Source organism: Camellia sinensis, chromosome 8 (assembly GCF_055761805.1).
Source record: "Camellia sinensis isolate YWXY chromosome 8, ASM5576180v1, whole genome shotgun sequence".
Lineage (NCBI taxonomy): Eukaryota > Viridiplantae > Streptophyta > Magnoliopsida > Ericales > Theaceae > Camellia > Camellia sinensis.
Genome location: NC_138968.1, coordinates 137,319,331 through 137,381,865, shown reverse-complemented (window position 1 = coordinate 137,381,865; position 62,535 = coordinate 137,319,331). Strand labels below are relative to the sequence as shown.

Genomic DNA, 62,535 nt, shown 5'->3' with positions numbered 1-62,535 from the left:
AATACTTGGGTACAACAAAAGAAGAGTTCCAACTCTATATACAAAATAAGCTCTTGGCTTGATTTACATGTAATACGAAAAAAGATAATAACACAAAAAGGTCTTCCGCCTCTAAGCTTTCCAAGCTACGTCCTTGGAGGTGGCATATCACCTGAACCTGAAAATGATGTCCCATATAGGGTGAGCCAAAGCCCAGTAGAGATATACTAAGCCAGAAATGAGCAATAACTAAAACATTAGCATTTGATAAATGGCTAACACTTGTAAACCAACTCACAATACAATCCAGTTTCATGACAAATATGTCTATGTTTCATTCCACTTTCCTTTACTTAACCAATTCAATTCATAAGCATGGCACAGAACCTGGCCAAACAATTAAATGAGACTACATCTCATATTAAAACACTTCCATTATTCACAATTCAATGAGACTACAACCCATGTTAAAACACTTCCAATACTTCAATTATCTACGTTATGCAAACGTAATTAGAATTTCGAGACTTTCACCCTGGACACTCCGGCCAACTTAGTTATCAATGGAGTCCATCCCCTATCTCCTCCCAAACAGGTTTAAGAGTCCATCCCCTATCTCCTCTCAAACCATGGAGTACATTCCCTATCTCCTCCCAAACAATATACATATACAATGTATTTAAACACTTATCATATACAATAATCAATCAATACACATATTCGATGTATTATTTCAACCGTCATATTCAATGACATATTCAATGTGATTAGTTTCAGTTTTCCCTAATCAACATACAGTGTCTACAACAATTAAAACTATCCTCCACCGATAGCCCAAAGCAGTTATCTCTAAACAGATAATAAATTTATCAAACAGAAAAAATATCAACATTTCCATGAGTGAGTGATTAATTAATCCAACTACACCATTCCATCCCATAATTTCTCAATTTCATTATTTCCGATCCAATTTCACATTTCCATCATTTATTTCATTAATTATACCAAAGACCTAATTTAACCCAACTTAGGCATTTTCCTCCATTTTCTCAATCTTGACTCAAAGATCCAAATATCATCAATAACCAACAATAATTCCATTTTTCATAATTTCACCTACACATGGACTTTAACATTTGAAAACCCCCTTTTTATAACTTTAAATTAAACCCTAACTTTCCCAAAATTACCATAATCTACCATTTATACAAAATACATAATATCTATGTCAAAACCCATAGAAAGGAGTAGGTTATCCTTACCTCAAGAGAAGAGACCAAATGGAGGAGATGATGAAAACTCGAGATGCTCCAAATCCAAAGATTTTCGGATCAAAGGGAAGCTCACACCGAGCTCTAACTTTTATATAAAGGAATTAGGGTAGAAACACACTAGAGCTAGATGAAATCTTAGAGAGAGAGAGTGTGTGTAGAGAGAGAGGCAGCCGGGGCTAGGGTTTGAATAAAGAAGAAGATGAAAAAGTGTGTAAAAACTCGCAACTGTAAACTGATATAATCGAGGCTCGCTTGAGCGAAGGAGGGGTCGCTCGAGCGACCAGACACAAAGAAATCTCGCTCGAGCGCACAAAGTCTCGCTCGAGCCAACAATATGAAGCTTCAGGTCTGCAACCCAAAAGCACGCTCGAGCAAAAGAATGCTCGCTCAAGTGAAGAAACCCAAAACATACAGCTCGCTTGCTCGAGCGAAGGAAAGCTTGCTCGAGCCAAGAATCACAACCTTCAGGTCCAAAACTAGACGCAGACGTAAGCTCGAGCGCAAGACTTCTTGCTCGAGCCACCAGACACACCACTCAACTCTCCCTCGAGCGAAGGAACCCTGGCTCAAGCGAAGGAGCTCCCTCGAGCGAAGACACCAAAATCTGGGCAGCAACCATTTGTTTCAAAACACACCCAACCTGTTACAAACCTGCCCAACACATCCTAAAACTCATATTCAAAGAATTGAATGACAGAAATGAAACATTTACAACAACAGACATCCACGGAACTGAGTCCGGAGTACAACAACCAATGGAGGGAAAACCGGGATCGCTATAGTGATAGTGTTAACGGGTGGGTTAGTGTCAACTATTAACAAAAATAGAAGATAAAGGCTTTTTGTTGTTGCGATAGACATGTTTGTGTTTGAGTTGATTGACAAATTCAATGTTAGATGCTAATTCAATCTCTAAAGATAGAGACTGAGCTAATAGGGTGATTATTCAGTACTCCCGAAGTATGGACATGTGATGTTCCATAATGTTTTGATTGGTGGAGAGATGCAATGGTCCACGATTTATGTTAGGGATGGGAAAACAACGTGTGGTTAAATAATTAGTGATTGACTTGGAGTATGGATACGTGATGATTCGGGAGTATTGAATAATTTCCCAAGCTAATGAGCATGAGAAGAAGAGAGAGACATAAGAGGAAGGAGAAAAGGAAGGGGTCAATCTGCTTCTTTGACACATTATGCAAAGTGTTTAATAGAAGAGGAGAGTGAGAAAGTATTGATTGGTGGTGGACGAACATCTTTTCATTTATTTTTTATTTTTTATTTTTTATTCTTAGCACATACTCTATCTCACATCCTAACATATCCATTGTTATACTTCACACATTAATAAATCTTAACACAAAATTGAATATCACTTTTATTACATTTTTTTACTTTTTATCATATGCCACGCTAACCTACACAATTTTAACTTCTTCATTAGAGATGCTCTCAACTAAGGCTGCAAATGAATAGAATCGTTCGTGAACAAGTTCAAACTCGGCTCGATAAAAACTCATTAGAACTTGGTTCGTTAATTTTTTTTTTTAATTTTTTAATTTTTTGCATTTGAGCTTGTTAAATTTTTAATAAACAAACCTAAACATACTAAAACTCAGCTCGTAAGGTCGGCTCGTTAGCTGGCTCGGTCAACATTTATTATTTGTATATTAAATAATATAAAAATAAAAAAATGTTTGGGACCCCCACAAAGGAGGACCCCACAACCTCCATTGATGTATTGAACATTGATGTGTTTGATTTTTTTTTTTTTCTATCTTTGACAGTGACATAAATGATCTAGATCATTTTGGGAGATATGCGAGTTATATTTTGTGGGGGTCTCTATCATTACTGATAAAAATATGTATAAAAAATAAGATAAATGAGTTATTTATATATTTAAAATATATAAATGTAAGTAATAGTTAACTATAAATAGTACATTTATATAATAGTGGTGGTAAATATTATTATTTTAGTATATTTATATATATTGTATATATAATTGTATAATCAAAGTTTTAATTGTAACTTTAATCTCATATTTAAGTATGAATTTATAAATTTTTTGACTCGTTAAGATTCGTGAACATACTCGAGTTCGAGTCAAGCCTAAGTGAACTCGGCTCGAGCTCGAGTTCGGTTCGTTAAATTTTTATTAAGTACGAGCTCGAGTTCGAACTCGAACTCGTTAAAATATTAATAAATAAGTCCAAACATACTAAAACTCAATTTGACTCGTCTTGATTCTTTTGCAGTCTTACTCTCAACCAAACACCTCTTCTACCACTATCCCTTCCACCTTTACTTCTACCCATCCTTAGCCGACACACCCCCTACTCCCTTGCCACTACCTACCCTTCCATGGCCACCACCTCTAGCTGAAATTCCCATACAGATGTGACGAACCGACCACAGCCATCACCTTATTCTTTGGCCACAACCATTTTCGATTGGTTTCATAACACTGGGGAACCGGCGAGGCGGCGTTTGCCATGGGAAGCACGTTTCAAGTTTTATTTTATTTTATTTTTTATTGGTTATTAAAAGGTTTCAAGCTTTGAGTTGAGCACATGGGATGATATGGGTGCAAAATAGCAGCACCACATTTACTTTATCATGCTAGGCTGTCATGTAGCTTTCTTAGAGAATTCACGCCAGTTTCTTCAAAATTTTAGTCAAATTATAACTTAAAAAGTTATTTTTGTATTTTAGCTAGTCATTTCATTGCACCAAACTCTCTATTTTAACTCAATCATATTAAAATATTTATTTATTTATTTTTAATTAAATTGATGAGCTATCAACCAAACAATTCATATGTTTTTACAAAAGATAAAACTGGAGGAAATGTAAAAAAATAAAAATAAAAATAAAAAAATTTGTCGTTGACCGGTTGACCGGCCAGACGGCTAGGCGGACGTCCGGTAACACACAACTCCACCTATTGTAGTGATAAACAGTACCTCGTTTATTGTAACGAGATACCATAGCATTAACAAAATAACTGAACCTATATAGAGTCTGATGGAGCCCATATTGTTGATGTTTGCTCTCTACAATAGCTTTGAAGCTATTGTAGAGAGCTTGATACTGATTAGTGGATGTTTGAGAAGTTGCTATTTTAGTAGACTAAATTTTTTGTATTTGGGAAGTTGATTGGATTTTTTTGTAGTTGGGTGTGATGTTTGTGAGAGAAAAAGTGAAATGATTATGAATTTGATGTGACATTTTATCTTATTGATTATTTTAATTTATTTTGTATTTTAGTGCTATTTTAGCTAAAAAAACTAAAAAATCTTCTTCCCAAAACACTCTTATATGATTTTTACTGTTTATGATGTTAAGAGACATCAACCTGTTGTAATTTCTTTTTTGATTTATCAAAAAATTGTTGATCTAATTTTCTTTGGGCATATTTTATTGTTACATGTTAATTTAATTATTGATTATATTGATAAATACCAATGTTCATGTAAGTATATAGACCTCTTTTGACAATTTCAGTAAAAGTCAATTTTTTGGTATTTAAAATTTTCTGGATCATATTTTTTTTTTTACACCTTTTTTAAAAGAAGTAAAAAAAAATTAAAAATCATTTTTTACGAAATTGGTCATACTATTTTGATTTTAAAAAATGATAATAACAATATTACAGTCTTTTTTAAAAATTTAGCTTTGTTTGACAGTTTTTTAAGTATTAAAAATAAAATCAACTTAAAAAAAGGTTGTGTTTAGGCTTGTTTCAGCTAAAAGATATTTTTTGACTTTTTAATTTTTTTAGATTGTATCATCTTTTTTTTTTTTTTATATGTTTTTTTAAAGAAAGTCAAAAAATTAGTTGTAATTTAGTTTCCAAAAGTTGTCCAATGCTGTCCTCACTTTGATTATCATCTACCAAAATAATTTCAATTGCACACATCAGTAAGTTTTGGTCTTTTGGTAGGTTTTTTTTTTTTTAATTTTTAATTTTTAAATTTTAATTTTTTTTTATTACTATTTTTATAATTGTGTACTATAATTTTGCAAGGCAATTCAAAAAAAGCCTTAACTTAAAATTAAAACAAACAAAAAATAGATATTCCATTACAATTAATAAAAGAGTAGTGCTATATTTCCTAATTTTATCCTGTCAATTTCACTTCTAATCATGTAGGTTCATTTTCAATATCTTATTATGGATAGACATATTATAGTTTTTATTGCATTAAAAACTATTTGCTATGGGATTTTCACAAGCATGAAAGGGAATTTAGGATTTGAGTAATACAAGTTTTAATCAGTGTGTTTGGTTTGAGTTTTTTGAATTAAATTTTTTGAAAATTGAGTTTTTTAGTTTTCGTATTTTTTTGTTTTTAGTGAATATTTTTAAAATTTTAAACATTTTTTTACTTTTTTAAATGCAACTTACTTAGATGTATCTAAAAAGTAAACAATTTGTGAAAAAATATTTTTAAAAATTAATAAATACATAAAGATACAAAAAATGTACTGAATTCTTGTATTTTTTCTGTATTTTTGGTATTTAGTGAATTTTTAAAAGGTTTTTTTAATTCTTTTTTACTTTTTAGGTATATTTATGTTAGGTATGTCTAAAAATTAAAAAAATTGCTCAAAATATTAAAAAAAATTCAGTAAAAACAAAAAAATACAAAAAATAAGAAAGTAGAATTTTCTGAAAAGTGTTTTTGAAAAATGATAACCAAGGCATTTTTTTGGTTATTTTGGTAAATTTATGGGATATTTATTAATAAATCACATCTCACAAATAAGTATTCCAATTAGTTTCAAGTTTTTTCTATTGATCCGTTAAGTCTTATTAGTGGAGAGTTTCTTTTCGTATGGTCCTATTTTTTATTTTGGTGGTATTTTAGTGGACAACTATATTCTTTTATTAATGTGACAGATATGATATGATATTCTAATGTGGTATGTATTAATGTGACATTTCAACGATGTGACATTTCAAAAAAATAAAAACTGCTTAGTTCACTTGTCCTGTGACAACGTGATGGGTATGATACGATACTTTAAAACTTTTACACAAAAAATAAAAAATAAAAACTTCTTATTGTATTTTTTTCAAATATGACAACGTGGCGGGTAGATGTGACGCTTCAAAAAAAAAATTCTTAGTGCACTTTTCTCAAACATGACAATGTGACAGGTATGATGTGACACTCTAAAAAAAATTAAAACTCTTTAGTGTACTTTTCTCAAACGTGACAACGTGGCAAGTATAATGTGACAATCTAAAAAAAATAAAAACTCCTTAGTGTACTTTTTTCAAATGTGACAACGTGACGAGTATGATGTGACACTTAAAAAAAACATAAAAACTCCTTAGTAACATTTTCTCAAACGTGACAACGTGGCGGGTATGATATGACACTCTAAAAAAAATAAAAAAAAAATTCTTAGTATATTTTTCTCAAATGTGACAACGTGACGAGTATGATGTGACATTCTAAAAAAAATTAAAAACTCCTCAATGTACTTTTTCCAAATGTGATATGTGACACTCCAACGTAGCAGGTAAGATATGACATTTTAAAAAAATTAAAAATTGTTTAGTATACTTTTTCCAGATGTGATACTCTAACGTGATACTCTAACGTGGCGGGTATAATGTGACACTAAAAAACTCTTTAGTGTACTTTTTTCAAATATAGCACTCCAATGTGGCGGACAAATGAGTCATTATACATCCAGAAGGACTAAATGGATTACATGAAAAAATATAAGACTACATGGATTACAAGTCCAAAATATAGGACTTATTGGTCAATCTCTCTATATTCATAGGTAGTTTATTAATGAAATTTGATCATAATAATACATGTGTTAATATTAATCGAATAATAAAAAATGAGGTGTGACATATCATTAGATGTGAAATTGGAGAAGCAAAATTAGAGGATGAAACACACACCATTTAATTTCATTTTTTAAATTTATTAATTTTTAAATAATAAGAATTAATTTGACAAAAATAAAGCTCAAACAAATATTTTATAATTTTAAAAAAAATTATTTATGACTCCAAAAATAGAAAATCTTATGATAATTTAGGAAGTTTTTTAAAAAAAAAAATTAAAATTAAACAAAGTGATGATTATGTGAACTAATTAAAAAATAATAACTTTCTAATTTACTCAATGATTTAAAACAAATCAAACTCTCATCTAATTAGCATAGAAAATAGAATCTAAAGTAGAACATTACTCATAATATAATATTTTGTACAACAAACCAAATATTTTTACCCAAAAAAAAGGTGAACTATAAATTGAAACATAAATACATGAAAAAAAAAAAACAGCCCTTGAGTTTTCCAATCTGATTGTTGAGTACAAACAAAACAAAACAAATCCATGAAATCATAAATATGGCTGACACTCTGTTTTTGGTCGAGCGGAGCAATCCTTCGAAATGACTCTTTTTGGTCAAACAAACACTCTTTGAACCTTCGCTTGTAGAGTTACCAGACCTCTGGATCTTTGCTGAATACCGGTGCTAAATCAAATTGAGGATCTTGGGGTTCTGTTATGGTGGTGGGTGTGATACAGAGTTTGAATTGAGAGAGAGGGAGGGAGAGGTAAATTAAAGATAATGTTAACAGACAAATACACACACACACATATATATATATACTGATATGATACAGCAAAAGAAAGAAGAAAAAAAAAGGGAAAAAAAAAGAGAAATAGAGCAAAGGGGACAGATAGTCTTGAACTGGATATAGTTACCTGTTTGCATATAGTTTTGAACTAGATATATATGTAGTGAAGTCTTCTTTCAAGAAATATGTGTTAATTCAACTCTGATATTTTTATTCTTTTGGTACATTTGTCATCCTGTAGATTCTATGTCTAAAGTATTACTTTACCATTTATATCTGTGATGATGTTATTGTCACTGCAATCTATTTCTTGGGTGGCTGAATTTATATTTACTAGATCAGCCCTGTTTGGTGGGGGTGGTAGTTTTCATAATAAGCATTGAGAATTAGATAATTGTGATCCGCAGTTAATTAACCTGTGGCTAGTTTTATGAAGATGCATACGGGGCTTTGGTTACTCAAAATTGTTGTGTTCTCAGTGTGGAGATTTTTTGGAGGGAGCCCATATACATCCTTGCGCCGTTTGTTTGCTAATGAAATTGAAAAACATTAATGTAATTTAGTTCTTGTATTCTACATCCTAAGATCATGAAACGATTATGAACCAAAACACCTTGTCATTGTAATCACACCTGTTTTTGTAAAACTATCCTTTCTATCGAAGGTAACTTTCTCCCAACTGGAGAGATTGGTTTATAGCTGAGATTCGATGCTGACTTGCTCACTATTTAATGGAAAGAACTTCTAACATCTTGAAATGGTAATTTTTAGATTGGTCCTTAGAAATTTTTGTTTGTAATAATTTGGGTTGGATAGTCGCGAAATGTTTCTCAACCCAGTTCTTGCAATTTAATTTATGGGATTCCCTGTGGAAAGTTATAATTTTTAAAGGAAACTATCAGGTGTCTCAAATTATGTTTATTTACTGAATCTCTAGCTTGGAACTTGAGCAGCAATAGTCCTACTGAAACTCATGGAGAGCTTTTAAACCTTAATGCTGTGTTTGGTTGGGGGATTTGGGGAGAGATTTGGAAAGAGAAATGGAAAAGGTAGGTGAAATGTGAATAAAATATGCCTATATTTCACCTAGTTTCACACACCTATTCCCTTTCCCTTTCCATTTCTAAATCTCTTTCCAAATCTTCCAACCAAACACAGCATAAAAGAATTCGCTTTCAAATCATTCATTTTATAGGAACTTCCTTTTGTATTCCTTGTAGAACAAAGACTAGTCTTAAATTTTAGAGAGGTTTCATTTTGTTTATGAAACCTCTTAAATTTTCATTAATCTATGCATTATCGTTTGAGTAGTGATCGGGATTTCTCAATAATTGTGATGGAGTCGTAATTAATAGTATGACTGAATCATCCCCTATCCCCCGAGGATCCTCATTGCTTGATTTATATTCTGTTGGGAGTAGTCAACTTGATTTCAGTGATAAAACAGAACATTTAACAAGAAGGATGAAAGATTAGTTTGAGAGAGTGAGAGAAGCTATAGAGTGAGAGAGAGACTCTGAAATGTTTTTATTATATTGTGTGATTTACAAAGAGATGAAGGCTCTCTTTATAGAGAGAGAAAGGGGCATTGGATACCACCATTATCACCGAAAGCAAACACTACTCAATTAACAATATAATGAAGACAATATAATGAAGTCTGCTAAAGCTATGCTAAAGCTATTCTAACACCGAAAGTAAACACTATACAATATTCTAACAGCCCCCCGCAAACTCAAGGAGGGAAAGCATCAACCAAGTTGAGTTTGGAAACAAGATCATTGAAGCGGCCAGGAGGATGAGCCTTAGTGAAGATATCAGCGGGTTGATCGACTGAAGCAATAGGAAGAAGATGAACAGTTCCACAGGTGACATGCTGGCGAATAAAATGACAATCAATCTCAATATGTTTGGTGCGATCATGAAAAACATCATTGTGAGCAATCTGAATGGCACTCTGATTGTCACAGTAGAGAGGCGTAGGAGCAGATGAAGAAACACCCAGAGAAGTTCTTGAGTAGTAGCCGCAAGAGCTCGATGTAGGAGCAGCAATCTGAGGAGAGGCAGGAACATGAAGGTGAATGAGTTCATAGAGACGTCCACGCTTACGGCCGATCCCAATAGTCTGCCCTGTCTGAGGGTCCTGTACCAAACAATCAGTAGCAGAAAAGGTGACAGTTAGACCAAGTTCACATAATTGACCAATGGAAATAAGGTTTAAGGTAAGAGCAGGGATATGATAAACGTGAGGTAGAGATAAAGAAGAGGTGGAAACAGTACCAACATGACGAACAGACATGAGGGAACCATCAGCAGTATGTATTGAGGGAATATGAGGAGATGAAGATAAGGAAGAAAAGATAGTAGAACTGGAGGTCATATGATTACAACAGGCAGAGTCAAAATACCAAGAAGAGTTACCTGGGATGACAGACAAAGCAGTAGGAGGAGGTGTACCAGATGAGGAGAGAAGTTGTTTGAGCATGGCCTCTACATCCGTTGGAGAAAAGTGAGGGGTAGATGGAGCAGGTGACTCAGAGAACCCTACAGAGGGGGCAGTGTCAGGGTGATGAGACTGATTCCCGGAAGCAGCAGCAGCAGTGTGATAAGACTGATTCCCGGAAGCAGAAGTAGCAGTGTGATGAGACTGGTTGCCGGAACGATGAAAACTTCCCCGGGAAGAGCCACCGCGAGAGGAGTGGCTATTGGAGGATGAGCGAGATGGATTGCGAAAACAATCCTGTTGCAGATGTCCAGGACCAAGTTTGTTGCAGTAGCGGCAGGATCTGACGGGGCAATTGACCAGGAGATGGGTTGAAGGAAGGCCCCGATTCTGACAATAGAGGCAAGCAGTTGTCCGCTGGGTAAATGATGGCCGGGACGGAGGAGTGGCAAGAACAGAGTCCACATGATGAGTTTGAAGAGTACCTAGACGAGTCTCCTCTGATAGCAACTCAGAAATGGCTTGTTCAAGAGTGGGCAAGGGATGGCGATGAAGCAGAGAGGCACGTACGGGCTCAAAAGAGGGGGTAAGAGCCATGAGAAATTGCACCAACCTCTGCTGGTTGCGATGGTTAGTAAATAAAACTGCATCTTCGGGGTCATGCCAGGTTGGTTCTGAAAGAGCAAGCTGATCCCAAACAGAGTATATTTGAGAAAGGAAGTCATTAATGGACTGAGTGGATTCTTGACGCATGCGGTGAAGTTGGTTCTGAAGTTGATATTGATGGGCAAGACCAGTAGTCTGGTATCGTTCTTTCAAAAAATCCCAGATGTCTTTCGCAGGAGTAGTTACAGAGTCAAGCTGAAACCGGCCAAATTGAAGACTGATAGAGGTAACAGAGGTATTACGAAACCAGGTAATGATTTGGTAATTCTTACTGTCCCATTCCTCAAGTCGGTCTTCATATGTAGCAGTAAGAACAGGAGTTTCAGTAGTGGCACTGTCTTTGACTGGTTTAGTCACATCCCCGGTGACAATTCGCCAGAGCTTCTTGCCTTTAAGAAAGGAAGACATGGCTTGGGCCCACAGAACATAGTTTGAACCATTCAGAATAACGGAAATGGGATGGGAGGTGTCAAGACGATCCATAATACTAGTTAAGTAGGATTAAAGCAACAGGAAGAGACCTGTAGGAGCAAAATTTGGTAAAACAGAGTGTACCAGTGAGTCCGGAAGGTCGAAAATAGCCAGAAAAGGCTGCTGGACAGAGATGATGTCAGCGATGATGTCAGCGGCGCACGTTAGCAGAGTGCAGGGAGGAGCACATTAGCAGAAAGGCGGCGGCGCACGGTAGCGAAACAGGCGCAGGCGCGGCGCACAATAGCCGTTTTGGCGCACGCGGGTGCAATGTAGTGAAGCGGCGCACGAAAGGCGCACGATAGCAGGCGCGGCGTACGGGAGTGGCAGGGCTGACGTCAGCCGCGGTTGTGTGGGCGCGTGGAGGCGCGTGGCGGAGGTGAGTGGCAACAGATGGCGCGTGCGAGCGCGTGTGAGAGTGGTGGCGGAGCTGGTGACGCGCAGAAGGTAAAGGCGGCGCGTGTGGGCGCGTGGAGGGTGTTCTGAGAACGGGCTAGGTGCCGTTGGAATCGTGAGAAAATTCCGAGCGTTTTGATGTATGCCACTGTGTACGGGACTAAACACAAAAATTGAAAATTGCCAGAAATGTAACACTGGGCTCTGATACCATGAAAGATTAGTTTGAGAGAGTGAGAGAAGCTATAGAGTGAGAGAGAGACTCTGAAATGTTTTTATTATATTGTGTGATTTACAAAGAGATGAAGGCTCTCTTTATAGAGAGAGAAAGGGGCATTGGATACCACCATTATCACCGAAAGCAAACACTACTCAATTAACAATATAATGAAGACAATATAATGAAGTCTGCTAAAGCTATGCTAAAGCTATTCTAACACCGAAAGTAAACACTATACAATATTCTAACAAAGGAAATGTATTACAGGTTAATCTCCAAATTCGAAAAAGAGTGTGGCAAAGCTTGTAAGTTGATGGGGCAAATAGTTGGTTCTATATTTTACCTGTTTGATTGGTGGGTTAGGTTAGGTGAGATATAAGTATAGTCAGTTTGAGTATGATATTATTAGAATGGAGGCTTACATTTGTTTGTGCACTAATATAAAGATATTAGTTTATTAAGATTGTATCTATGAAATTATGTAAAAAAAAAATTATTATATATAATTTTGTTATTTTTATAAAATAAGAGCATAAGATTAATCTGTGAATGATAATTGTCATGAGAATACTAATCCCACAAAGATGGGACCATGAGATTGCTAATTCAATCCTACTCCTTGAGAAGCTTCGCAAACATGGCCTAATGACATTGGAACATGGTAAAAGATTTGTAATTTTACCATGGTGTGCACTCCTTTAGGTGAATATCTTTGCACGTTACATAAAAGTATGTAACTTTATCATAAATTTTTATAACATCAATTATAGAATATATAATTTCGTCTCAAATTGAAATAATAAAATATTCATAATTTTGTGATTGATGTTGAAAAAATTTATGACTTGATTACGATATTTTTTATTATATCAGTTTGTAATGAGATACGTATTTTATAATTAATGTTACGAAATTTTATAATAAAATTACGCATTTCATAATAAGGTGCAAATTGTAGGTAGGGGAGTGCACCCATAACATTTCTCATATTATACGAGACTTCCTCTCAACCCGCATCATTGGTCTCGTTTTGGAACTTCCTCTCGACCCATATCATTGGTCTCCTTTATGAAGTTAGTTATTTTAGTAAATTATTTTAATTTTTAGTTATTTTAGTAGGATAAAATTGTTGTGTCTCTAAAGAGAATTGAATTTTTTTATAATTAGATGTGATTTTTGTAAGAGAAAAATAAAATGATTATGAATTTAATATGATATTTTATCTTATTAACTATTTTAGTCTATTTTATTTTTTTTATGAATTTTAAACAAAAAAAAGTCCAAACCCAACTTTGCAAGTCAATTTTTTTTGTCTCCCCCTGAAAGATTTAAAAAGTAACTATTTTGAAAAATTATTTGTTTTATTAAAGATAAATTCTTTAAAAATTTTCGAAATTAAAAAATTCCTAATAGATAAAATCAGAAAAAAAAAAGATATAAAATTAAATAAAATATAAATATATTTTATTCAAATTTTATCAGCCGAACCAAACACTCTCTAACAAAAACATTATGCCGCCAAACGAGCCCTAATGAACCAAAATCGAAGAGGTTTCCTCTCATCATCTGTGTGTGCAAACAAAAAGGGAAGAAGAAGAAGAAGTAATGTCGGACTATCTACCCGAAGAAGTGTGGATTGATAACATCCTCTCAGCACTCCCCATCAAGACCCTCCTTCGATGCACAAGTGTCTGCAAATCATGGTACTCTCTCATCACTAGGCCTAGTTTCATTTCCACACACCTCAATCGAAACAAACAACAAGACCCACCATTATTACTGCTTAGACATTGCTCTGAGCGTCCTAGGAAAGAGCATTTCTCAATACACCATGACAATCCCACACTCGATGACTATGCTAAGCTTGATTTTCCATTTCATAGCGTAAATTCGTATTTCAGGATTGTGGGTAGTTGCAATGGTGTGGTTTGCTTGTCTGATGATCACATGTGCTATGTACACACCATCATTTTATGGAACCCATCAATTAGAAAATCTTTTAACCTCCCAAGACCCAGTGTTGTTTTTCAAACCCATGGCCCTTTTATGCATTCAATTGGGTTTGGGTTTGATTCAATCAATCATGAATGTAAAGTGGCTAGGGTTACCTATGTCGAAGATGGTGATGGTTTTGACATTGTTCCACCCGAGGTTGAGCTTTACTCGGTCAGCAGGGGATGTTGGCAAAGCATTAGTTATTGTGGTCTTCAAAGCATTATTCCCGAGCGATCACCACAGGTTTATATCAATGGGGCTGTACATTGGATTGCATATGATCGGAAAACAAATGGAAGTTTTCACTGCAGTTTGATTGTGACTTTCAATATGTGTGATGAGCTGTTCCGGCAGGTTTTTCTACCAGATAGCTTGGCTGCCCAGCGCTGGACAAACCTGAAGATCAACGTATTTGGGGAATCACTTTGTGTGATGCATCATGTTTGCTCTAGTGCTAACAAAGGATATGACATGTGGGTGATGGAAAAGTATGGTGTAGTTGAGTCGTGGACTAAACTATTTGCTATCATCGATTATCAGGAAAGTTTGGGGCCGGTTCTTGGGTTTAGGAAGAACAGTGAAGTCTTTTTGGTAAGTAGTGGAAATTTGGTGTCTTATGACCCTGAAACAAAAGAAAAGAAGAATCATGGGATCCATGGTATTGGCTACTTGTTTTATGTGGATACTTATGTTGAGAGCCTGGTCTTAGTCAGGGGGTCGAACGGACTCTCAGGGAGGCATGAATTTGTTAAGGAAACCGAACAAAAAAGAATAGCAACAAAGAACAGGAAGAACAGGCAACGTACATTTTTAATGGGAACAAAAGGCGAGATATGATTCTTACTCGTTCTTGATTAATTTATAGCTTACATTTGCTGTTGCTATTTGTTCATGTTATGGATGTGGAATAGACATACGTATACTTTTGAACACCAAAACATTATGTTGAATCAAGGCAACATCTTTTAAATGCTGCTAACCCATTGCAATGACTGAGTATGCATGAATTATGTTTTAGGAGAAAAAGATCAGTTTGTGGAAATTGACATCAGTAGCTCCGTTGTGAGTAATAGTTTCTTTTAACTTCAGTATTATTTCGTTTCTTATGTGTATTCTCTTGTGTCTTAGGGTTGTGGCTACAACGGAAGCTCAAGCTCAAGACTAGGAAGCCGGGAAAGGCGGGAATGGGAAAATGTTAGAAGTGGAGGCATTGAGGTAAGCCATTCCTTTATTAGTTGCCTGTTTGCATATAGTCTTTAACTAGATATAAATGTAGTGAAGTCTTCTTTCAAGAAATATGCGTTCAACTCTGATATTTTTATACTTTTGGAACATTTGTCTTCCTATAGATTCTATGTTTGAAGTATTACTTTACCATTTATATCTATGATGATGTTATTGTCACTGCAATCTGTTTCTTGGGTGGTTGAATTTATATTGACTAGATTAGCCCTGTTTGGTGGGGGTGGTGGTTTTCATGATAAGCATTGAGAATTAGACAATTATGATCCGCGGTTAAAAAAACCTGTGGCTTGCTTCATGAAGACGCATACGGGCTTTGGTTACTCAAAATTGTCGTGTTCTCCACAGTGGAATTTTTTGGAGGGAACCCAAATACACCTTTGCTCCGTTTGTTTTCTAATGAAAATAGCAAAACATGAATGTAATTTTAATGCTCATATTCTACATTCTAGGATTATGAAACGATTTTGAACCAATTCTTATCTGCTACTTAATTTTTAAAAGTTATTTCAAACACCTTTTCAGTGCAATCAGTGCTTTTTTTTTTTTTTTTTTTTTTTAAAGAAAAATAATCCCTTCTTTCCAACGAAACTTTTTTCCAACTGGAGAGCTGGAGAGATTGGCGTATAACTGAGATGCAATGCCGACATTTATCTCCCCCCCACCCACAAAAAAAAAAAAAGAGATATAATGCTGACTTGCTCACTATTTAATGGAAAAAACCTCTAACATCTTGAGAGATAATTTTTAGATTGGACCTTAGAAGTTTTTATTTGTGATAATTTGGATTGGATAGTCGTGAAATGTTTCTCAACCCAGTTCTTGCAATTTAATTTATGGGATTCCTGTGGAAAGATTTAATTTTTAAAGGAATTAGATAAAGGAAAGTTTCTAGTTTGCCAAATTATATTTATTTGCTGAAGCCCTAGCTTGGAACTTGAACATCAAAAGCCCTGCCGCAACTCACGTAGCTTTTAAACATTAAAATGAATCTTTTCATTTGATGATTGTAGATGACAGCATCATATTTGCCAAAATATTGGAATCTGTGTGCGGGATAATTAAATCCATTATTATTACTATTGCAATTTTGTGGTCACTTAGAAAGTTACGATGAAAATGATAGGAACTTCCGAAAGGGAAGTCAGGGTGAATCTTTCGAAACTTTTGATAGTTCTCATTGTTAAAAATGATAGGAATTATAGGTAAAGAGAAGTTCAATATATTCTACAAAATTTAATTAAACCGGAACGAAAATTTTAATTTGGAAAATAAATAGACTTTGTAGACAATGTACAATTACTCAAAATCATATTGAATTTGGTAATTATGGTTTCTTTGCGTGACAATTTTCGTGTATTTTATTGTTGAATATACATGATCTTTGCAGGAAATAGGACCATGAAACGGGGTGAAGAAAGCTTTGTTGTGGGACTGTCAGTAGCTCCTGCATCACCTCCACAGAGTTAGTTTTTGTTTTTTGATGCCTCACCTTTTTTTCTATTCTCTGTAGAACAGAGACTTATTCCGCCTTTTACATCATTTTGTGTGTAAAGCCTCTTAAAACTTTCATTAATTTATGTATTATCGTTGGAGTAGTGATTGGGTTTTCTAAGGACTTGTGATGGAGTCACAATAGTATAACTGAAGCATCCGTTATCCTTTGCGGATCCCCTTCCTTGAGTTATATTCTGCTGGTGAGTAGTCATGGTTTCAGTGGTAAAGCAAAACAATTAACAAGACGGAAATGCATAAAAGTTTAATCTCCTAGATTGAAAGAGTGATGAGATTATTAGAATAGTGGTTAGATATATAAGATAAATTGCGTTTATTTATGTAACTAGTATATGGTCATATTAATTGGTTAGGATTAAGTTTATGACATTATGTAAAAGATCTCATTATATAAGAAAGTGATTTTGTTATTTTTATAAAATGAGGGCAAAATAATGTTTAATCATTCAATTCTATAAGATTGGATTGTGAATCCCAACTGTCCTAGAAATACTAATCTTGCAAAGGTGGGATTAGCAATTCGATAGGGCCCTTAGTACCACACCCCTTTTTCAATCCCACCATTTAAGAGGCTCAACAAACATGGCCTAAAAGAATCCGGTGCCAATTTCTCATTCTTTCCCTTTATTTTTATTTTTTCCTTTTCAGGTTACACTCCCAAATTATAAATTCTAGTACGATTTAAGTTTGGACATCTAACTTGCACAAATGCATATAGATAATTCAAGTCATGATATGTTCTTGTTTAATACAGAACCAGAAAAATTTACACAACCCAAAAGAAAATATCTTGAAGAAATTTACAAATCTGAAACTCATTGAGGGAAAGAAAAAGAAAAAGAATGAAGGAAGACCTAGAAACATGCCACAACTTTGGGTGGAGACAATGACATCGAAGAACTTGAAAAGTAGCACGAAACTGCCATCTTAATTCTTACAAATATGAAATATTTAGAACTAGACAACCGCATTACTAATGATTTGAGCATGACCAAGAAAAAAGTTCTTGATAATTTTGGAGCTGACCGGACGGCAAAAACACAATACAAAATTAAAAAAGTAGTGACAATGGAGATGTGATAATGAATCATGAGCACGGTTGGCAATAGATGAATTTACCCTTCCAAAATTGCCACTGGTGAAAGAGTTGGAAAGACATGGTATAAGAAAACTCTATTATACACATCTCATATTATATACACTCTTAGTTATATTATTTTCTTCTTTAGTTATGATCAATTTTTTTTTTAATTAAGATATTATTTTGAAATTTTGATTATGATTTTTTGTGTGTTTGATTATGACTTTTTTTTTTTAATTTTATATTATAACTCAAAATTATAAAATTATACTATTTTCTTCTGTAATTATAAGTGCATGTGGTATACACCCGGGTGTGTAATAGTCTTTCCCCTTGGTATAATGTAATTATGTTAATATGCAAATCTTATTTATTTATTTCAGTGTATGTCAAATATCTACATTAAATATATATATTTTTGCTTTAGTCTTATTTTAAAAAAGTTAATGTAATCATATCAAAATTATAAGACTATTGTTTTTTTTTTTTAAACTTTAGAAGGGGTAAGAATAATTTAGGAAATGTTTAGGAATAGATTTTTTTAATTAAAATATGAGATGAAAAAAAGATGTTTGTAGTGATTTTTTTTAAATTTTTTAACTAAAAAGTATAAAAAAAAAATATTAAAATGAGTGAGTGAGTGAAATGAAACCTTTTAACTTAACATTCACCAAAGAAAAAAAAAAAATCTTTAACTTATGACTAATAAATATCAAAAGGGTTACTAAAATCTCAACTCCCAAACAATCCCTACCCATTAACCAAAAAAAAAACACTAAAAAAAACGACCGCTACCCAGAAACAAAAGTCAATGCAATTGCAGAGATACAAAAATATAGGGTGTCTCTATTTACACACCACCTTTCATCTCAAGGCACAACATTAATTAGTTTATTTTTTATTACAATATTAACCTAATGTAAAATGACAATATTAACCACAAAGGATAAAGGGCTATAATATGCACCTTATGTAAAATTACCATAAAGGACAATAATAAATACAATACACACCTCTCTTTTGAAATGTTCTTTACGTATCTTCTCTCTGAAGAACTCAAGAACCCAAAAACCCAAAAACAAAAATCAAAAACCCTTAAAGAAACAATAAAAAAATGTACGTATTATTGAAGATTTTGATTGGACTGAATGATGGATGCATTTGGCAATATTGGTTTGGAACAATGGAGCAAGAAAAAGGTTAGTTTTTCATATTTATTTATTTATTTATTTATTTTTTCGTTTTCATGTATTTGCTGAGTGGTAAACCGTTTGTATTCGTTTGGATACCCAAATTTGAACAATGTACTCATGTTCGACTATCTACAACCGAACAAGTTCTAATTATTCGATTTTCTAGTGTCGAACATAGTCCACATGTTCGGTTAATAAGTTTCGAACTTATAGCATTTGTTCAGTTTTCAACAGTCGAACTTTTGAACTTAGCTCGACTCTATATTTTTGAACACTTATAACACTTTTTTATTTTTTTATTTTTCCAGAACTGTGCATCCATGGAGGGGATCGTGAACCAGAGGAGAATGGAGTGAAGTCGTCTTCAGCATGAATGGAGATCGGTTTAGACTGGTTCCTAAACCTCTGGGATGACAATGAAACAAAGAATGGAGGGGGACATTGTGTGTGTTTTTGAAGTGGATGTGTAGAATATGGATGAGTAAAGATTGTGGATGGGGTGTGTGAGTGAGTAAGGGTAAAGATGGAAGATTGTGGATAGAGTGTGTGAATAAGGGTAAAGATGGAAGATTGCAGTGTGTATTGGACAAATTTCTTATTTATCAAATTACTAAAGGTGTGCATTGAGTAGTAGTATGCCTTGAGATGAAAGGTGGTGTGTAAATAGAGGCACCCAAAAATACATTTCCCACTCTACTCATATCTATGTTCTCTCTCTCTCTCCCATTCAAGAAACTTTCTCTCTCCTCTCTCTCTCTCTCTCTCTCAAGAAGCTCCAAGAAATCTCAATCCCTAACTTGAACCATGCTGGACAAACTACCAAAGGAACTGTTGACTAAAATACTCATAAGACTACCAATCAACACTGTCGTTCAATTCATGTGCGTTTCCAAAGCATGGTGTTCTCTAATCACTAGCCCTCATTTCAGTAACAGATACCTCAATCGAACCCTTATTGTTTCCAAATCCAACAACAGTCATCCTCTACTCATCAGACACTTAGACGACATCGAAATTCATCAGGAGCACTATACCATACATTGGAGTAACAATGATGATCCAGTCGATTCGCATCATTTTGAGCTTCAATTCCCTTTTCGGGGTTTCAATAAAGCTTTTCAAATTGTTAGTTCTTGTAAGGGTCTGGTATGTCTCTCAGATGATTTCTATTGTATTATGAACAATGTGATTTTGTGGAACCCAATCATCAAGAAGTCATTGACTCTTCCATTGCCAAGAGCTTCAACTAATTGGCTTCAACTAGTCAAGTTATTGGATTTGGGTTTGATCCCAAAACTATAGATTATAAGGTGTTGAAATTGACCTATTTTGAAGAGGGCCTTGATCATTTTCTCTTGAAAAAACCCCTTTTCATTGAGCTTTACTCACTTCGTTTGGGTTCTTGGACAGACATTGGTGTTGTTGTGCCTATGTGCCTCGTACATTATAATTCATCTCAAGCTTTCGTTGATGGAACCATCAATTGGGTCCCGGTTGATAAGAATAGGTCTAATGCTTTGATTTTGTTATTTGATTTGAGGGATGAGGTATTTGGAGAGTTGAATTTGCCGGAAAGTCTTGTTAAAGTGAATCCTTTGACATTGTCTATTGCAGAATTTAGGAAGTCAATTGTTGTGTGCCATGAGCCTTACATTTCTTCTAGTAAATGTTTTGTATGGGTGAAGGAGTATGGTAAGGTAGAGTCTTGGACCAAACTATACACCATTGATACGGTGGAAATGGGAGAGGTACTTTTCTTGAGGGCAAATGGTGAACTTGTTTTGTCTTCAAGGAATGGATTGATTGCATATAATCCCAAGAATCAATGACGTAGGGATCTTGGGCTTCATGCTGTTCATTTCTTACTTTGTGTGCATGCCTACATTCCTAGCTTGGTTTTACTTGGGGAATGAAATGATACACAAAAACTTCTGACTGAAGAGGCTAATGTTGAGGAGGAAAAACAGTAACTTTGAATGAAATAGGGAAGATTAAGAAGAGCAGACAAGATTCAAGTGTACATTTAATAAAGTTTTAAGTTCTTGTTTCTAATATATTGCTGGAAATTTTGGTTTTTTTGAGAACTACCAAATACACTGATCAAAGCTAGATATCAATAACAATGTAAATACTAGTTTTTTTTTATTTAAAAAAACAGTAAATGCTAGGTTGTTCAAACTTCTGATTTGTTAGCTCCATTTTTTATTTTTATTTTTTATTTTTTTGATTCAGTTGTACATGTAGTTATCAACAAAGGTGGGGTTTTTAGTCCTTCATATGCAGCTAAACTTGGATTCCTTTGACCTTTGTAGAAGTTTGCCTTTTGATTTGATTTGATTTGAAGATAAAGCTTGCAGTATACTTGTCAAGTCAATGAAATGTAAACGAAACCATTCTTAATTTCGCCACCATTTAACTTCTTAATTATTTTAGAAAATTTAAAATAATTAAAATATATAAAGATTTGCATCCCAAACATACTTTTGCATCCCCGTAGTGATAATCTTGAATCCGTCATTGGTTTGAAGAAGCCTTGTTATCTGGCAAAGTCCTCAATAAAACTAGAAATAAAGTATATTGTGGCCAAGATAGCATAGCTTTTTTTTTCAAAAAAACAGTTTTATTATTATTCTTTGGGTTTCCTACTAATTATTTGCTTGTTTCTGCTTTGAAAACAGAGTTCTTTTCACATGTTACATGTTATTGATGAATATTTATAGTTAGGTCTGAGGTAACAGAAAACAGTATAACATCTCGCCAAAAGAGGACGATGCAAGAATGAGATTACATTAGAGGATGCATTTTGATCCTTAAAATATAGAGTGATAACTGATGAGGATAAGAATTGTGATAGCTTGGTTTGTCATTTCATGATTTTTCTATTTTTATCTTGTAGGAATGGACGATGAATTGGTAGCCCCTTTTGTTTATAAAAAAAATGGGGCAAATTTCATGAACACACAAGACTTTCATTTATCTTACTCTTTATTTTTCTCTTCTTAACCCTTGGAAATGCTATGCTAAAGACTATTCAAGAGGTCAAACGGCGTAATACAAACGAAATGTAAAGAAGAAAAACAAGTCCCGTTTAATTTTGAGACCTATGGGCTTAGGAAGAAGATGAAATGCTTTTTTGTTTTTGTTTTTGTTTTTGATGTTGTGAAATGCCTTTTTTTGTTGAAGAGATGGTTTTATGGCTCTAAAATTGAAATTTTTGTGCCATCACCTTATATGTCAATGGAAATATATGGGTTCATTTAGGAAGTGGATTGGCTTTTAGACTTTTGGGCTTTTTAGCTATTTTAGCCTGGGGCTAAAAAATCTCGTTTGAGAAGGGCTTTTTGACTTTTTTGACTTTTTGTGAGAGAAAGAATGTAATGATTATGGGTTGGATATGATGTTTTGTCTTATTGAGCTAAAAAGCCTATTTTGTCTTTTTGTAGCTAAAATAGCCCCTAACCCAACCCAACCCAACCCTTCTTCCCAAACGACGCCAGAGTGGTTAGGAATTTTTTTTTTTTTTTATTCATAGCTACATAGTCGTTTGGATTGATTTAATAATTTTCTAGGTCATGTACATATGCAAATAAAAATGAGATCAAGAAACATTATTACATTTTCAATTTCCTTGATTAGGAGTAATAATCATTTGGCTTAACCATTATACCCAATATCTAATGTATATAGGTTGTGTTTTAAGTTTAGATTTGTGGAGTGATTTGCGAAGAAAAAAAGAAAATAAAAGATTTTTAAATTTAAAAAACATGCATATAGTTTCTACTTATTTTTCTTTATCTATCTTTGTTTCTTTCCTTCCTTTTTTTCTCTTCATAAATACAAAAGTCAAACACAATATAAAATTTCACTAATAAGAAGAAGAAGCAAGTGGTTTCAAAAAGAAAATTCGTTCCAACATTTTCTTCATCTATTCATCATAAAATAGTTGATCCATAGCATATGAGTGATTTTGTTGTATTGTACTAAAATTTTGATCCAAGTGACAAAAATATGTATTCACACTGAAAGAAGAAATAAGATAGAAATATGGAAAGAGAAGGGTGGAATCTGGTTCTGAGAAGAAGAAAGATGAGTAATCAAGCTGGTCGATTAAGGGAGAATGAGTTGGTCACTCTATTCGTGGATGAAGTCCCGGAGTCCATGACCCCCAGGGATCTGTTTAAGCTTTTCAGCAAATTTGGTGTTGTTAAAGATGTCTTCATACCAATGAAAATGAGGAAAACAACAAGAACAAGATTTGGGTTTGTGAGGTATGATTGCAAGGTTGCTGTAGAGGTGGCAAGGCAAAAAACTAATGGATTATGGTGTGATAATAGGGCCTTGAAAGTGAAAATGGCGGTGTACAGTAAATCTGATCAACATAGACAGATTCTAACTAATAAAAGGGAGGTAGGTATGGAGCAGAAGAAGCAGTGGAATCCAATACAACCTCTGATGGGAAATAAAGGTAAGACATATGCAGATGTGGTTCAAATAGGAGGTCAAAATGGCGGAAAACAAGAAAAACAAAAAGTCTCTATCAGAGCTATTGAGGCTGGTAACGGGTGGCTGTATGACAGCTTGCTGGTGAAGCTCAAAGAATTTTTCTCTTTTCATGATTTTAAAAAGGAGATGCAAAAAAGAAATGTAAAGGGTGTTGATGTTCAACAAGGAGGAGAAAAGTTAGTAATTTTATCATTTAGCTCTCATCAACAGATGAAGGAAAAAAGAGCTTGGATGCGGGAGTGGATATATGAGTGGAGTGATCAAGTATCTGAGTGGGATGAAAGGATTTGTATGGATCAAGAGAGATGTGTCTGGATTACTTGTGTGGGTGTTCCCCTCAATCTTTGGAATCTAAAAACCTTCAGAGATATTGGTACTGTATGGGGAGAAGTAATTCAATACCATGAAGATACACTTGGGGGTAAGCACTTTCTGTTTGGCAAAGTTAGGATAATCAGAAACATTATGGAGCCTATCAATATGGTGATCAATCTAGTAGGAAATGTGAGGACCTATCAAGTGCAAGTGTATGAAGAGCCATTAGTCAGTATCTGTCAGTGCAATAATGATTATAGCTGCCACAAAAATGAAGTATTGGAATCCAATATGCAAGCTGAACTCTATTAAATATCCAAAAACAGAGGACAAGTTGATGCTGCATATCCGAAAGTCGTTGATAATGGAAAAGAAGGTGGAGATGAAGATGAAGGTGGTTCATCTGCAAAGAACGACGATGATGAGAATGTGGAAAAAAGTATTGAGGTGTCAAGTAATGGCAATCACACAATGGAGAGGGTGGCAGATAGCCTGCTCGAAGGTAATAATTATGTGTCTGGTTCAGTTGTCAAAGAAACTGACAGTGCTCCAGGGAAAACAAACGATGGGGGCTGCTGTATTGAAGAAGGAGTGGAGCAGGTAGCTGGCTCAAGAAAAGAGGTGCATGGGCCTGCTCAAGGGGCTGATGACCATGTGTGCACTAGTGGGTTTATGCATAGTCTGAATGGGACGGAGGGTGGTAGGCCCAATATCAATTTAGAAGTTGTGATAAATGGAGCTAAAGATCAGCCTATGAATATTGGGCCAAGATGGCAAGTCAGTTCGACTTTGAGTAATTGTATAGCCCAATCCCAGCCTATATATGTAAAAGGAACTCAGCCCAAAAAGACAAACATGAGAGGGGTGGCCCATCGCAGAGGGTCACTGAAAGAACAAGAAAGAGGATTGATTTAAAGATGAAAAGAGTTGACCAAATGAAAGGAAGAAGAATGAAAGGTGCCCAGACAAATCAGAAGGGGATTTTATTCAGTAACTGCTTAAAAAATGGGGTGATCCTTAGAGCGGCAGCAATTGTTACTTCCTTATCCGTGTCTCAAAGTGGTAATTCCAGAAGAAGAGGACAGCTGCTTACTAAAGCTCAAGCTACGGTTGCACTCTAAATTGTGAAGGGAAGGAAGATAAAGTGGTGGAAAGACTAATTGAGCTAGAGGAAAAAGATTTGGGACGAGTTGTAGGGGAGGGTGTGACGGCTTAAGGTGTCGGAACAAGAGGGGTTGAGGCTGTTGTTAGCTCTTATGAAGATCATGTCATGGAATGTTAGGGGTCTTAAAAGACCTGAAAAACAGAGTAAAATTAAAGTCTTGGTGAGGGAAAGGAAAATCGATGTTTTGCTGCTTCAGGAGACAAAACGAGCCAGTGTTGATGTTAATTTTATAAAATCTTTATGGCCAATGGAGGATATGGGTTTTGTGGAGGTTGATGCTGAAGGAAGTGCTGGTGGCCTTCTTTGCATTTGGAATACCAACGTTTTTCAGCTGATTGATTGCTGTAGTTCAAGGAATTTTATTCTCCTTTCAGGTATATCTTCTCAATCTTTCCCTTGGGTAATATGTAATATATATGCTCCGAATGGTGTTTTGAAGAGGAGGAAGTTATGGGAGTGTTTTATTAATTTGAAACCTTTTTACCCCAATGCTTGGTGCTTAGGAGGTGATTTTAATGAGATTCGATTTATGAGTGAAATGAAGGGGTGTTTAAGAAGAGAGAGGGGTATGAAAGATTTTAATAAGTTCATAGAAATCTTAGAGATGACTGATTTACCTATGCAAGGAAGATTATTCACATGGTGTAATACAATGGCGGGGGATAGGTGGAGCAAGATTGATAGGTTTTTGCTCGACCCTGCGTGGTTGGAGAGGTGTAAATTTAAACAATGGGGATTAGCCAGAGACATTTTTGATCATTGCCTAATTCTGCTGATGGAGGATGAGCGGGATTGGGGGCCAAAACCTTTTAGGTTTGTCAATGCATGGACATCTCACCCTCAATTCAAGAATGAAGTAAAAAAGGTCTAGGAGGGGGCTTAGCTTTTGGGTAATCCTAGTTATAAACTCATGCATAAATTGAGAATTTTGAGAGCACATCTGAGAATGTGGAACAAGGAGGTATTTGGTAATATTGATGATCAACTGAAAAAGGCTGCTGAGGAACTTCATGAATGGGACTTGAAAGCTGAATCAAGATCCTTGGTGGAAACTGAAGTGCAAAGAAGAAGAGAGGTTAGAACTCAAGTGTGGCATCTCAGAAGAACCAAGGAGAGGATATGGTTATAGAAGTCTAGAATGTCATGGGCCCAAAGTGGTGATAAGAATACTAGACTATTCCACTTGATGGCAAGCAGCAGACAGAGGAAAAATTTCTTGGATTTAGTGAAAGTAAATGGTGTTGTAGTGCAAGATCCAAGTATGATGAGACATGAAGTGGAGAATCACTTCATTGCAGTGTTTGCTGAAAGTTGGAAGTGTAGGCCTAAGTTGGAAGGCCTTTTCTTATCTATAAGTCCTACAGATTCTGCGGGGCTTCTAGAAGCACAGTTTAGTGAAACAGAAATTTGGGCAGCTATTCAAAATTGTGATGGAAATAAGGCGCCTGGTCCAGATGGCTTCAATTTGTATTGCATTCAAAAATGTTGGTCCATAATGAAAGGAGAGTTTATCAAGTTGTTTCAAGAGTTCTACAGTATTGGGAAGATGGCTCGGGGTGTAAATAGCTCTTTTATTTCCTTGATTCCTAAAAAGAAGATCCCCATAGCCTTGTCCGAGTATAGACCTATTAGTTTGGTTAGTTCTATTTATAAAGTGGTGGCTAAAGTGCTATGTAGAAGACTCAGTCAAGTGCTGCCTAAACTCATAGGGGAAGTTCAAACTGCCTTTCTTGGTGGTAAAGGCATTCTTGATGGAGTTTTAATTGCTAATGAAATGGTGGATTGGTAGAAAAAGCCAAAGCAAAAAGGTCTCATTTTTAAATTGGATTTTGAGAAAGCCTATGACTCAGTTAATTGGGAGTTTCTGCTAGCAATGATGCAAAATTTTGGATTTGGTCAAAAATGGGTGGGGTGGATTAAGGAGTATATCTCTACGCCAAGGATTTCAATGTTTGTAAATGTATCACCCACAACAGAATTTTCTCCTCAAAAGGGGTTGAGGCAAGGTGATCCACTATCACCTTTCCTATTTAATACAGTGGCTGAAGGCTTGACAATCCTATTGGAGAGAGTAAACACAAAAGGGGCTGATTAAAGGTGCTTTAGTGGGTTATCAAGGGTTAAAAATCTCTCATTTACAATTTGCAGATGACACCATTATCTTTTGTGAAGCATCATGGAATGAACTCATTATGATCAAAAGAATTCTAAGGTGTTTTGAAGTGGTGTCAGGCCTTAAGATTAATTTCCATAAGAGTATGGTTTGTGGCATTGGTGTGGAAGAGGGGTTAACTAAGGAGTTTGCTAAAAAACTTAATTGCCTTAGTCAGAAATTACCTCTTACATATCTAGGTTTACCTTTAGGGGCAAATCCAAGGAGAAGCAATACTTGGAAACCAGTGGTGGAAAAGTATAAGAAGAAATTAGCATATTGGAAGAGGAGATACTTGTCTTTTGCAGGTAGATTGACCTTAATTAAGTCTGCATTGTCAAGTTTACCAGTGTATTTCCTATCCATCTTTAAAATGCTTGTTGGTGTTTCCAAAACAATTGATAGGATTTAATCTAATTTTTTGTGGGGAGGTTCTGACATTAAAAAGAAAATTCATTTAGTTAAGTAGCAGGAGGTGTGTCAAAGTACAGCTCAAGGGGGGTTAGGTGTGAGAAGGATGAGTGAGGTTAATGTGTGTTTAATGCTAAAATGGTGGTGGAGGTATGGTAAAGAGCATAAATCATTGTGGAAACAGGTGGTCTGTTGCAGATTTGGTGGTTTTGGGGGTAGGTGGACTCCAGAACCAGTGACTGATGCCATGAGTGCTAAGGTATGGAAGGATATTGCATCATTAGGCTCATCACTTATTGTAGTGGATAAGTTTTTGGCACAAAATTTTAAAATTGTCTTGGGGAATGGGGAAAGGATTCATTTTTGGTCGGATAGGTGGTTTAACAACACAAGTCTCAGGAGTGAATTTCCTAGGTTGTTTAGTCTATCAATTGAAAAGGAAGGCTCCTTGTAGTTTTTTTTATCAACGAAAAGGGCAGGACAGTGATTGGAAGTTAGCATTTAGAAGACCACTTTTAGCTTGGGAGGTGGAGGAAGTTCAAAGTCTTCATGTATTTTTGTCAGAGGCACCAAATCTAAATCAGTTATCTGAGGATTCATGCTTGTGGATGGCTAATCCTTCAGGTGTTTTTTCTGTGGCTTAAGTTGGGAAAAAGCTGCAGTCTCTTGGTGAGCCCATGGTTAGCATTTCAAAGTTCATGTGGAGAAATTTAGCACCTCCAAAGGCTCAGTTTTTCAGTTGGTTAGCTCTGGAAAGGGAGATTGAAGACTAAAGACTTCATGCATAGGATTGGAGTTCTGTCTGCCAATGATAGCTTGCTCTGTGTGTTTTGCAAGGCAGAGGTGGAATCTATTAACCATGTGATGTTGTTATGCCCACTAATGTGGAGAATATGGTCTGACTTGGTAAATTTGCGGGAGGTAAAGTGGGCAACTCCAGGTTCTGTGAAAGTTTTGCTGCAATGGTGGTCTGGCATGAAATTTGGAAAGAAGAAGTTAGAAATTTGGAAGGTTGTCCATTTGGCCATGTTCTGGTCTTTGTGGAAACTAAGGAATGATTGTTTATTTAACAATGGCAAGGCTGATTTTGCAGAGATGGTGGAGCTTTTAAAAGTCAGAATTGCCTTATGGGTCAAGTCAAATGTAAGGGTATCAATTATTCAGTGCATGATATTGTGGCAAACTTGAAGCAGGTAAGAGGTTGTCTGGTATAGGAGGCATGCTGTTGTATGTCATATTGCTATATGTTGCTGCTTTGAGGTTTGCTCAATGGTGCTGTGTGGTGCAGAGGAAGGGGTGCAGCTCATATGAGTGCAGGTCTGATGTTGTATGATACTAATGTATTTTGGGCTGCAGGGGAACTGTATGGATTGTGGTTTGTTGTATGCTGTTTGTAGTATGCTGTGTGGAAGTTGTTTGTAGTATGCTGTTTTGTTGTATGTTGTTGCTTTGAGGTCTGCTGAATGGTGATGATGTTGGTCTGCTGGTTGCCTTGCTATTTGGTAGGTTTGGGATGCAAGGGTGCTGCTGTCAATTGGTTGTGTGGTTGCTGGCTGCCTTTGAGGTCTACTGAATGTGTGGCTGTTGGCTGTCTTTGAGGTCTGCTGCCTGTCTTTGGCTGTCATTCTGCTGCTATCAATTCTGCTTGTGGGTGATTTAGGTCTGCTTGTGGGTTGTGCTGCTATCAGTTCTGTTATCAGGGGTGCTGCTCTCAGTTTTGTTATCAGGGGTGTTGCTATCAGTTCTACTGTTGTTAGATGTTGTTGCTGGTGTTTTTTTTTTTTTTTTTTTTTGAGTTGTATGGTGTTGATTTTTCAAGTTGTCTGTCTTTAATTAGACTGCTAGTTTGGGTTGTCTGTTATGTTTAGGCTTGGTTAGTCTTTACTTGGTGTGGTTGTTCTAGGTGGTTGTGGTTGGTTCCTCACCAACTCTTGATGGTGTGCTGCATATGATTGGGCGGTCTTATTAGTGCCAACCTAGTTGGGATTGATTTGACCCGCTATGATGCTTTTGCACTCATCCTTTTTTTCCTTTATTGATGTATTAGCTTTCTTCTTCATCAATAAAGTTCTTTTTCTTTGCTGATCAAAAAAATAAAAATAAATATAGACAAAATATGTCCTCTTTACATTTTTAAAAAAAATTATTGAGTCCTATTGTCATTATATTCATTTATATTGACCTATCTAAATAAAAATTTTATGAAAAAAGTAACACTTATTAATTGAGAATTTTACAGTTAGGCCTATTAAAGCAGCCTAAAAGTTAAAAAATCACTACAAAAAATTAATTATTCTCTTTATTTTTTTTATAAAATTTTTTTGAAAAACAAACACTAAAAAAATCATCTTCCCAAAGCAATCCTTATTGCTAGGGATGTAATCGGTTCGGTATGGTCGGTATTTAGGTAAAACATTTCACTAAACTGATAATGTTTGTTTTATTATTTTGAACATTGATATAAACCACTTTTTCCATCAAACTGCACCAAACCGAACCGATTGAAACGGTACGGTTCGGTTCAGTGTAGTTTAATTGGTCTAGGACCTTTTAAACTTGAGTCACTTTTAAATATAATCATTAATCTATATAAAAATATTAAATTACTTATTTGTCTACCATTTCAAATATATCCAATCCATCCATTTAATAAATACTTTTCAATTCCTAGATTAACAAAAATAAAAACAAAAAAAAAAAAAGTTAACAAATAATAAGGTTTCAAGAATAATGAGTTAGAATTAATATTATATATAATAAGAGTTTACAAACTTAGATTATAAAGATGATAAGATTAATTAATTGAGGTTAATAATTTATTATACCTATTAATATCATTATATTATTAGATTATATATATATATATATATTATAAATACAATATATTGAAGTGGTTGGTTTCGATTTAGTTCAGTGCATAAGGTGCTTGAATCGATAGAGAATCGAAAACTAAAAAAAAAAAAAATCAAATTTAAAAACCGCACATATCGATTCTTGTTAAAAAACAGACTAAATATAATCAATTTTGTCCGATTCAATCGATTTAATTAGTTTTTTCGATTTTTCTTACCTCCTTACTTATTACAATCAACCCAACTCCGTTAGGTGATTTGGATTCCCAATCAACTCAATTATTATTTTTATTTTTTTATAAAAAAAAATTAAAAAAAATCATTTTCCCACTACAACTCTTATTGCAATCAACCCAACTCTCTTCGGTCATTTGGATTCCCAATCACCAATTGTTCAAATTGGTTTAGTTAGTCACGTGATGAAGCCCTAACAAATCATAGAATACCCGTGGGCGTTTGGATGCAAAGTTCTAAAAAGTCTATTAACTATGGGTAAATTGCATTCACTCTTTCATAAATTTAGAAAAAAACGCAATTATTCCTATACTTCTTTTAACATAATTATATCGCCATCTTAAGGTTTTAATTCATACAAAATTTAAGTTATTTTTTATCAATAATTTGTTAGTTATATGAAAAAAGAATAATACTATCATTTATTTCCTACTATATATATATATATATATATATATATATATTTATCTTTATTTATTTCAATATTTATCTATTATTAGAATTAATTTCGGTCATTTTAATCATACTAAAAGGGTATTTAGTCTAATTATGGTAAAAATAAAGGACTGACTATATTTTTTTAAATCTCAAATGAGATAAGTATAATTTACCTCTAAGCTATTTATCATCAGTTAAAAAAGTTATATATTATATTTAATTTTTTGAGTTACCAACAAATAATTTATTTTTATTGATTTCTTAAATACATAAATTTGTTTTAATTTAAATATATATATATATATATATATAAATCACTATAAAAAAAAAAACAAAAACAAAAACAAACAAACAACCCAACCTACCCCAAATGAGGAATGCTAGACCGAATTCAAATAGCCAGTACAATCGTTTGAATTTTTTTTTTTTTTTAACTTTTTAATATATATATATATATATATATATATAAAATAGAGAGAATGGTGTGAGGCTTTTTTGCTTTGGGAAGGCTAAATCATTATAAATTTTTTTAAAAAAAGGAAAAAAAACTTTAAGTCAATGTGAACAAATAAATTTATTTTCAATACTCTTAAAATTTTCATAACGTAGTTACAAAAACTTCACAATATTATAAGAATAACATGATAATTTCTCAAAAAAATAAAAAAATAAAAAATAAGTATCAAAAACCGTCTAAGTCGTGATATAATTTAGGAGAAATAACAACACAATTGGATGATAAAAAAAATTACAAGTCAATGAAAAAATTTATACATTTTAAGAATTAAAATATTATATTTTTTTATAATTTTGTAATTTTTTTTTGCTGTCATCATTGTGCAATTATTTTCTCTATAATTTATATACATAAAATACATAAATTTACTATTAAAAAAAAGAAGAAGAAGAAATGAATAAGGTTCTCACGTCATGTTGTTGCAGGTGGTAGGTAGATGAAAATAGCCGGGGGAAGCAATTTATAGGTTACGTTTCATAGAGTTTTTTAAATATGATTTGAGAATATAATTGTATTTTAAGTTTATAAGTTTTAAAATTATACTTTGAGTGTAAAAAATTTGTTTAGTGAATGAGTTTTGAAAAGAGTTTTGAATTGAGTGAGAAAATTTTGACGTGACATATGATATTTGATACAAAAATTTATAACTCACAACCAAACATACAACTTAAAATTATATTCAAAACTCATAAAAAAATTTTAAAATGCATTGTTCCGGTCAACTGGCCGGACGTTCAGGAGGACGACCGGTTAGCCCAAAATTTTCTGCATTGGAAAGAGTTTTCAAAAGTAAATGTGAAATTAATTTTTAAAAACCGTAAATAAACACCACACTCAAATGTAACAGTAAAATTAAGTGTATGCGTTACTATGATTATTATACACTATTTGTGTACTAACCATAAAATATGAAGACGTATCAATTGTGCTTAGTGGAATATACATGGAGGCATGTGAGTGTTCAATAAGTGTTCAACAACGTCCCTGTTTGGTACGACTTATAAGCTACTTATTTCAGCTTTTAGCTTAATTTAAGCTAAAATGTTTTGTTTGATACAACTTAAGTTAGCAGCTTATAGCTTAAATGAAGCTATTTTTCAACTTATGTCAAAAGTTGGTGATGGGGTGCTTAAGGATTTTGACTTAAGCGCTCAGCTGGGTTGGGGGGGGGGGGGGTAAATGAGTTAAATGCCCCTCCCAAACTTTATTATTTACAAAATTGCCATTACATATTATAGCGATTCCAGTTTTGACCCGACCTTTGATGTATTCCAAACTCGGGTTTCATAGTTTAATATTGTATTCGAATCTTGTTTTCCTCCTTTAACTCTTTGAATTGAGCTTTGAGATATGTTGGGCGCGTTTGGAACAGGTTGGTTGTTAGTGGTCTAGATTGTTGTTGCCCAGATTTTGGCTTCTTCGCTCGAGCAAGCCTTGTGAAAACTTGTCTATTCGCTCGAGCTAGACTTCTTGCGCTCGAGCGAACTTTGAGTGCTCTCAGTTTTTTCCCTAGACGCAGAATTTCTGGGAAGATTAAGTCCTTCGCTCGAGTGAAACTTCCTGCGCTCGAGCGATGGTGTGCGTTTGTGAATACCTGAAGGTATGTATTCTGCGCTCAAGCGAGGTCACTTGTTGTGTCTGGTCGCTCGAGCAACAACTCCTTTGCTCAAGCGAAGGTCGCGTATATCAGTTCACAGCAGTTCATTTTTACATAGAAAATTAAGATTTTTTTATTCCAAAACCCCAATCCGGCACCTTCTCTTTCTAAAACACACTTTCTCTCTACAAATACTCCATGATCTAAAGGTCTCTCTACCCTACCCCCTTTGATAAAGAACTAGAGCATCTTGTGGGCTTCCTCTACATACAAGCAAAATCGAGTTTGAGCATTTTTGAGTTTCTCCTTTATCTCTTTTGAGCTTCTTCACTTGAGGTAGGGATAATCTACACCTTAATATGATTTTTAACCTTTGCTCAAGCGAAGGTCGCGTATATCAGTTCACAGCAGTTCATTTTTACATAGAAAATTAAGATCTTTTTGTTCCAAAACCCCAATCCGGCACCTTCTCTTTCTAAAACACACTTTCTCTCTACAAATACTCCATGATCTAAAGGTCTCTCTACCCTACCCCCTTTGATAAAGAACTAGAGCATCTTGTGGGCTTTCTCTACATACAAGCAAAATCGAGTTTGAGCACTTTTGAGTTTCTCCTTTATCTCTTTTGAGCTTCTTCACTTGAGGTAGGGATAATCTACACCTTAATATGGTTTTTAACCTAGATATATGTTGTTTAGTATAAATGGTGAGATTTGGATAAAGTTAGGGTTTAGATTCAAAATTGAAAAAGGGGGTTTTCATGTTTGTTTACAAAATAACTATGGGGCTTTGTGTATGAGATTCTCTAGTGTGGAATATGGTAAAACTTAGACATATGGGTTAGTATTTTGGAATAAAGGGAAATTTGCCCTAAGTTGTGTTAAATTACTACTTTGAATAAATAATGAAATTATTATGGAAAATGTGAAATTTGGAGGATATGTGAATGAATGGTGCAGATGGATTTGTTAAATCACTCACCTATGGAAATTTGTTTGATTATCTGTTTAAAGGGTTTTATATCTGTTTAGAAATATCTGTTTTGGGCTATTGGTGGAGGATAGCTATGAATGTTGTAAAAATTGCATGAAGATTAAGTGAATTGAAACTAGTCATTAAAATTATGTCATTGAATATGACGATTTTGTTGAAACATTGAATATGTGTTGTGATTTGTCATTGTATATGACAATACTTTAATATATTGTGTATGTATCGTTGTTTGGGAAGAGATATGGGATGTACTCCATTGTTTGGGAGGAGATAGGAGATGGACTCCATTTAAAACTAAGTTGGCCGGAGTGTCCAGGGTGAAAGTCCCGAAATTATATATATATATATATATATATATATTTGGGTACCGATTCCCTCGGATGAGAATTTCGTAAAATGACAAGTTTGAAGTGTTGAATGATGGTTGACATTGAATTGTGAATTAATGAGTTGTAGTCTCATTTGGGTTGTTTAAATAACAATGAATTAGACTCATGAATTGATTTGAAATGAATGAAAATGGATTGAGATGTAAATATCAATATTGAACGGCCATGGAAAGAATGTAAGTTGGTTATGTATATTGGACATTTATTCTGACATTTATATCATAGTTAAATCTCATATATTGTGTTAGTTTATCTCTATTGGGTTTTGGCTCACCCTACTTGGGAAACCATTTCAGGTGCTGGTGACATGCCTCCCTCGAAGACGTAGCTTGGGAGGGTTTAGGAGCTAAAAGCTCTCTTTTTTTTTTTTTGTTATCTTTATGTTCATGTGTTTATTAAAGCCAAGGGCTTTAAATGTAAAGAGCTTATGACTCTCTTTTGTTGTAACCAAGTTATCTCTTGGAAAGATGTAAGCCCGTAGGGCATTTATTTTGTTGTTATCAATATGTATTGCATGCTGTAGATTCAGGATGAACGTTTATGAATGTATAATGCATGTAATACCTACCTTTGTTGTGTTTCGGACTCGGGTTCTGTGGTTGTTTGTTGTTGTCTATATCTTGTTTCCATCATTTAATCCATTGTTTTTGAGTTTTGGGATATGTTGGGTAAGTTTGGAACATGTTGGTTGTGAGTTGAAACAAATGGTTGCTGCCCAGGATTTGGTTTCTTCGCTCGAGTGAGGCTTTTTGCGCTCGAGCGAGCCTTGAGTATTTGCTTCTTTGCTTAAGCGAGCACTCTTGCGCTCGAGCGTGTGTTCGCGTCCCTGAAAGACCTGAAGGTTGGTATTCTTCGCTCGAGCGAGCTTTCTTGCGCTCAAGCGAGCTTGGTGTTATTTGTTCCTTTACTTGAGCGAGCACTCTTGCGCTCAAGCGTGCGTCTGCGTGAGTGGCAGGCCTGAAGCTTCACATTGTTCGCTCGAGCGACGCTTCTTGCACTCAAGCGAGGTCCTTGTTGTGTCTGGTCGCTCGAGCGACAAGTCCTTCGCTCGAGCGAGCCTCGTATATATCAGTTCGCAGTAGCGTGATTCAAGAGCACTTTTTGATTTCTTTTTCATTCCAAACCCTAATCCGGCAGCCTCTCTCTCTAAAATGCCCATTCTCTCTACAAATACACTTGATCTAAAGTGTCTCTACCCTACTTCCTTTGTAAAAAAGGTAGAGCATCGCGTGGACTATCCTTTTGATCCGAAAAAGTGTAGATTTGGAGCATCTTGGGTTTCTCTCTTCATCTCCTTTGAGCTTCTCCATTTGAGGTAGAGATACTCTACTCCTTAATATAAGTTTTGACATAAATGTTAGTCATTTTGTAAAAATGATGGATTTGAGAATTTTGGGTAAAGTTAGGGTTTGAGTTTGAATGTTTAAAAGAGGGATTTTTCTTATTTGGGCTTCATATGTATATGTGAGATCTTAACAATGGGTTAATTGTGTATAATGGGTGAAATTTGGCCTTAGGGGCAATATTTGAGAAATTGGGGAAAATGCCCTAATTTGAAATGAATAACTATTTTGTACAAATAGTGAAATAATGTGGGAATATGAAATTAGTTTGAGAATCATGAAATTAGAGGAAATTGTGATTAAATGGTGTAGTTGGATCAACTTTAGATAATGCAGAATAACTTTCCACAAATATCTAACAAAACGATAAAAAGCCTTGTTCTTACAGCTTGTTCGTGAGAAATCTTTAGTGCTTGTTGAGAGATTTCCAGTCTTGTTACCTCTGAGCGAGAGAGTTGATTTTCGAGGCAAACTTGAGTCAAGGAATTAACTTCCAAGTTCTACAAGAAGAGGCAGAAGCTTCAGAACAGTCTTGTACTGAATTGCTTCGTCTCGAAGTCGTTTCATTTCAGCTTCACACCATCGAATGTACTCCTGCTGTTCCTGGAGTAGTGGCAGATAAGCTTAAATTGAAGCATATCTAAATGGCGTCAAGATCACGCACTCAAACGGTTACTCTCAGTTTCTCCGAGCATATTTTCTATGAACAGAATTTTGTCTCTGACATCAGTGAATCCTTGCATAGAGACGTGCGCCTTTGTGATAGATTCCCATCTCATGAATACATCATCGAATTTGCCAAGGGGATGAGTAATGAATCACTCACCTATGGAAAATGTGATGATTTATCTGTTTGATAAATTTAATTATCTATTTAGAAATATATGTTTTGGGCTATCGGTGGAAGATAGCCATGATTGTTGTAGAAACTACATGATGATTAGGTGAATTGAAACTAATGAATTGAAATATGTCATTGAATATGACGGTTGGATGTTAACATTGAATATGTGATTTAATTGGTCATTGTATATGACGACGTGCTAAATACATTACATATGTATATTGTTTGGGAGGAGATAGGGATGTACTCCATTGTTTGGGAGGAGATAGGAGATGGACTCCATTGAGAATTAAGTTGGCCAGAGTGTTCAGGGTGAAAGTCTCGAAATCATATGTGTATATTTGGGTGCCGGTTGCCTCGGACGTAGTTCCGTAAAATGGCGAGGAAATGAAGTGTTGAATGATGTTTGTTATTGAAGTGTTGGTATATGAGTTGTAGTCTCATTTTTAAACTGTTTGGATAATATTGAGCTATATCTATGAATTGATTGAATCGAATATGATGTAAGTGTTGATTGGTTATAGAAATGGTATAAGTTGGTTTATAAGTGTTAATCATTTATCGAATGCTAATCTTTTAGTTACTTCTCATATTTGGTTTAGCATATCTCTACTGGGTTTTGGCTCACCCTACTTGGGACACCATTTTTCAGGTACAGGTGAGATACCGCCTCCAAGATTTTAACTTGGGAGGTTTAGGAGTTGAAGGCTCCATTTTGATAATTTATTTTTGATGTTAAATGTAAACTCAAGCCGAGGGCATTATATGTAAAGAAGTTAGAACTCTTCTTTTGCTGTAACCAAGTGATAGCTTGGAAAAGATGTAAGCCCTTAGGGCATTTATTTTGTTATTTGGAGTTAGAATTAGATGCTATAGTTTCAGGATAAACTATGATAAATGGAAAAACTTCAATAAAAATGTAATGCATGTGATATCTTTTGTAAAGGAAACTCTGATAAATGGAATGTAACTTTTCTATTATGTTTATGGATCTTATGCATGATTGTCATATGCTTTAATTTGAGGGCGTTACACCTTTTGTAATATGAACTATGATTAATGAAAGTATATCATTTTCTTTATGTTTATTTGCAATACTAAAAACATTTCTTAAACTTGCTAAAATCATTTTTTTAAGTCGATCAAGAGCATCTGACTGAGTTAAGAAAGGGAATTCCCCAACAATTCCTCATCAGAAAGCTGTGCCACCCTATTGCAACTAGGACAAACCATGTTGATATAAGGAACTTCCTTCTATTGTATTGCATATCACAAAAATAAATGAGCTTCTCTTTCAGCCTCTAAAATCAGCAGTTAAAACAAGTCTCAAAAACAGAATATGTGTATATAAAGAGTAAACAAAGAGAGAAGCAGAACAAAAGTCACAAGGCTCGTCTTCTGCCAGCTGATTACTATATCAAAAGATACACGAAAGATATTACTGTCATATAAATTCACTATTTTCTTATTCTTATTATAATTAATGTGGTAGGTAATAATACTTCAATATATAGCATTATTATTCAATTCCAAATTCAAGACCTGAAAAATCTGAACTTGTCCCTCCAAAGATATATTTGACCTTTGCACAATTGTTTAGAACACTTTACTACATAGTATTCACGAAATGGAAAAATTTCAGGGGATTCTTATAACTGGAAAATTCATTCTTCACTAATCATATCTTGTGGAAAGGCAGGGAAGGATAAAGAGTGAAATTGAATGTTAAATTAACTGTTGGCAGTGAAGAACCGGAAAAAAGCAAAAAAAAAAAAAAAAAAAACCAACCCATGAGTTCAACAAAATACACCGTTGTCTTTGGTCAATTAACATCCAGATTGTACATGAGCCAAAATAACTGAAGTAAGTGTAAAGATGTCTATTTGTTGCATTTTTCTACAATAGCTTTTGGGTAAATGATACAGACTTCCTTTGACAATTGAAATAAATACAGTTAAGCCTCTAGTTTGACATACTTACACCCTACTTTCTTATTGTTTAAAATCGCATGAGACAAAAAAATGGATGATGTCATCAAAATTTTACATGGAAATAGCAATTGGCCTACATTACAAAATTACTCCAATTGAATCAATTTAGTAACACCTCCACGTAACATAACTGTATATACAATGTAAAAGTAGTTCAAAATGGACAAAGATTGAACCTAATGTTTTCACTTTGTTTCCAGCAACTGTTTTATCCTCACGGCCACACCCTGGACTCCATCTAGTGATCATGCACTCTTCGACACTATAAACTCTCCAAACACAATGGATAAATGACACCAATGCCATTTTTGTCAACTATGAAGAACTAATAATGTCTTTGCAACACAGCGCATTCGAGCTAGATGGTGATGGTAAGCAATGAAGCACACACCATACTAACATCCCGATCTTACTACACAATATCCTAGAGTAAGCCTTGAAGAAACCAGGGAATGCTTCCCTCTTGGATTTCATGTACTTGCGTAGTTCCTCACAATTTTTGGTTACTGGGGCCAATGGAGGAAATCAAGTGCTAATTTGTTACAATGTTTATAAACAAGAATCAGAGGGCTCTGTGAAGGGGTGAAGGAGGTGCAAGAGAGAGGGCGATAGATGGAGGTAAGGGTGGGCGTTGGGAGTGTTGAGGATGCTGCTTTGGTGGCCGGTTGGTGTGTGGTGATGGGGTGAGGCTATGAGGAGGTTGTGGTAGGTGCCTAGCCAGAAACTATGGAGAAAGGTGGGGGTAGACAGAGGGAGTGGGGCAGGGGGTTGGAAATGGTAGAGGTGAAGAAGAAAACAAAGGGGTTTAGAGATGGTGGAGATGCCTTCATCAAAATAAGGCTCCAGATCCTAATGGATTTGATGGTCAGTGTTTTCGAACTACTTGGAATATAGTAGGTAATGATGTTATTCATGTTGTTAACTAGATTTTGAGAATGGTATTTTGATTAAGTTAACAATCATTGCTCTGATTCCAAAATACCCTAATTTTAATTCCAAAGGTCCATATTCTGTCCAGTTTTCTGCAATTTTTCTTAGCAACCACACAAATGGTGATAAAGAAACTCCAAACTAAGGATAAAAGAAGATATTTGGCAAATATCATGCTCACATAACTAATTTTCAAATATACAAACCAAGATACTCTTAGACAATACAACTAAAATTAACTCCAGAAAGAGATAATGGCATAGGCTGAACTTTTCAGTATTCAAGGCATTCTCAAAAGACATACATATGAGGACTGAAATAGAAGTTGCTTAGAGCTATCAATATAATGCATTTAACAAGCATAAACCTAAGCAATAATGAATACTCTAATAAGGTGCAAAAGGTACATCTTGCCTGCGCTCTTTCTTCTTTGATTTTTATATCAGATCCTGGGTTCTATCAGTCCGCTTCACTCTCTTCGCACAGAACCGATCGCTTATAACCTCATCACAAAAATCTGCCCCTTTATCAAGCAAGACTAGGCTCTCCATGTAAGTATCCACATCAAATGAATACCAACAATCGCTATCTATAGTACCTTGGACACCAAGATATATAATTCGTTTGCTCTCAGGGTCATAAGAAACCAAATATCCCTCCCTCGTCCCCAGAAGAACTTCACCATTCTTTCTCATCCCAATTGGCTTCCTAAAAAATCCTCCAGAAAGATCAATTCTAATTTGCCTAACCCAAGAATCTGCCACACCATACTGCTTCATCATCCATATCGAACAATGGGGTGGTTCACCGTAATATTTACAATGCTGGATCAGACAAAGGGTTTCACCAAACACAACAAGGCTCATCTTTTGCATCAATTTGTCCTCACCAGCTATACCCTCCGGAAATGAAATCTCCCCAAACACCTCATCGTTCATGTCGAATGACACAATCAAATTTCGAAAAATCCCACCATGACCAAACCTTGGAGTGTGAGCAACCCAATGTGAAACCCCATTGATATAAGCCTGTCGCGATCGCTCTACAACAATATACGGAAGAGCTTTATCACTAATGTTTCTCCAAATTCCAGTTTTTAGAGTGTAAAGCTCGACCTCAGGTGGAACTCTGTTACAATCCAATCCAATATGCACAATTCTAACAACTTTAAAGTCATTAGATACTGAATCAAAGCCAAACCCTAAAGAATGCATAAAAGAGCCGTGTGACCTAAACCTAACATTAGGGTATGGAATCGACACAGACTTCCTAATCAATGGATTCCACAAAAACATTTCATGGTTATAACATGCCTGATCATCAGAAATGCAAATCAACCCATTACAGCTACCAACAATCCCAAAAGGAGGGTCTATGCAAGTGAATGGAAAATTGAGCTTTGTGTACTCATTGAATGTGTTGGTGATAGGATCGTCGAAGCGTAGCGAGTAGTGTTCTTGTTCGATGGGATCTTCAGTGCAGTAGCGAAGTAGGAGGTGAGTGTTGTTAGGGTTTGAAATGGTTCGATTGAGGTGGTGAGAGATGAAACTAGGGCTTGTAATGAGAGAGTACCATGACTTGCTAACCAGTGTGGATCGAACAAGAGTCTCTGCGGGTAGCCTCGTGAGGATATCGATCAACAATTCTCGAGGTATGTAGTCCGACATTGCTTCTTCTTCTTTTGTGCAGTTTTTAGGGTTTTTGGCAGAGGGAAATGACGCAAACCTCTGTTTAGCGTTGGAAAAACGAAAAATTATTGGCCAGTTCCGGGATCACGTAGCCATATTTCAGGCGATTACAAGCCTTTATTCCTCTAATATTTTCTAATTATTTAACAAAAAATTATAATCTCATATTTTTTTCATTGTTATTATTTGTCATTCTAAGATTTTTTTTTTCCTTTGACGATATTCTTGATATTCAGTGAATATTTTAGACATTTCGACAACTTTTGGTGACGTTCAGAACATTTCAGCGATACTCCAACAAATTATCAGTGATATTTCGGCGACTTTCTGATGATATTGAACATTCTGACGTTTAGAATTTTTTTTGGTAACAATTAAAAATATATAAGACTAATTGGTGCAAGTGTTTTGTTTTGAGATTAGATGAATTTTAAATTTTGTACATGAGACTTATCAGTAAGTTCCTCTTACATAAATCTGATGTTTGGGTCAAGCGGCTTGAGTAAATACAAAGTCTCTTAATAGATAGTGCGAACTTGGCCTAGTGTCACGGGTTGCCTTGCAAGGCTAACTCCGTGACGTTTCGTTCGCGGTGGTGTGGCCATTTGAGTGCTCAAGAGTGGCCGTTGGAAGTGCCTCAACGTGGCCTAACATTGGCCCCAAGTAGCCCAAGTCATGTAGGCCACCAATAGCCAACAAAAGACAAAGCCGCAGCCCATATTAGAAGCCAACCAGAAATGGCAGCCAGCAACCAGAAATGGCAGCCAGCAGTGTAGAAGTTTGGCACATTGTTTCGGCATCCAAACGGAGGAGTTTTGGGCTGAAATTTTTACTGGAGATAGGTCTTAGGGGAAGTGTTTTCCCGACCAAGTTTCGTGATTTTTCTCAATTTGTGGAATTTATGAAAAATCATTATGACCCCTTGGACATGTATGATGTTTCCTCTTGCCAGATGAAAAAGGGCTTAACAAGCTACTATAAGGGGGTATGGTATGCTACCTACCTACCTCCCCGCCCAAACTGGGCTTGAAGTGAGCAACCTTGGGGGAACTCAAGGGTGGGCTTTAGGCATTCAGAGGGGTGTCTAGAGTCTCCACGTGGGTTTGGGAGCCCCGTGGACGGTGCAATAATGTAAGCACTGTGCGAGTCCTCCCGAGGGGAGGTCCACTATGTTGTTTCCATTATGCCACGCAATATGGTACCTTTGGGACTCGTTTTGGACTGAATGGGCTATCGAGGTACCACTAAAGGCCTCGTATGCCAACTCTAGTGCTTGGTTTGGGTTCGACCTTGCACGAGGGGATCCCGTGGCTTAAGCTAAGTGGTTGGAAGGCGACACCGCATATGTGGGCTATCGAATGAAGGCATCAAGCTATGCAATGACTACGTCCATTGAGGGACTACATTATGCTACGAGCAAGCTACGGATTGAGATGTCGCCTTACTCATGCTACGCGTTGGTGCAACGCTAAGGTGCGCAATGGCCTTAGGCGGAATCTAGCATACGTGTTGGCACGAGGACTACGCCGTGGGCAAGAGATTGACCCTCGGTGGCTTGTGGGCTTCGCATGACCGAGTGGCCATCCAATATGCATCTATTGAGGCATGCCTGACCCTGCGACACTTCGAGATGCTATTAAAGACCCAACATGCAACGTTGGCTTGTCGGCTAAGTTGAGGACCTTCGCTAGCACATTGTTGTGTGGCTAGGCACCTTGATGACATAAACCTAAGTTGGGCGAGCACCTTGCTTGAGGTAAGCTTGGCGCTATGAAGCGACTTATGCCGTGCTTGGTGCACTTGAGGCGTCAGGCCTACTTGTGGCATCCGGGTGAAGACGAAGCTTCCTTGTGGAGTTGTTTTCCTTGACAAAGCATTGGGCCCTAATGTTCAAACGGGTGAGATCATCGACACTCGATTTGTCAACGAGTTATGGCGGGCTTAAACTTGGTGGAGTTTGAGCGCCACACAGGAAAAAATTGATCCATTGCGCCTCTTAAGGAGTCGGCCCGTGACAGTTGGTATCAGAGCTAGATCACTCATTTGAGGTGCGCTCGATCTAGAGCGGACATGCAGCTATGTTGCGATATCATTCTTCCGTGGACCCCGATACCGCTGTTCGAAGGAGTATGCATGAAACTTAACTTAAGGGACGTGTATGACATCCTAGACTCTAAACAAGACAGCCGTTGGTTTTCTGGTCATGTTTGAACTGTGGGAGCTGATTGGTGATGTCTTGGGGTATCCGTTCTTATTGTGCTATTTTTCAGCGATGCCTTGAACGCAGCAACCATTCTCGAGGGTACGAATTGAGCAGCATTGTGGCTTCTAGTGTTTCCTTGCTAACTTGGTGTTTTCCTCTCACTTTGTGGACTTGATGAGCATTTCTACACTGTGGGCACACTGTGGCGCAAGTATGCTACATTTGTGGACGGGTTGCTTCCTAACCAGCAAGGTTGGCATGATTGTGTTACTTTGTTGGCTACATGGGGATCTCTACTACAGTTTGGACTTGTGGAATGCTTGTATCAAATTGTGGGCATGTGATCTTCAACTATTGAGCCTTAGAGACGGATTTTCGTTGGCAGTCGTGCACGTGCTATGGAATTATCACTAGTTCGCTTCAGGGGGCTTATGTTTCGACCGTTCGTGGTGGCATTTGCAACTTGTGCTTGTCAGTGGTTTTGCATCTTCAGACGCATGGTTGTTGACTATTAGAGGGTTTGTTCGAAAAATTTTCAAGACAAAATTTGAGTTCTTGACTCCCGTGTGCAGAGGCATCGAGTGTACATGCCTGCTAGAGAGCGGGGTTATAAATGAAATCATCGTTGTTGGAGGACAACCATGTAGCGGGATTGTAAAGTCAAGACATGAGTTGGTGCCAGGATCAGCGCATCGTTTTGAGCAGCATTGTTGAGATGGCTAGTTTTGTGGGTGGCAGGAGCGGTGAGCCTTGGAAAGGCGAAATCTTTGAGCTTGATCGAGATAGCTGACTCGGGTGAAGGCAGTGGCCGAGGTACTGGGCAGCATGAGTTAAATTCTAGCCAGAAGGGATAGGTTGGGAGCAAGAGGGCTACCCATTGCCAGAGGGCACGAGTTTGAGTTAAGCCAGAGGGTTTCATTTTGCTAGAGAGCAACAGCCAAGAGGGCTTCAGAGTTTGAGTTTGCCAGAGGGCAACAGCCACGAGGGCTTCAGAGACTGAGTTTGCCAGAGGACATCAACCAGAAGGCTTCAGAGACATGAGCTTGCTAATGAGCAGCAGCCAGAGGGCTTTCATTTTCGCCAGAGGGCACAGTATAGAGATACTTCAGTTTATTGAAGATATCAGCCAGAGGGCTTCATGCTTGCCAGAGGGCATTGTTGAATCATTTTGAGGAGCAACTATTGATTTGCACGGAGTCGACGAGGGCGTCGACAACTCGAGTGAAGGAGGAAGTCGTGATGAGACGACCCACTGCGAGTCAGCTTAGAGGAGTTTGAGTTTGCTCGGAGGAGCTTGAGTATGCTCGGAGGAGCATTGGCAGAGAGGCCATTTTGAGTTAGCTCAGAGGAGCTTGAGTTTAGAGGAACATCGTTTAGAGGAGTCAGCTCAGTGGAGCATGAGTTAGCTCAGAGGAGCTTGAGTTTGCAGAGGAGTTTGCTCGGAGGAGCATTGGCAGAGGCCATTTGAGAAGAGGGCTTGGCATTTCAAGAGCATTGGCAAGGGGCAGAGTTAGAGACACTCAGAGGAGCTTTGGCAGAGGCCATTTTCAGAGGGGAGCTTGGCTAAAAGAGTTGGACGTTGAAGGTAGGCCATCAACACAGAGGTGTTGGACTCATCAGAGGAGCCGGTACACGCACTGCAGCATTAGCTTTGTGCTACATCAACGAGGACGCTGATGGTTGAAGTGGAGGAGAGTGTCACGGGTTGCCTTGTAAGGCTAACTCCGTGACGTTTCGCTCGCGGTGGTGTGGCCGTTTGAGTGCTCAAGAGTGGCCGTTGGAAGTGCCCCAACGTGGCCTAACATTGGCCCCAAGTAGCCCAAGTCATGTAGGCCACCAATAGCCAACAAAAGACAAAGCCGCAGCCCATATTAGAAGCCAACCAGCGCTGCTAGCAACCAGAAATGGCGGCCAGCAGTGCAGAAGTTTGGCACATTGTTTCGGCATCCAAACGGAGGAGTTTTGGGCTGAAATTTTTACTGGAGATAGGTCTTAGGGGAAGTGTTTTCCCGACCAAGTTTCGTGATTTTTCTCAATTTTTGGAATTTATGAAAAATCATTATGGCTCCTCAGACATGTATGATGTTTTCTCCAGCCAGATGAAAAAGGGCTTAACAAGCTACTATAAGGGGGTATGGTGTGCTACCTACCTATCTCTCCGCCCAAACTGGGCTTGAAGTGAACAACCTTGGGGCAACTCAAGGGCAGGCTTTAGGTATCCAGAGGGGTGTCTAGAGTCTCCACGTGGGTTTGGGAGCCCCGTGGACGGTGCAATAATGTAAGCACTGCGCGAGTCCTTCCGAGGGGAGGTCCACTACGTTGTTTCTATTTTGCCATGCAATATGGTATCTTTGGGACTCGTTTTGGACCGAATGGGCTATCGAGGTACCACTAAAGGCCTCATGTGCCAACTCTAGTGCTTGGTTTGGGTTCGACCTTGCATGAGGGGATCCCGTGGCGTAAGCTAAGCGGTTGGAAGGCGACACTGCATATGTGGGCTATCGAATGAAGGCATCAAGCTATGCAATGACTACGTCCATTGAGGGACTACATTATGCTACGAGCAAGCTACGGATTGAGACGTCGCCTTACTCATGCTACGCGTTGGTGCAACGCTAAGGTGCACAATGGCCTTAGGCAGAATCTAGCACACGTGTTGGCACGAGGACTATGCCGTGGGCAAGAGATTGACCCTCGGTGGCTTGTGGGCTTCGCATGACTGAGTGGCCATCCAATATACATCTATTGAGGCATGCCTGACCCTGCGACACTTCGAGATGCTATTAAAGGCCCAACATGCAACGTTGGCTTGTCGGCTAAGTTGAGGACCTTCGCTAGCACATTGTTGTGTGGCTAGACACCTTGATGACATAAACCTAAGTTGGGCAAGCACCTTGCTTGAGGTAAGCTTGGCGCTATGAAGCGACTTATGCCATGCTTGGTGCACTTGAGGCGTCAGGCCTACTTGTGGCATCCGGGTGAAGACGAAACTTCCTTGTGGAGTTGTTTTGCTTGACAAAGCATTGGGCCCTAATGTTCAAACGGGTGAGATCATTAACACTCGATTTGTCAACGAGTTATGGCGGGCTTAAACTTGGTGGAGTTTGAGAGCCACACGGGCAAAAATTGATCCGTTGCGCCTGTTAAGGAGTCGGCCCGTGACACCTAGTCTAGTCAATGTCTACCTCTCGTTATTAGATAGAAATTAACTTAAACACACCACAAGAAAAAAAAAAATTAAAAACCGAGTATTTAAAAGTTAGGAATAAATAATTTTGATTTCTACTTTTTTTGATTATTAACTTTATACTTATAATAAACTATAACAAACATACTCAACATATTAGTTAAAATACTGAACATAAATTTAAATTTAACGTAAAAATGATCCAATTAAAAGAAGTGAACCATCTAGAATTGAACATAAACCTCTCAGTTACTTTCAAGATAGTGAAAAAATATTTTGTTCTTTAATTTCAATTCAATTTTTGGAAGTGTGTTATCAGTTCACCTACAATTTTCTCTATTTATTTATTTTGTTATTGTATATATATAATGGCTTATTTCAAGTCATATTAGTTTTTCTTTTAAGTCGACTCCTAATTGTTTGGAATAGTATTTGGAAACTTATAATGTTATTTAAAATCAAAAATTTTGCTACTCCAACATGATCACTTGCTCACTAATAGTCTATTAGATAGATAGTTCACGAGGGCCTTTTATGTGCCAGGGCCAGAGGGATACTTCAACTCATTGTAGAAACTGATTACACTATGGTTTTTAATGTTTTTCATAGGAAGTAAGTTCATCATTGCAAGTTAAAGCAACTTCTTCTGGACAGCCTAGTTCTAGCACAAGGGTTCGAAGCCTCATAGCTTCATTTTGTATGCCAAGATGCTAATTTTATTGCATATACCTTAGCCAAATATACAGTTTAACACACATCCCTAGCTATAGAAATAAATATAACTCCTCTATTTTTGAAGTCTTTTTTTATTGTTGGATATATTGGTGCTTCTCGGCTCAAATATGTATCTAAACCTAAACTTTGAACTAAGTTAATACAAATATCCTTTGTATGAAGTAAATGGTTCATCTACAATAGTAAAAACATGTTTTAAACTTATTAAAATCATTTTTAAGTCATTCAAGAGCATCTGATTGAAGTAACAAAGAGAATTCCCAACAATTCCTCATTGCAACTAGGACAAACTATGTTGATATAAGGACTTCTGTTGCATATCACAAACACTTTGGCCTTTCATGTTTCAAGTTTTTTCCACTTTACTTCTAAGGCCAACTTCTGTTCAAAATTAGACAGAAAATGTTACAATAACTGTCACATAACATAAAAAATATATTATTATATTAGAATTTAAGTTTATGTTAGAAGTATAAGTCATGTATAATAAAATATGTTTATGTCATGTAACCGATAATGTGTCATTTTCTGTTTAATTTTTAACAAAAATTATCTTTAGTAATAAAGTGGGAAAAACTTGAAACATGAAGGGCCAAAGTAGAAAAAATAAAAATAAAAAAATCGAAAGGCCAAAGTAGGAAAGTAGCTAAATAGAAAGGGGGCTAAGTGTAATTTACCCTTTAAAAAAAGGAGGAAAAAAAAAAAAAAGAGCAAATAATTCCCATAATCAATTGATCAATAAGACTACTAAATCAAAGGAAACACATTAGATATTACTGCCATTAATTATTTTTATACTTCAATATATAGTATTATTCTTTATCCAAATTCAGTAGTTGAAAATTTAAACACTGCTCAAGAATCAAGATATATGTCCCTCCAAAGATAATATTTCACCTTTGCACAATTGTTTACAACAATTTACTACATAGTATTGCCAAAAGAAAAAAATTCAGGGAATTCTTATAACTGGAAAAAAATTTGTTGTCCACTAATCAAATCTTGTGAAAATTTTCTATAAATAATCGTGACTAAACAAATCAAACATCATTGGAAAGTAAATTATAGAATTGCGGATTTAAGAATGAAATGCAGCATATACCAAGAAATTAGCAACAATTGAAAATCAATAAACACGTTGTTCACCTTCATAGTCAAGTAAAGAAAGGCTCTCCGTGTAAAAGAATATTTTATAAGGTCATCATGGCAATTTAAGGTCCCTATGAAATTGGGTTTTAGGGTCATAGGAAACCAAATTGCCTGTTCGTCTTTCAATAGGAATTTCACCATTCTTCATGGATCCAGAAACAAATCCAATTGTGTTCCTTAAACTATACTGTTTAGCCTAAGAGTTCACAACACCATATTCCTTCATAACCCATATGTCCCATTTTGTTGTAGCTGGATGCTGGACAACCAAGGCAATCGAGTGTTGGAACGCCAAAATGGCAGTGCAATGTCCATCAAAAGAAGGCACGATAATTTCCCCAAATATCTCATCCGCCAATTGGAACGACATAATCACCAATTCTTCCATCTCCCTGCCTCTGCATGCCATCCGATGGAGAACCCCATTAACAAAGGGACTCGGGCCCATTTGGGAATAATAATGCAGTATCCTACCCAGAAACATGTCACCAGTCCTCTTCCTCCAAGAATTTATGCTCATGGTATAAACCTTAACACTTGGGAAAAAACCAGCAACAAAAACATAATTTTCTAAGCATTTGGGAAAAAACTCTCTCTTGAACTCCAACAATGTTTCGCAACAACAAAATTAATAAGAAAAATATTTTTTAGTATCAGATTGGATGATAAGTTGGGGGGTCTTATTATCATCATTGATTGAATACTCTAATTTGTGAGTTACATGAAGATGCTTGGTGATGAAGAAAGGTTCGGCTATTAAAGATTGCCATGATTTGCAAACACACCTGCATTGGCTGAGTGTTTTGAGTGGTAGTCTCCTCAGGATTTCAAGTCTGACATAATTGCGAGGTGAAAGATTGAAAAATAAAACCGCCTAGATTGTAGGGAACTAGACGGGTTGAATTTTTTAGGTGTTTGTTTGTATGTGAACAGTTCTTCCAAACATCAAAGTTGTGGTAATTTATAAATAAATAGGATTCCCTGGAAATAATCTAATGTTTGGCTTATTAAAATTGTCTTATTTATCCATTCTCAAATAGATAAATACTATTTTTTGAGTTCACCTTAGACTCAAACTGCTAAAGAGTCCAAACTATCACGCCTACCTACCACCATTATATTTTTTTGGATTGCACCTTTCTCATATTCACATTACAATATGTAAAAACTTGAAAGGTCCATAAGGCTTATCACAGATCTCATTTCAATGATTTGAATCGTTTGTTTTGTAAGGCTCTCAATTATATCATTCATGAAAAAAAAAATTAAGTTGGTTCAATAATCGTAACTTTTTTATTTTATCGTGTTTCTATCTGAAAAAAGAAAATGAATGATTTATTTGCAAAAATATATTTGTCAATCATATTTTTTAAGACAAATACGATAAAATAAAAATGTTACGATTATTAGATTAAACTAATTTTTTTATGGATGATATACATTGAGGGCCTTACAAATGAACGATTTGGATCATCAAAACGAAACTCATAGTGGGTCCCATAAGCCCTTCAAATTCTCTCATGTTGAGGGTCCCATAAGCCCTTCAAATTCTTTCATGTTGAAATGTGATGTGAATATAAGAGAAGCCCAACTTTAAAAAAAAAAAAAAAAACAAAATACCTTCCTTTACCATCATCCACAAAGTACTACGTTTTTCCCATTTCACCTTCCAAGAAACATTTAGTAGAGAAGTTCGTAATTTTTTTTAAATTTCTAACAATTTTCTTTTACCATTATACCTTCCACCTTTACTTCTACCCATCCTTAGTCGATACACCCCTATTGCTCCCTTGTCATTACTTACCCCTCCATGGCCACCACCTCAAGCTAAAATTCCCATATCATATCACCCTATTTTTTTCCATTATCGCCCATTCATTCTCACCCCCAATCACTAGTGAGCACCCTTCACCCCTAATCAATTGGAGGTGAAGAGGAAAATAAAAGGGAAAGAAAAAGGAAGGATGACAATGGTAGGTGGCTATATCAGGAAGGAAGTGAGGGGTTATAGACAATGAATGAAAAAGAAGAAAGGGGATTGTTCTAGTGTGTTTTTAATCAAATAGAAAAGTAATTACAAATTGTACGAGCACAAAATAATCTTCTTGTATAATCCTGTTGATCAAGTTTGCACTCCTTCAAACGTCATCGCTTTACTACCTGAAAACACAAACGTGAGCTAGCCGGTAGGTGTGTGCCAGAAATCCCTCCGATGCCTAAGTCAGCAAGTAGACAATAGACAATAAGCTCTATGTATTTGAGAATAAGATTTGCAATACCTGTCCATAGGTTCTCTCATGAGCTTTTATAAATTCCACGTGGTAGTCCTGGTAGGACTCTGACTCTCCTTAGCAGAGTCCTCCCAAGAGTCTCATACCTAAGGATAATGCTTATCCTTAGAACACCCTCCTCACTGCAAGCCAAGTAAGATGGCACAAATCTTTGCTCGACTTTCTACTGCCCAACCGAACTACCTTTGCTTTGTCCGCCAATGGCTTAGCTATGTAACACGCAGCACCGTAAAAGCTAACATTGCATGGCTCTCCTCCTAGCTCGGCTTTCCTCTCTGTTTGACTACCTTGCTTGGTAGTGCAGCCATAGCGTTGACTGCCACTAGGAAGTAGCCAGGTCCTGTAGCTAGGTCTCGTGGCTAGGTCCCATAGCTAGGCCTCATAGCTAGGTCTCATAGCTCGGTCCCGTAGCTAGGTCCCGTAGCTAGGCCTCGTAACTAGGTCCCATAGCTAGGTCTTGTGGCTAAATCCCATAGCTAGGTCCCATAGTTTGATCCCGTAGCTAGGACTTGTAGCTCGGTCTCGTGGCTAGGTTTCATAGCTAGGCCCCGTAGCTAGGTCCCGTAGCTAGGTCAAAAAATATGGGCATTTACTAGTTCGGCCAAACATCTTTGATCGCCACTCTAACCTAGCTTGGCCCAATTTAGATAGCAAATTACCCTCTCAATTGCCCCTTAATTCCATCTGCAGTGCATAATTGGGATTACTCTGTCCAGCCGAGCTACTTTGCTCCATCCAACCGAGCTCACCAAAATTGCTTAATCATAGATTTCTTATAGTTAGACAATCTTACCAATCCGACTTTGCCGAGCTAACCAGCTCAGCAAATATTTTTCAAAGTTGGTCAACCTTGCCAACCTACTTTTTCGAGCTAACCAGCTCGACAAAGATTTCAAAAAGTTGGTCACACTTGCCAACTTTCTTTGGCCGGGATAACCATCTCAGTCAAGGAGTGCAAAAAGTTGGTCATATGTGCCAACCTTCTTCGGCCGAGATAACCATCTCGGTCAAAGAGTGCAGAACGTTGGTCACACCTGCCAACCTTCTTTGGCCGAGATAGCCATCTTGGTCTAAGAGTTCAAAAAAATGTTGGTCAAACTTGTCAACCTCGCGTTGGCCGATATAACTGTCATCTCAGTCAAATAGTGCAAAAATTTGTTAGTCAAACCTGCCAACCTTCTTTAGTTGAGATAACCATCTCGGCTAAAAATCCAAAAAATGTGTTGGTCAAACTTGCCAACCTTTATTGCGTTGGGCAAAGAGTGCAGAAAACGTTTGTGGTCAAACCTGCCCACCTTCTTTAGCCTAGATACTCATCTCAGCTAAAAAGTGTAAAAATGTGTTGGTCAAACCTGCCAACCTTCATTGCCCCAGTTGGGCAAAGAGTGCAAAAAATTTTGTTGGTCAAACCTGCCAACCTTCTTGAGCCTAGATACTCATCTCGGCTAAAGAGTCTAAAAAATTTTCTTGGTCAAATCAGCCAACCTTCTTGAGCCTAGATACTCATCTCAGCTAAAGAGTGCTAAAAAATTTGTTAGTCAAACCTGCTAACCTTCTTTAGTTTAGATACTCATCTTGGCTAAAGAATGCAAAGATGTGTTGGTCAAACCTGTCAACCTTTTTTGCCCCCCAGTTAGGCAAAGAGTGCAAAAATTTTGTTGGTCAAACCTGTCAACCTTCTTTAGTTCAAATACTCATCTCGGCTAAAGAGTGCAAAAAATTTTGTTAGTCAAACATGCCAACTTCTTTAGTCCAAATACTTATCTCGGCTAAAGAGTGTAAAAAATTTTGTTAGTCAAACATGCCAACCTTCTTTAGCGTAGATACTTATCGTGGCTGAAGAGTGAAAAAATGTGTTGGTCAGACCTTCCAACCTTCATTGCCCTCACTTGGGCAAAGGTTTGTTTAGAAAAAGTTGGTCAAACCTGCCAACCCCTTTTGCCCCATGTTGGGCAAAGATTTGTGCGCAGTCGGTCCTTTTTGTCGATTGTGTTAACTTTCGCCGAAGGCTTTTTGTTCGGCATCGCTATTGTGCCGACTCTGCCTTGGTGTGCACCCCATCTTCCTTTACTCGAATGTGTTAGTGCACTCTCTCCATCAGGGCCTCTGTAGTAAGGGGCGGCGTTATTATCATTGAATCTCTCAACTTATGACCCACTAGCAGACCTTGCTTATACTGTGCAATAGCTAGGTTGGTAGGACAGTCGTCTATCTGGTTGAAGGTCTCCCAATATCTGTTATTGTAAGATTTCAACGTTTCTCTTCTCGCCCATGTTAATGGTAAGCAACTGATCTACCTTGACTGGCATCTTCATGTTCATCTTAAACCTGGTGACAAACGTCTCCGCAAGTTATGCCCATGAAGCGATGCTACCTTCTGGCAAGTTAATCTTAGGTCACCCAAGCTTGACGGAAACAATATGCACATCAGAGTTTCGTTCGGCTGATGTATGGCCATAACTTGGTGACAGTGGCTCAAGTGCATGTAGGGGTCTGACTTCCCCCCATAGATTGTGAACTTAGGCTGGTTGAAGCCCAAGGGCAGTGGTGCATTCTCTATTACCGGAACGAACAGCCAGCTTTGCAACCTTGCCAATGCCTTATCGACTAGTTCATAGGCAAGAAGCAATACTAGCATTCCAACCTCAACGCTTCCGTGCGGTCTAGGTGCCAGCTGTTGTACAGTCGAGATCCTCTGAGGGTCATGGGCTTGGGCGTCTTTCCTCCTTTGCACCCTTTCTTCCAGAACAGTTCATAGATCCACTGATCTGGGCAGCTCGGTATGTCGAGAGGTGGTATGGTGTGTATGTGAGGGTCGATGACTCATTCCCTCTATGTGAGGCCTCTTAGTGCTCGTTCTCTCAAACCTGGAGCAACGAGTCCTGGAAGTTCTTGATCAAGTGTCGTCTGCTCCGAGGCTTCTATTTTCAGAATACGAAGACGTGGCTGCGTGTCGTGATCTCTCGAGTGGCGAGAATGCGTTCTTCCTTCGCGGAGTTCCACCCTTGCCATGCCTTTGCCCTTTATTTGGCATTTCATGGCCTCCATGTCTGATGCCATTTGCTTTATCAATTCATCTTGGTCTCTTACGCGATCCTCTAGAACCTAAACGTCCATCCTCCGCCTCTGTCCATCTGAGCTTTGAGAGTGACGAGGATTAAACCACGTTTTTCTCGTGTACCCCTCTGAGGATTCCGTCGCTAAGGGTCTAAATCTGCTATGAGCGGAACAAAAGGCGAATCCTCACGCCTCCTGTCCCCTTCTAGAGTTTGTCTATCAACAGCAGACTGAGGCAAGTCTTCGTTATGCGCCATTGAAATCAGTTGAAGAAAAACTCAATCAAAAAGGTTTGTTCTTTGTGATCTTTCCCACAGACGACGCCAATTGTACGAGCATAGAATAATCTTCTCATATAATCCTGTTGATCAAGTTTGCACTCCTCCAAACGTCGTCGCTTTACTACCTGAAAATACAAACATGAGCTAGCCAGCGGGTGTGTGCCTGAAACCCCTCCAATGCCTAAGTCAGTAAGTAGATAATAGACAATAAGCTCTGTGTATTTGAGAATAAGAATTGCAATACCTGACCGTAGGTTCTCTCATGAGCTTTTATAGATTCCACATGGCACAGTCCTAGTAGGACTCTAACTCTCCTTAGCAGAGTCCTCCCAGGAGTTTCATACCTAAGGATAATACTTATCCTTAGAACACCCTTCTCACTGCAAACCAAGTGAGATGGCACAAGTCTTTGCTCGACTTTCTACTGTCCAACCGAACTACCTCTGCTTTGTCCGCCAATGGCATAGCCATGCAATACGCAGCACCGTGAAAGCTAACATTGCATGGCTCTCATCTCAGTTTGACTAGCTTGCTTAGTAGCTCGGCCATAGCGTTGACTACCACTAGGAAGTAGCTAGCTCCCGTAGCTAGGTCCCATGGCTAGGTCCCATAGCTAGGCCTCGTAGCTAGATCTCATAGCTCAGTCCCGTAGCTAGGTCCCATAGCTAGGCCTCGTAACTAGGTCCCATAGCTAGGTCTTGTGGCTAAATCCCATAGCTAGGTCATGTAGCTATGTTCCATAGCTTGGTCTTGTGGCTAAATCCTATAGCTAGGTCTTGTGGCTAAATCCCATAGCTCAGTCCCGTAGCTAGGACTCGTAGCTCGGTCTCCTGTAGCTAGGTCCCGTAGCTAGGCCCCGTAGCTAGGTCCCGTAGCTAGGTCAAAAAATATGGGCATTTACTAGTTCGGTCAAGCATCTTTGACCGCCACTCCAACGTAGCTCGGCCTAATTTGGTTACACAAATTACCCTCTCAATGCAAATATAATAAATAATACATCATAAACCTTTATATTGGTGCTATATAAAGACTAAGGCCTCATTTGGGAATAGATTATTTTAGTAACTTTTTAGCTTTCTACGAAAAGATATGTAGAAAAGTAGAGAGAGTGATGTGACAACTTATAGTGACTTTTTGACTGTTTGACTAAAATTGAAGGTTGCCAAACAAGGCCTAAGTAGTCACAAATTTTATTAATTAAAAGTAAATTAGTTTTTCTTTTAGGGGAAAACACACACACACACACACACAAATCCATTTTCATATCTTGTGAATCAATTACTCCTTCAAAAATTCTAATGAACAATTAATCCCATCCGGGTGTAAATGTCATAATTACCCCAAATTTAACACGTGTGTATAGTGGGTTATGTCTATAGATTATCGAAATACTCATTTTATGAAATTACACATTTAGACAAAGCATACTAAGGACTTATTATTGTACACCTAGTTGGTATGGTTGGAGAATCCCCCGTTTGAAGTTATTTCCAAAAAAAAAAAAAGGATTCAATATCAATACCGATAAGATTTGAATATCCATACACAATGATTGAGATGGAATTGGAAACAAAAATAATGATTCCATATCAAAACCCACAAGATTTCAATACACAATGATTGAGATGGAATTGGAAACAAAAATGCTTCCATATCAAAACTCACAAGATTTGAATATCCATACACACACAGATTGAGTTGGAATTGGAAACAAAAAGGATTCCATATCAAAACCGACAAGATTTGAAAATTCAAATATGACATTTTTTTACTGCTGTATTATTTGCTTATTTCATCATAACTTTATTAGTTTATTTATTCAATGTTGTTGAATTGTAGTGTGATGGCATGATAGTTTTTTGAATGTGCCCCCCCCCCCTTTTTTCATGGAGATGAAATATATAATTTGTTAAATGTGACACAGGATGATGTAATTAACTTTGAGGGTGAACGTTCATTACGGTAATATAGGATTTTGTAGCTTCTCAAAAAAATATGTGAGATTTTATGTGTGACATATTTTGAATTATAATTGTGTTGTAACAAAGTAGAGTTCTAATAGTTACACTGTATAAATGTGGAATATGAGGCTCATCCAGAAGATCACATCATGCATTGAATGTGGAGTTGACTGAACATGAAATATTATGGTCGTGCGGTAGATTACGTAATTTTATGTTAGATTTAGGGCCTTATAGTTTTTTTTTTTATGTGAAATATTATGTTGAAATATTTTATGAATGTGTTTATTGAACTTTATTGTATGTTTAGGGACATACATAATGCCCATCCCATAAATGTGTTTATTTGTTGGGTTGTGTGTATATCTTACTAAATGTGTGATTTGATTGTCATTTTAGTTAATTAAGATTGATATGAATATTTAATTTATTGAATGTGACACAAAATTATGGAAATTATTTGAACATGGACGTTGGTTTGTGTATGTGTGACTAAATGTAAACATGTATGTGATGCGATTTTTTGTAAAACATTTCCATCAATTATTTGTGGGTTTGTTGTGTTGGTGTTCACTTTAGAATTTAGATGGATTTACACAATTTTACATTGGCATGTTGTTCAGGCATGGTGATTTATTGTTTTTAAATGTTGTTCACATCAATTCAATGTGGTTAGTGAAGGAATAGTGTGATTTTGTTATGTTGGTGTATATGTGGGTGGTTAGATTATGAGTAACATCAGTTTGGTTTTGTTAATCTGAACGTGGGTAACATTTGTTTAATGTGGTTATTGGTGAACATCAATTGAATACGAGGACCATCAATTTAATGTGGTTGTTTGAGGGATTAATGTGATTGCGATATATTGAATCTCTCAAAAATATACATTGTGTAACTTACTTTTCCAAGACATGAGATACAATAGAGAACCACAATAAAACGAAAGGTATAACCATAAATCCACATGCCAATGAGTATGTTAAATCCACCTTACTAAGATGAATTGGACTAATTGGTCTATAAAAAAATTCTTGGGACTAAATAGATCAGCATTCCTTAAAATGAGATTTGTTAGGTTTTTATTCTTGGCAATCCCGTTTGACAAAACTCCTTTCAATTGTACTTTTATTCGCTCTTTTATTTCAGTGAAGCTATGAGTTTTTAGATGCGAATCCAACCCGAATTGTGCCTTGTAGAGAAGTTTGTGGTGCTAATTTTTTCATGATTGCCACTTCTGTAACGCCCCGAAATAATTCAATATGAACTACCCACATTAATTGACATTCACTAGACAACGACAATAATCTTTCCATCTTTACATGATCAATAATGAGTTTATACAAAAGTTTCACATGCGGATATACATTCAACGATAAAAAGATACATGAATCTATAGCATGTGAAACACCTAGTCTCAAAACGATAAAGTGCCCTTAAGGGCTTACATCTTCCATGGCAATAGCCCGGTTACACAAAATGGTCTCTCGGACCCATACACGTTTAGCCCTTGGATTACAAAAAATTTACAACAAAAGTAAGAGAGCTATTTACTCTTCACAAAATATCCACGTTCTCAATTCGGCTGGATCACTACATCTTTACCTGCACCAAAACCCATAGGGGTGAGCATAAAGCCCAGTAGAGAATTCTAACAAAGTATATACAGTTATGCCAAATCTCAATAAAATACAAATGTCAATGCCATGCCATGCTCTTTTGAAGAAATTTCATTTCATGCTCTTCTTGAAGATTTCCATTTCTCAACAAAAGTGTGCAATCACAATACATTTCAAAACTTCCAATTTTAATCAATAGGGGCGGTAAATACGACACTGGTAATCCCTAGGCTGGTGTCTGCAAGTAGACTCTACAAGTACTACCAAATTGTTATTTTTACCGGTATTAACCGGAAGGCTCGACATCTATCCGCGCGGGTTTCTGGTCTTTCACTGTGGACACTCAGGCCAACTTATCAAATTCAACTACACCCGCTATCCGGACTCGCCACGTATTTACCCCATGACACATTTCCATAGTTCCTCATTACAACATAATCTTTCTCAAAGTAAACGTTTTCCAATTCTTTTCAAGATGTGCAATAATGATAATAAATCAAATGAGAACATGATGCAATATAATATTTCATAACATTTCTCCATCTCGAACATCTCTACAACAACATCAATTTACCATGTTTATCATTTCTTCTCTTTAATGTTATTTCATAAATAACCATGCCATCATTTTATCGCAACAACAACTTCTCATCATGCCCAAGTCTCAACAAGCTAGCCCCCTTCAAGGCTATATGAGATGCTTTCAACATTTAACTATAAGATTTAACAATGCATACATTCCATGGTGCACAACCATTTGTCACCTCACAACAACACATGTTCAAATATTTGGTAACAATTATGTTACAATAACATCTCATTTATCTTCATGACACAAAATAATAAAGGATTTCACAAGTATTTTCATGTTTTCCCAAAATCCCCAAATTCTAGGGTTTTTCCTCAAGACAATCACTTCTCATTTCTTGGTGAAAACCCTTATCAAAACATCCTTCTTAGATCAACAAGATGGAACCCCTAAAGATTGACCAAAATTTTGAAAGTTTAAAGAAAAACCCTCTTTTGAAGAAAATCTCTACATTTTTGAAATCACAAAGTTGAAATTATCAAAACTAGAAGAAAACTCTTAAATCATCATCAACATAGCAAAACTATATATATAACTCAAGAATCCCTACCTCAAAGTCTTTGAGAAGATGGAGAAAAAGAAACCCTAGCTTAGGTGGATGATCCTTCAACATACACTACACTAAGAGGAGCCCTAGTTCTTGATCTTCAAGATTTAGAGGGAGATGGTGATGATCTTGGCCTAAAGATTGCAAGAATCAAAGAGTTTTAAGGCTTGAAGAAGTTTTCTAGAGAGAAGGGAGAGAAAAATAAGGTTCAGAGTGAGAGAGAAATGAGCAAAATGTGTTATACATTCGGACCAAAAAGGTATAAAAAACAGAGTTTCAGACTACCTAGTTGGCCACACGTGCGGCGGCCTCCACTGCTCATGCAGCCGACCCCACCGCTCGAGCGGCCCACTTTCCCCCATTCGTGCGTCGATTTTAGAATGCAAAGTCCTGTGCCTCAACCCTCACTGCTCGTGCGGCCACTCCCACCGCTCGTGCGGCCCAACTCCGCACATGCGACCTAGGGCCCCGCACGAGCGGCCCTGGCCCACAGCCCAAGTTTCCCGCTTCGCTCCGGGATACTCCGGACTCACCCACGCATCCTCCGGAACAAGCGAAGTTCAACACCGAACAGAAAAACACTAGAACTCCAATCTAGAGAACTATCCTGGACATTTCAAATTCAACGAAGGCAAAAGGAGAATGAAGCGAAGAAATAAAGAGAAAAGGAAAAAGAACCTAGCCGTCACAACTTCGCTGACTATGACGGGGATCGAGCTGTTGAGTGACAGCGCCCCCTTGAATATTAGGGTTTATATTTGAGGCTATTTTGCTAGTTTTCTTTGATGTTTGATTGAGTATTCAACTCATGGTTTAAGAAGTATACATCAAAGGATTGTTTGTTTGTTTTATTCAATACAAAAGAGATAGTTGCTCTTTGGTGGATTCTGAAGAATTCGAGCCTGAAGCTTCAGTGGATTCTGGAGTGGCTCATCGTCGTGATTTCACATCGACGTTGTGGAATCAACGTTGGGCAAGACATTTCTGAGGTAAAGACGGGGTTAGAAGAGGCACATAGGGGTCGGTTCAATTCAGGCGTGGATTCGTTAGGTAATTGAGAGTACACTTGTGTAATTCCTTTATATCTTTTTAGTGGATTGTTTTGTGGCTTTTTCCCATGGTTTTTTTTATCACAATTGGAGGCACTCCAATTGTGATTTTTCCACGTAAAATTGTTGTGTCGATTTGTCTTGTTTGTTTGATTGGGTTTGTTATTTACTGCTTAAAATTAATACATAATCACAAATCAATATCTAGGGGATTTCAAGATTTTTCAATTGGTATCAGTGCAGGTTGCTATATTTAAAAAAAAAAAAATCTTTTAGAGCGAGATCTTGTTTGATTTATGATAATGGATTCAATTCATGAGAGAAATTCTATGGTTCGACCACTCCTACTTGATGGATCCAATTACTCTTTTTGGAAAGCTAGGATGAGATTGATTTTAAAATCTATTGATGAAAAAGTTTGGCAATCTGTCATGTATGGGTGGACCGAACCGATGATTACCGTTGATAGAGTAACCTTCCCCATACCAATTGATAAGTGGGACACAATTGATTACCAAAACAGTAGTTGGAATAGTAAAGCTATCAATTCTCTCTTTTGCACTATCACACCTGAAGAGTTTAGTCGTATTTTCAATTGTGAAGTCGCAAAAGAGGCTTGGAATATCTCACAAACTATTCATGAGGGCACTCCTTCGGTTAAACACTCAAAACTTCAAAGGCTCATATCTAGTTTCGAAAACCTTTCAATGAAAAATAGTGAGACCTTTGATGAATTTTATGCGAAGTTGAGTGACATTGTAAATTCTAGCTTCAATTTAGGTGAAAAAAATACCGAAATCCAAGGTTGTGGGAAAAATTTTGAGATCCTTGCCCGATCGGTTCCAACCAAAAGTTACAGCTATTGAGGAGGCTTAAGATGTTGACAACCTCAAGCTGGATCATTTGGTTGGAAATCTCCAAACTTATGAGGTGTAGACACCCCATTTTTGACCGTCCTCAGGACTTAGACATCATCATTTGAACACTCGATGATCACCCATGTTTGTGTTCGTCTTGAGTTCTCGGAGGTTTCGGCTACGCGCCTTGCCTCAAGATCTCTCGACTTGTTTGTTTTGTGTTTGGTTTTGCACCAAACACTTGTTGTTTTGCTTCTGAGGGTAGGAAATAGCTTGTTGGCCATCCCCACACCTCATCGGCCATGGCCTGAGGCCACCGGCCCTGTTTTCTTGCTACCGGCCAAAAGTGTTGGCCGGTCGGCAATGTTTTTGGTCGGCCGGCCATTGTTTTGATCAATCGGCCACTTTTTCTAGCCGAGACCTTTTCTTGAGGAGGTTTGAACCTTTTGAACCCTTGTTTTAGCTTTGAGAAAGCTTGAACATTTTGAACCCTTGGTTTTAGCTTTTTGAGAAAGCTTGAACCTTTTGAACCTTTATTTTAGCTTCTCCAAGAAGCTTGACCCTTTTGTTTTGGCTTCTTAGAGAAGCTTGAACCCTTTGCTTAGCTTCTTGAGGAAGCTTGACCCCTTTACTCTAGCTTCCTCAAGAAGCTTGGCCCTTTTGCTACAAGTTTCTAAGAGAAGCTTGGCCCCTTTGCTCCAAGCTTCTTGAGAAGCTTGGACCTTTGTTCCTCTATAAAAGAAGAGCTCCTCTTCCATTGCAAGGGTTGAAAAAAAAAATAGTCTAAGGCACAAGAGTCGTATCTCTCTCTATCTCTATATTTTGAGCTCCAAAAGTGGTGGTTCTTGACGCCTTTGCACCACACCTCATAGCCACACACCTCCACCACTCATCTAAGGTCCTTGGAGGCCATTTTCAGAGGTTGAAGGTTTGATTTTTTGGTCTCAAAGCTGCTGGTTTTGCCGGAACTACAAGGGTAACACACTTTACCCTCTTTTGGTCTTTATTTTGCTTCATCTTTTAGCCATACTTAGAAGCATTTTCAAGCTTTGTCATAAACTGAAAAAAGTCTTATTTTGAGTTTCTTTTGAAGTTTGTTTAAGATCACTTTTGTGTTTGGGGTTGTTTACCCCCTCTTAGGCCTTGTTTGGCCTCATTTTTGTGCCTTTTTTGTGAGTTTCGGGACCACCTTGTATTGGCCCTATCACCACTGAAATCCCTGAAATCCAGAGGGATTTCAATGGTGGAGATGGTGTTTTGAGGTCCTAAGAAGGAGAGGGCCATCCCCTCTCCTTATTGTCTTGTTTACTTACATTTTTGGCCTTACAAAGGAGCCCATATTTGCACACTTCTTGAGCTTGGTTCAGGCCTTTTTCAGTGAGTTTTAGGGCCTGCTTGAACTCTTTCCAGAGCTGTTTTTGTCATTTAAGGCTTGCCTCTTGCATGTGTAGAGCAATCCCCTTTATAGCTTTTCAAAGTAGCACCTCATTCTGGCATGTATTGGATACATTTCAGTGGGTATTTGGTCATATTTTGGCATGTCATGAATCT

At 36.9% G+C, this 62,535-nt stretch overlaps 3 protein-coding genes across 4 annotated transcripts; 2 read left to right on the top strand and 1 right to left on the bottom strand.

The window, feature by feature from the left end:
• Nucleotides 1-13,558: 13,558 nt before the first annotated feature.
• On the top strand, nt 13,559-19,691 carry LOC114276178 (F-box protein CPR1). 2 transcript variants are annotated; one of them, XM_028217969.2, is made up of 3 exons: nt 13,559-14,895; nt 15,198-15,284; nt 16,702-16,998. In XM_028217969.2, the coding sequence occupies exons 1-2, from the start codon at nt 13,680-13,682 to the stop codon at nt 15,266-15,268; spliced, it is 1,287 nt and encodes a 428-aa protein (XP_028073770.2). In that variant the 5' UTR covers nt 13,559-13,679; the 3' UTR covers nt 15,269-15,284; nt 16,702-16,998. The 2 variants fall into 2 exon arrangements, with proteins under 2 accessions (XP_028073770.2, XP_028073771.2); XM_028217970.2 differs by lacking the exon at nt 16,702-16,998 and adding an exon at nt 19,409-19,691 and having other exon boundaries at nt 13,566-14,895.
• A 213-nt stretch (nt 19,692-19,904) lies between these two features.
• LOC145798095 (F-box/kelch-repeat protein At3g23880-like) lies at nt 19,905-20,929 on the top strand. The gene is made up of 2 exons (XM_082885564.1): nt 19,905-20,382; nt 20,511-20,929. Exons 1-2 carry the CDS (start codon nt 19,905-19,907, stop codon nt 20,927-20,929), a joined length of 897 nt encoding a protein of 298 aa, XP_082741690.1.
• Nucleotides 20,930-39,934: 19,005 nt separating this feature from the next.
• On the bottom strand, nt 39,935-41,555 carry LOC145797143 (F-box protein CPR1-like). Its single transcript, XM_082883567.1, has one exon. The coding sequence runs from the start codon at nt 41,439-41,441 to the stop codon at nt 40,212-40,214; it is 1,230 nt and encodes a 409-aa protein (XP_082739693.1). The 5' UTR covers nt 41,442-41,555; the 3' UTR covers nt 39,935-40,211.
• Between the last annotated feature and the right edge of the window lie 20,980 nt (nt 41,556-62,535).

What these genes read in the sequence shown, in the direction of transcription:
- LOC114276178 (XM_028217970.2), top strand. Translation starts at nt 13,680, where the DNA reads ATGTCGGACTATCTACCCGAAGAAGTGTGGATTGATAACATCCTCTCA. An exon ending in ATTTTTAATGGGAACAAAAG is followed by an intron (nt 14,896 to 15,197) that starts GCGAGATATGAT and finishes CTTGTGTCTTAG; the next exon opens with GGTTGTGGCTACAACGGAAG.
- LOC145798095 (XM_082885564.1), top strand. Translation starts at nt 19,905, where the DNA reads ATGCTGGACAAACTACCAAAGGAACTGTTGACTAAAATACTCATAAGA. An exon ending in AGTCAAGTTATTGGATTTGG is followed by an intron (nt 20,383 to 20,510) that starts GTTTGATCCCAA and finishes GTTCTTGGACAG; the next exon opens with ACATTGGTGTTGTTGTGCCT.
- LOC145797143 (XM_082883567.1), bottom strand. Translation starts at nt 41,441, where the DNA reads ATGTCGGACTACATACCTCGAGAATTGTTGATCGATATCCTCACGAGG.